We start from the raw sequence: 58,588 nt of genomic DNA, 5'->3' as shown, positions 1-58,588 counted from the left end.
GGCATACCTCTTCAGGGGAAAGGCTAAGGGAGTAAACCCCGACAGAAAATCCGGAGCCGGAGTCCCTAAGGCGGTTTGACGTTGTAGTCAACACCGGCAACTCCTGCGGCGCACCTGAAGCCAAGCTGTATTGACTCCGTCTTTCCCTTGGACCCTTCAGCTGCGAAGAGAGGGGGGGTCTGCTGCATGGGCAACAGCAGACCCTCCATATCACCCTGCCCAGGCTCTGTAGCTTCAGCTCCACTGGAGAGGACACTCCAGCGTCATCGCAAGATGTCGATTCAACACGGGAGGAGACAGATACCGTGTCACTCCCGAGTCGGACTGCACAGCCATTCTCGGCAGTGCAGATAGACTCTTAAGAAGCTACACCATCGTCTCTCGAGACGGATGGCTGCCGATACGATACGATATTTAGAGAGAGAGAGAGAGAGAGAGAGAGACAGCATTAACAGTGCTTGGCACATGGTAGGCCAATAAAGAATGCATGCTATTATCATTGCACACATATTTGGAGGAGAAAAAGGAAGTAAATTTTAATCCTGTTCCCAGTAACATAAAGTGGTTTTCCTTGAGGCATTTTATAGTTCTCAACATTTGAAAAGTGGCTTTATATATTTGGGATGGCGGGGGGCGCGTGCGGGTGTGCGCATGCGCGTTTGTTTGGCACGGGTATTGTTTGTCTCCCCTTTCCCACGAGGCTGTATTCACGATGTTCTTGGACGCGCTGTTGTTATTAATCAGGCAGGCGGTATGAGACGAACAGGGGTGATGAGTTGGTCAGGCTGCCAAGCAAGCTCGTGTTTTGCAGGAAAAGCCAAATTGTTTCCTGAGGGGATGTTTTTCAGAAATGGAAGGGGAGGCTTCCCTGGCCCCTGCAGACCCCGTCCTGTCCCTGGAGGGCTGACAGCTTGGCGGGCGACGCGACAGCTCTCTGAAAGAGCCAGGACCCTGTCGAGCTGCGCTGGACGTGAGTTTGCACTGCGGGCGGTGGGTCTTCTCCTTCTCGTAAATGAAGTCCACATCGAGTGGGAAGTGGACCGCAGGCCGTCTGCATTGCCTCAGAGACTGTGCCCACGCCACCAGTCCTCACACACGGGAAGGGCGGGGGGGCTACTGAGAGGCAGGGAGTGGTGGGGAAAGGAGGACTATCTGAAAAAATAGGATCAGAAAATGTTGTGAGGACAGCGACTCTCCCCCCACCCCCATGCTTCTCATTCATCTAAAGACAAATGCATACTTCAAACTAAAGATTAAGATACAATTGTCATAAAACTATGTCTTCGGATATTTGGTTCATCTGCCAACCACATTTATTCATGAATTCTCTTTATGGGCTCCAAGCAGATGTAAAGAGGGGGAAGAAAGTCTTGGCATCCTAAGCTGCTGGGGGATTTGGTTGGGTGTATGAGTTTTCCCTAAAACTGATAAAAGCAAAAATCACAAATAATAAGCTTCAGTTTTTTTTTTCCACATAGTGATTTAGAGTTGTATTTGCAAAAAACCACTATTCCGAGGTAGCCTTCTGAAGAGTTTTTAAATCTTTCTCTCCTCTGCTGTGACAAATAGAGTTTACATCTAACACAAAAGGATAAAGAATGCCAAATAGAATTTTCCTGAAGGAACAACAACGATCCTCTAATTTACCAATTAGTGCCTCCTAGTGATTTGGTGGGAGATTCCCGGGCACACGGGTCTGGAACTCTGGCGCCACAATGGGGTAAGACACCTCTCCCACCATCCAGAAAATCATGGTTGGAGTGTATGTTAGGTAACTACTGCTGTGTAACAAACAGTCCCAAAATACCATGGCATACAACAACAATCATCTATTATTTCTCACCTGTCTGCTGGTCAGCTGGGGGTATGCTGATCTAATCTGGGCTTATCCGGGGCCTCTAGTCCATGTCCCTCATCCTCCTTGGACCAGCTGGCTGACCCAGGCAAAACCTTCCCGTGGTGTTGGCAGAAGCATAAGAAGACAAGCAGAAACGTGAGTGTCCTCTTCAGGCATAAGCTCAGAACTTTAATACTATTACTTTCATCTCATTCTATGGGCCAAAGCAAGTCACATGGTTAAAGTCATAATCAAGGGGTAGAGAAAATACTCCACTCCTTGAGTGAAAGGAGCTTCAAAGTCATGGTAAATGGTACGAATACAGTGAGAGATGAAGCACTGGGCCAACACTAATCTACTGCAGAGGAGAAGGCCTATGGCTATAACTGGACCCTTGGTGGATGAAACCACACAGTTGGTCTGCAACTGTGACAGGCCAGTCTTTTCTGGGGGATTGATATGGCTATCACAACTTGATCCTATTATCCATCACTCAATATTCCTGTTAATTCTCCTAATTTTGGCAACATATCCCTCCCCCGCCACCTTCTGATTATCATTTGGCTTACTGTATGGCTAATTCTGCAAGTGTAGTGCTTTGACCGTAAGATATAAATGTCTGGCGCCTGCAATAATTCTATTTCTCATGCAATATTAATAGGCTCTGTTAGTATTAATAGACCTTATTGTCTACTTCAGTGTCTAGTGATCCTCACTGAGTCTTCTTCAACGGAGTTTAATTTAGCATGCAAAAGAGGGGAAACAAGCAAGTTTCTACGCTTGAAAAACTGAAAGTCAGTTTCCATTCTACAGTCAATTCACTGTAAGAAGCCAATGGGCCTCCATGAAACCACCAGCCTTTTGGTGCTATGAAGTTTCATTGATTAGTAGGGTTTGGGGGAGGGAAGGGCTCTTGAGGGAGGGCCTTGAGGAAAGAGGCCCTTATTATGATTAGGTCTCCTGGTGAAGCATCTATGACCAGATATTTTTTCCATTGTTATCTTAGCATTAGTGGGTACCAGTCACCCAGGAAAGAATATAATGGGAAAAGGGGAAAGAAGAAAAAAAGTCATCCCACCACAAATAGTCCCTAGTTTATTAAACTTATGTGTCCTGTAGATCAATATGTAAACTCCTTAGTAAGATATCCAAGAGCATACAGGACCTCTCTTCTCATGCCTATCTTCTATCACTCCTCAATATACATTCTATATTTAATAACACTAGGCCTCCCAAGGGCGACTCAGGGAAATTCTTCAAAGTGTAAGAAGGAGACAGACAGTGGCTGATAAAGGTGATGAAGATGATGTGATGGGTGACTCTATGCCTCTTTTCAAGTCAAGATGTCATCATTCTGATCAGGTGGCCTTCTGAGAGTGAGAGCGAAGAGCTGTGTATCCATAAAGATTTTTCTTCATCCATTTGGGACAAACTTAAAGTCTTAATGACCTTAATACCTTCTTTGATAAATTCTCAAATTCCATGTTTCCCATGCCATGTCTAGAGCCGGAGATGACATTTTCTAGTGTTTTATGTAATCTGTATGTCATAATTTATGACTGTGTTAATCAGGGTAAGCAAAGCTAACTGATGGGAAACAATTCCCAAATATTATGAGTTCACACAATAAATTTCATTTTTCACCTGCGTCATAGTCCAATTAAGCTTAGTGAATGGTGGCGGGAGGTTTGTTCCATGAAGTCAGTCAGTGACCAGAACTTCTTCCATCTAGTCTCATTATCAGCATTAGCAATGGTTAGCAATGGTTTAGCAATGGTCCCGGGTAGTCAATGAATGGGAAGAGAGAGAGAGTGTGGAGAAGCCTCACCAGTTCTTAGTTGCCTAGGTCAGAAGTGAAACTCTACTTCTGCTCAAATTCCATTGGTGTGAACTGGTCACATGGCCTTACCTAAATGTAAGGGAAATGCACAAAGGACTTTAGTTTTGTACCCAGAAAGAGGAATTGAGGTTGGTGAGCATTCATGAGTCTGCTGAAATGTCACTTCGTCTCTGAAGCAAGTGCTTAGGACTGTACCTGGTATAAAATAGACACTCAGAAATACTTGTTGAACAAGTAAATAAATAAATAGATACCCATGTATAAGTTTTTCCTGTTGTTTTTCTAAGGCTGAAAATGGAAAGGGAATAATTTGAGGGGAAACAGAAATCCGTCCGCCCTCCCTACCCCTGCATTGTAGTCATATGATCATTTGTATTTGTGAAATTATTTTGCAAGCACTCCAGGAATTCATATATATTTTTTAAAGATTTGTTTTTCCTTCAACAAATATTTTAGTGCTTTCTTTGTGTCAGGTGTTATGCTATGTGTTCAGGAAACAGGTGGAAATCCTAATTCCTGTCTATTGGCAATTCACATGAGATGAGTTTGGTAGGAAAAGGAAAAACAAATCAATATTCACAGCTATTGTATAGGTGCTATGACAGAAAATGGATGGATTGTGGTGGGAACATTGATGAAGGACTCTGAATTCATTCTAGGCTGAGTGTTGTGGCACTCTATCTTCCAGAGAGCCGATACATCAGCTGAATGAACATGAATTTGCCAGTTGGTACCCATAAAATAGAGTTGAGGGAAGCAGTAGTGTGAATTTGGCAATTTAGGGAACTACAATTGATTCAGAAGGTCAACAGTGTGGGTGGTGGGTAGTAAGAGGTGAGCCTGGAGAGGTAGGGCTGGACTGAGAGTTGCAAATCATTTATAAATTGCACTGAATGAAGGAAGAATGAAAGGGGATTAGGACAGGGATTAAGTGATTTGTCTCTATCAACTGAATGAATCAATCTGCACAGCAAAATGTAAGCTGCCCTCTTGCCCACATCAGCCCAAATCTATTTTTGGCTTCAGATCTTCCTCAAATAATGTAAGACATTAATATTAAAAACATTAATGTTTAATATTAAAAAGCAAGCCAACAAAAAACAAAAACTCCCTCCGAATGTTGCACAACCATCCTTTTGTGGGAAGAGGTTAACCACTGGGGCCACAAAGAAAGGTTTATGTACAATACAGTACCCACCATTTATGTCAATGTAGCCTCGCCTCTGAAAGCGGAACAGGAAGGAGGCCCATTTCAAGGAAAATAAAGGAAGTGGTTTCATTGTTTTCGAAGAACTATTTCCGTCAACAGAGTGGATTATTCTAAGGAATTCTTTTTAGATGGAAGACGGAAGAAAACTAAGAACAATTTGGCAAGCTCTTGCTCTTGGAACTTCCGCATCAGCAAAAAGGTTGTTAAGGTTGTTGAGTTAGGGCACCAGAGACTCAGTCCAGTTCCATAAGCACCACTGAGCATTCACGCATTATTCATTCATTCTTCATTCATTCAGCACATCTGAGTGACAGTTTTGTGCCCTGAACTATGACATCAGGTGTCGCAGGGAGTAAAAGATAGGTAAAGGTCCTTGTCCTCTCTCTCTCTCTCTCTCTCTCTTTCTCTCACCCCCATTTGATCCTTAAATAGAACACATCATACACCTTTAAAAGGCCTTCGAGTCTGAAGTCCAGAGTCAATCTTGACTTTATTCTTGGACAGCCACTGTATGTTTGATCCTCAATACCTTCAACTGTAAGATGAGGATAATTACAGTTACATCATAATTGTGAGCATTAACAGAGATGACTCATGTGAAAGTTTTGTGTAAACAGTACAGAACTTTGCAAACATTTGTAATAGAGTGAAAAATTATTTAAGGTAAATGTACTTGGACTTTAAAGCGGTGTTTATCAAAGTGCATTGGTTGAAACACTAATGCCCTGGGATTGTAACAGGCATTTCTCAAGAAGAGAGTTGAGTGGTCTCTAGGGAGGTAAAACTTAACCCTCTTAAGGTTTCTGACTAGAAATGAGAATTAAATTGACATAGACTAATAGGAGCAAAGTATGTAGATTTTTACAGGCACAGGAGAGTACCAACAGGAAATTGAAGACCCAAAGAAGCAGTTAGAGCTAGACATTAACATACTATGTTGGACAAAAAGTAGTGAATAGTGAAAAATGCAAGAAGACCAAGGGGCTTGAGCTATGGCAGTTAATCGTGTAGGGACTAGGAAGGTAAGAGTCAGTTTAGCAAAGTTTCTATATATTTCCCTCATCCTTCAACTCCCATCTCTGGAGATCAGAATGTTTCTTTCCTTCTGGTATTTGGAGGACATCCTTCACACTGGAGTTTCATTTGCTTTCAGGAAGAAAAAGGAAGGTCTTATGCCAAAGTGGCATGTTTTGGGGTGACACAGTCTGCCAACCTTCAGGTCAAATAAATTTCAGAAATGCAGGATGGTCCCAAGTAAAACAGTTTTCAGGCCTGGGAATGTGTCACCAATCTCAAGGAGAGCAACTATACAGGGTGGGCAAAAGTAGGTTTACAGTTATTGGTACAGAGGATAATACAATACTTAATAATACAAGAATAAACTGTGTTTTATATAGTCATACTGTAAATCTCAGAGAAGGAAAACTCTGACTCCAAAAAACCTCCGCTGCCTTGCGGCATACCTCTTCAGGGGAAAGGCTAAGGGAGTAAACCCCGACAGAAAATCCGGAGCCGGAGTCCCTAAGGCGGTTTGACGTTGTAGTCAACACCGGCAACTCCTGCGGCGCACCTGAAGCCAAGCTGTATTGACTCCGTCTTTCCCTTGGACCCTTCAGCTGCGAAGAGAGGGGGGGTCTGCTGCATGGGCAACAGCAGACCCTCCATATCACCCTGCCCAGGCTCTGTAGCTTCAGCTCCACTGGAGAGGACACTCCAGCGTCATCGCAAGATGTCGATTCAACACAGGAGGAGACAGATACCGTGTCACTCCCGAGTCGGACTGCACAGCCATTCTCGGCAGTGCAGATAGACTCTTAAGAAGCTACACCATCGTCTCTCGAGACGGACGGCTGCCGACGACGACTGTAAATCTACTCTTGCCTACCCCTGTATTGTTTCTTTCCCTAGATTAATTCTATCCCCTTTTTAGTATCTCTAGGATCTGGAGATGAACAGAACCCACTTGGGGAAAGACTCCTCTACAGGATGGAAAGTATGACCTTTATTTCAATTCATAATCCATTGGCCTCTCAAAGGCTGAACTACTAATTAACAGATAATCTAGGAATTCATTCAACAACTTTCCAACTGCAGAGTTAAGATTCCCACTACGGGAGGCAAAAATGACAAGGGCCAGCCAACTCCTTGCCAAGATGGTAGTTCCAGCACACAACGGGGACAGGGCCACTGCAGCTGATACCTTTAGGATTCTTTTCAGCAGACCTACTGCGGGCAAGGTGCTAGTAGATGCAAAACCACAGAAGTGAAGAGATGCAGGCTGATTATCAAAGACATTATAATTAGGATATAGATACTATAGTCCAGTAAGGTTACAACTAAGAAGGTTCTGTGCTTTCAAAAGGAAAAAAAAAAAAAAAAAGGTGCAGAAATATCTCTGGCAAAAGAAACTACTCCTTCTTCCCGGATTCAAAGTGGTTCATCTGGCCAATGGCTTTCCCTCTATACCCCTTCTATCTTTTCTCTCTCTTCTCATTCCTCAAAATACTCCAAACTCTGCCTGGCTTCATCTTAGACTTTCCCAAAGGGAGTCGCTAAGAGTTGGGACTTGAAGAAGCAGAACAGGAGAAATGAGTCCACAGCGCAGGCGCAGCGCACTCAGGTAGGAGACCCAGGGCCCTGCCCGGCCCGCCCCTCCTCGTGCGCAGCCCACGAGCAGCAGGGGGTGGGGTGGGGGTGGGGCAGACCTGGGGGAAAGGGGGCGGGGCCTCGAGGCGCTGCTGGGAGAGGTGACCTGAGACTTGGTTACTGGGGGTGGTGACTGCAGAGCGTCCACTCCCTGGAGCAGGTAACCCGCCGGGGCCACGCGGCACCGCCTCACCGCGGTGTGGAGCAGGGGCGCCCCGAGAGCCAGGACCCTGGCGTGGGAGGAAGCCGAGGACTCAGGTGCGCTTCCCCGGGCGCGCATCGTGGTGCGGGCCTCCAGTGGCCGCTGCCCTGGCCTCCCGGGTCCTGTGCGCAGGGTCGGGTGGGGGAGTGAGAGCGACCCGGCCCCCAGCGAGCAGACCCCTTGTCCTGCGCCTCTCGGGGCTGAGTGTCCTACGACTATTCTGCAGGGATTTTTTTTTTTTTTTTGTCTCCTTCAACTTTTTTTTAACGTCTCCTTCGTTGGGGGCCCAGGTGACTGAGTCTCCTCCAGCGGCTCGCGCTCTCCGGAGGCCCGGGAGAGGCTTAGGGGTCGTTGGACAGCCGGGATCACCGTGGCTTGGAAGGCAGTGACTCGCCCTGTGGAGCTGGTGGGTTGTGGGGTTACCGGTCCACTCAGTGGGACGCCTGGACGGGAAGGCGGGGAGACTGGCCCAGGGTTCGAGCTTCCGAGGACTGGCCCCAGGCGGAGAGTTTCTGAAACTTTTCGAAGCGCAAAGAGGTGTTAAAACGTCAGTTTCCTATGGTTTTTGCAAAGACACAAACGATCTACCCAGCTAGATTTTAGATTTGGCATCTATTCCTCCCAGTGTTTTCTTTTTCTTTTTTTCTTTCTTTGCTATGGTTTCCTTTAAATAAAGGAATATACCGTTGCACGCAGACGTCCAGGTATAGGCCAGAAAGATGCCAAGCCAAAAACATTGGTTCCTGTAGAATATTTAAAATACAGCATGTGAAAGGATTGCTTTTGTATTCAAAATAATATACTGATTCTAACTTCAGGTGGACAGTTAATGGAGTTATGTTAAAAAAAAGAAGCCTGGAAATACTGAGTGTTAATAATACCATTTCCTGTTTACCAATTTAGTATTTTGATATGTAACTTTATCAAGGTTAAAAGTTGCTTTTTTAGAAGGAAATGTTGATATTGCTTGCTTTTAAGAGCTGGGATTCGAGAGTTGCTTTTTATCATCTTTTCGTATTTTGTAGTTTTTGCTAATAACTATGAGTTGTCTTCATAACTGGAGGAAAGACTTCATAAAACTTTGCTCTTTTTTTTTTTTACCCTTTAAGAAAAGAATTTTAAGTATCTCTTGTATTTTATTGGCTCCTCTTGAATTATAATAAACCATTCAATTCATAATATTTAATTTATAAATAAAACTAGCAAATCGATAGACTAATTCTGATTGAGAGAAAGTGAGTTGGAGATTCTTGCAAGACGCCTGGCAAAGCTGCCTCGTTGGCAGTGGACTGATAATGTATCGGTGTGTCGGGAATTTCTGATGTCAGGATCCGCCTTGTAGATGTTGGAAGCATCTGGTGGTGGAAGTTACTTCTGTGAGAGTGGAAGAAATCATTCAAGTGAGTAAGAAGAGAGGAAGACCAAGGGCGGGGAATGCCAGTATTTAAGATGCAGGTGGACACAGTCAAGGAAAAGAGGAGGAAAACTAGCAGACGATAGTGTCATAGGAGCCAGGAGAGGAAGGAGGTTTAATGAGAGAAATCTCAGAGTCAAACGAGTCAGAAGAAGCAGAAAGAAAAGATGTTGGCTTTGCTGGTAAGGACGGGGGTCACTGATCTCAGCAAACATGATTTAAGAGAAATGATAATGCTGGAGGCCAAATTTGAGTGAATTTGAGGAGTAAATAGAGGATGAAAAAAATAAAGAGAGTGGGCGTTGAATCCTTATTTTTTTCAAAGGAGTGAGGGGGTGGTAGAGGGGACTGTGTAGTCAGATTGGAAAGAACGTGAGGAAAATACCTTTACGTCCAAGTGCGTCTCACAGCGTCCTTCCTCTCTCCTGGTTAAGTGGCAAAGGCTGAGAGCACGCAGCCAAGCATATGGCTGGAACTGCAGGGTTGTGAGTGTTTCATCTCCCCCCACGCAGATGGTGAACACTGTTTTAGTGGCATTCAGGGCTGTTGGGTTCAGGTGTTATCAGTGTCCAGGTCACATTGTAACCGTTGGACTGTATTTCACCTGTGTTCCAGTGCTTTTGACTCTCAATTTACTTTTAACTCAGGTGATCCTCTCATATGTGTCTCAGTGACGCTTCTAAAACTCTTACGTAGAAATCATACGTTTTGACTAAATCGGAATCCATGAGGCAGACAGGTTAGGGCCTTTGCTTCAATTATTGTTATGCATTCCAGGGAAGATACTCAGAGATTAAAATTTCTTCGTAATGAACTCCCATACGCGTCTGGTAGTAGCGTACATTGGTGTGATCATTTTCCAGAATTCCGGCAGTACGTACTGAAGGGAAATATGTGTGTAAATCATGCCCAAACCATACCTGACCAGATTCTAGAAAATGCCAGTTAATCTAACGTACGGAAGACAGATCAGTGGTGACTCAAGGATGGGGGCAAGGGAACGTAAGGCGGGGCAGTTAAAAAGGGGATGAGGCAACTTTGCAGGCTGATGGCTGTATTCATTTCCTTGATTGCGAAGATGCTTTCATCGATGTATACATATCTATGACTTATTTAATTGTACCTTTTAAATATGTGCAATTTACTGTAAGTCGATTGTACCTCAATAAAGCTATAAAAAAGAGGAAATAGAAGTAGAGAGTGGAAGAAAATACACCATTTACGCACTAATATACCGTTGACCCTTGGGCAATGTGGAAGTTGGGGTGCTGACCTCTAGTGCCATCAGAAATCATTGTATAAATTTGCCTGCCCCAGAACCGAACTGCTAATACCCTACTGCTGACAGGAAGCCTTCCCGATAACACAGGCGGTGAACCCCTATTTTGTATGCCATATGTATTATATACTGTGTTCTTATACTAAAGTCATAGAGAAGAGAAAATACACTTAGAGTATTTATTGAAAAATATCCGTGTGTAAGGGGACTGATGGCTGTTCAAAACCCGTGTTGTTCAAGGGTCAGCTGTATTTCTTTTTTCCTCTCTCCCCTCCCTTCTGCAAGAGTCTCCTTAGCTTGCTTTCTACAAGTGGAGCTTTGCTAGGCAAGCCCAGCTTTGCTAGGTTATCCTGGATTGTTTTATAAAGTGGTTGTACCAGTTTATACTCTCACAAGCTGTGTGTTAAGTGTTTGCTTTGTTCCCTTTCTCAACAACACTGAGACCTTTGTACAATAACATTTGTATTTAACTGAATTTTTTCTCTTCAACAATCTGGTGGGTGAGGCAATGTTAGCCCACGGGGGGTGAATTTACATTTCCTGCGTTACTAACGATGTTGAACCTTTTATAATTCCTCTTCTAGGGGATGGCTATACATGTCTTTTGCCTAGTTTTTATTGTTTTAAAAAATCTTTTACAAGTTGATTTCTAAAGGTCTTTTTTTAAAAAAATATATTGTATTCTGCGTATATTAACCCCTTGTCTGTTATACATGTGGCAAGTATCCTTTTCCTAGTAAGTAGCTTGTTTTCTTACTTTCTTTACAGTGGTTTTGATGGACATATTCTATAGTTTAATGTAGTTGAATATGCCCCCCCCCCTTTTCGTTATGGTTCATGCTTTTGGCATCTTGTTTAACAAATGTTTCCCTTTCCTGAGGTCATAGAGATGTAGTCTGATATTTTCTTCTAAAAGCTTTAAAATGTTGCCGTTTATATTTATGTCCTTAATACGTGTGAAAATGATTTTTGTGTGGTGTGACGTGGGACGATCTAGTTTTTTCCTCCCGGATGGGTAATCTTTTTTTCCAGTCTTATTTATTTTCCTTTCGATGACCTGTAAGTATCATGTCAAGTTCCCATATATGTGTGCATGTGTCTGCTGTTTTTTTCCTTAGGCCTCCTTGCTGCAATCTTATTTACATGAGTCGTATAAAGAGCCTTGATACCTAAGAGAAAAGCCACCCACCCCGGCTTCTTTTAAAGCGAGACTCCCCTTCAAATTTGTGTTTCATTTTTTCTAAAGTAAACTTTTTATTTTATTAGCTATTTAAGTCTTAATTAGCGCTACAGAAATCACCTTAGGTTACATCTATACTGAAGCTATTTTAATGTAAGTTCTGTCAGACTGTCTTGAGTTTTTGCAAATCCTACCCTAACTCACTAGAGTTAATTTTAACTTGAAAAGAAAAGAGTGGTTTGTCACTTGGGGGGATTATAGTTAAGATACTAGAAAAACCGTTCACACTGAAAATAGCCAAGAATGCTGTATTTAAAAAAAAATTAAATGGTAGTTAGGAATTGGTATGTTAAAACCTAAGAGAAAGCTGAAAATCTGAGAGGCTGAAGGAGCCCTTGTGTCTTATTTGGGAGAATTTGATTGGATAAGGGTAAGAACTTGGTGGATTTGCAGGATGGGAGGCCTAGTGAGAAGTCAGCACAGAGCTTAGGCGAAGGTAGCTAACCAGGGACTTGCTGCCCATGATTCTGGGATCCCAAAGATCTGTGATGTCATGTAAAAGATGAAAACTCACTCTACCTCCTTCAAGGACCTGCAGTGAAAGTTGCCTTGATGCCAAGTAAAACAGGGGAAAAAAAAACCTGTCCTTGGGAAGTTGAAGCCACCAGACCATGGGAGAAATTTACATCACCGTGGTGGTCTTAAAAAGTTTCAAAATGTGAATTTTTAAAATTCTTTTTTATGGACATGTAATTCACATACCATACAATCATCTTTTTAAAATGCACAATTTAGTGTTTTGTTTTGTTTTTTACATATTCACAAAGTTATGCAACCGTCATTACTATCTAATTCCCAAACATTTTCATCACCCTGAAAAGAAACCATATACTCATTATTGGTCAATCCTTATTTCTTCCCCTCCTCCAAACCCCAGGAAGTGACTAGTCTACATTCTGTCAATTTGCTTATTTTGGGCATTTCCTATGAATGAAATCATACAATATGTGCCCCTTTTGGTGTTGCTTTGTTCACTTACCATAATGTTTTTGAGGTTTATTCATGTTGTAGCATGAATCAGTACTTTATTTTTATGCCTGAATAATATTCTGTTACATAAATATACCACATTTTGTTTTTCTGTTCATTAGTAATGGACATTTGGATTGTATCTACTTTTTGGCTGCTATGAGTAATGTGCTGTGGACATTTGTGTGGAAATCGATATTTCAATCTCATAGATATGTTTCCCTAGTAGTGGAATTCCTGGGTCATATGTTAACTCTGTGGTTAAGTTCTTGAGGAACTACCAAATTGTTTTCACAAAGCAGCTGCACTGTTTTTCATTTCCTCCAGTATATGATGGTTCCAGTCTCCACATCCTCGCCAGCTCTTCTTTGTCTGTCTTTTTGACTAGAGCCATCCTTGTGTGTGTGAAGTGGTATCTCATTGTGGTTCTGATTTGCATTTTCCTAATGACTAATGATGTTGAGAACCTTTTCATGTGTTTATTGGCCATTTGTTGATCTTTTCTGAAGAAATATCTATTCACATCCTTTGCCCATTTTAACATGGGGTTATTTGTGAAAGCATGAATTTTGAATCATCTGGTAAGCAAATGCAACTATTCTCGTAGGCATATACTTTCCATCTTTGACTTGGAGTTTTGAAGTCAATGATCATTAATTTATTGCCAGAGATAACCCAAGTGCACAAAGAAATAAGACAACTTGTGCAAGAATCAGCAGAAACAATAAATAATTAGAAGTAAACTTACAAAAGCTTTATGTATTGGAATTAGCAGTCACAGATTATTAAAATAACTATAATGGGCTATTTAAGTATATAAAAGACAGGTTTAAAAATAGATGGAGGGAGCTTAAAAGTGACAGAGATACAGAACTGGTTAAAAAAAGAACAATGTAATTTCTATTCATGAAAAATTCAATAATAAAAACTCAAAACTCATTTGTTGCATTTAACCACAGATTCTGGAATATAGAGCAGAATAAATAATTCAGAACACAGCTCAAAGAGACAGAAATGGAAAATATAAGAGATTAAGAGACACGGAAATTAGAATGATCAGAAGGAGAAGTTATAGTGAGGAAGTCTAATAAATTGGAGTTTCTGGAGGAAAAAGAGAATAGGCAAAGCAATGTTTAAAGAGATAATGAAAGAGGATTTTTCAGAACGGGAAAATCTACCAGTACTGGTGGAAAGACATCAACCCACAGATGGGTTATTCCTTGATTGCTGAATAATATTTCATTGTATAGATACAGTATACTGTATTTTTCGCTCCATAAGATGCACTTTTTTTTCCCCCACAAAGGTGCGGGGAGATGTCTGTGCATCTTATTGAGCAAATATTGTGTCACAGACCGTGATGTGTATTACCTGACCTGTCAGTGAAGGATGAAACGGTTGTACGGTCATTCAAAAAACATGGCATTAGCAATGCCTTAGATGGAACTGAAGACAGTATCATATATGAAGATAGCAAAGAAAGTGATATCAGTGTTTGTGAACAACTGAGCTTCATAAATTCTGACACTAGTGATGATGAGTTCTTGGGGTTCCCAGAAAACTAGAAGAGTACTTGAACCTTAAAGTGTCTCCACATTTGTTAATGACAGTGATGATAGTTCTTAATACTCCTGTTGACTGCTGTTCATTTTACATGGTTGAAATATTATTCTGTTATATCTTATTAAATATTTTAGTACACCATTTGGTTTAGAATTCTTTTTTTTATTGTTTTTTTCTAGACCTAGATGCATCTTATGGTCAGGCGCGTCCTATAGTGCGAAAAATACAGTAATTTGTTTATTTGCCTGTTGATGGACATTTGATAGTTTGGGGCTATTTCAAGTAGAGCTACTATGAACAGTAGTGTATAAATCTTTTTTCTTGACCTGAGAATGGAATGTCTTGATCATATAAAGTAGGTGTGAGCTTTATTTAAGAAACTGCCAAACCATTTTATATTGCAACCTGTTTAATATGAGAGTTCTACTTCTTCTACATGTTTGCAAACTCTTGAATGACCCATCTTTGCATTTTTTTTCCTTTTCAGTAACTGTGTAGTGTTATCTCATTGTAGATTTAATTTGCATTTTTCTAATGACTAATGGTGTTGGACATACTTTCCTGTGTTATTTTATCTTCTTATATATTTCTTTCTAGAAGTGTCTGTTCAAATCCTTTGCCTATTTTTAAATTGTGATATTTTTCTTTTATTATTGAGTTGTAATAGTCCTTCATATATTCTAGATATAAATTCATTATTGGGTTTATGATTTGCAAATATCTTTTCCTAGTCTTTGAACTCTCTTTTCACTTTGTTGATGGTGTCTTTTGAAGCACAAAGTTTTAAACTTTGATTAATATGTCAAAACTTTGATATTTGATTTAATATATCTACATTCTCTTTTATTGCTGTGCTTTTGGTGTCGTATCTAAGAAATCCATGCCTAACCCATGTTCACAAAGAATTAATTAGATCTTTGTTTTCTTCTAGGAGTTTTGTAATTTTAGCTGTTACATGTAGGTGATAAATTTTGAGTTAATTTTTGTATACAGTATGTGGTAGTCATCCTTTTTTTTTTTTTTTTGCATGTGAGTATCCATTTGTCCCAGCACCATTTTTTGAAAAGACTACTATTTTATCTTTAAAATTTCTTGACACCTTGATTGACCATAAATGTAAGGGTTTATTTCTAGGCTCTCACTTTTATCCCATTGATTATATGTCTGTCCTTATGCCAATGTCACAGTCTTAATTACTATTGCTTTGTGGTAAATTTTGAAGTTAAGAAGTATATCTTCCAACTTTGTTCTTCTTTTTCAACATTGTTTTGACTGTTTTGTTTTTTGCATTTCCACATGAATTTTAGGATCACTGTTTCTGTAAAGAAGCTGAAAGTGATTGTGTTAAACCTGTGGAAAATTTGGGGAGTATTGCTATATTAATTATATTAAGTCTTTCAATTCATGAAAATGGGATGTCTTTTCATTTATCGAAGGCTTCTTTAATATCTCTCAATGATGTTTTGTAGTTTTCAGTGCACAGGTCTTACACTTCTCTTGTTAAAGTATTCCTAAGTATCTTATGGTTCTTTTAGTTGTTATGAATAGAAGGGATTTCTTAATTTCCGTTTTGGGTTGTTCATTTTTAGTGTATAGAAATACAACTAATTTTTGTAATCAATCTTACCTTTGCAACTGCATGCAACTTGTTGATTATTCCTAATAGTTTTTAGTGGATTCCTTTGCTCTTTTTATTTACAAGATCAAGTTGTCTGTAAATAGAGTTTTACTTTTTCGTTTCCAGCATGGGTGCCATTTATAGCCACCTAGTCTGATTGTGCTGGCTGGGATCTCCAGCACATTGTTGAGCAGGAGTGGTGTGAGCAGACATCCTTGTCTTTTGCTCCGGTTTAGAGGGAACGCATTCAGTCTGTCAGCAGCTACTGTGATGTTAACTGTAGCTTTTTCATAGATACTCTTTATTTTGTTGAGAAGATTCTCTTCTAGTGCTTGTTTGATCAGCTTCCCTTCTTTTTCTTTTTTATCATGAATGAGTATTGGGGTTTTCCGATCCTTTGTATCCATGGAGATGATCATGTGATTTTTGTTGCATATTTTATTATGTAATGTGTTACATGAATTGATATTCAGATGTTAAACCAACCTTGCAATCCTAGGATAAATCTCACTTGATTATGATGTTTACATGTTTCTGGATTCAGTTTGCTAGTATTTTATTGAGAATTTTTTTTGTCTATATTCACAAGGGATATCCATCCTTTTACTTTTAATGTATTTGTGTCTATATTTAAAGTACATTTCCTGTAGCCAGCATATAGTTGGGTCATGTGTTTTTAGCCAGTCTGACAATCTCTGCCTTTTAATTGGCATGTTTAGAGCACTTACACTTAATGTGATTATAGATACAGTTAGATTTCAATGTATCATTTTGCTGTTTTTTATTCCTCCCACCTGTTTTATGTTCCACCTAATGTATAATCTTACTATGTGTTTACTGTTCATTCCAGCTGTTCTTTGTCTCCCCCCTTTTTCTGCTTTCTTTTATATTAAGACTTTTTAAAAAATAATTCCATTTGATCAACTTTAAGCTCATTGGCTAAACCTCTATTTTCTTATTTTAGTGGTTGCTTTAGGGTTCATGATACTGTTGCAGACAGGCTACTACGTGCTAGTACCAACTGCGGCTGCCCACCAGATGTGTAGGGCTCCTTTGGAGGGATGCCAACCTGGGTGGGTCCTCAGGGAAATGCCAGGATGGAATGATCAGTGTTAGCAAGGTTAATGGAGAGCATCAGAAATGGCACCTGTCAGCATCAGACCAGTTAGGTGGAAGAGAGTAAAGAAAGGGGGGAGAAGTGGCGCCCACCAGCCCCTCTAATTCCGGAGAAAGATCTCTGTCCCTCCAGCACATTGCCTGAAATTAGTCAATGTCCCACCTTGAGGTGTGACCCGGGTGCTTTTCAGGCTGCTGCCCCTGCGCTGGGACTTGGAAAGAGCACAGTCTTGGTTTCCTACAGTGCTCTGTTATGGGGGCTCCTCTTCCTGGTGCAGGCATCCCCCCCCCCAAGCTTGGGCTTGGACCCCTCGCTCTTGGGTGGCGGAATCTCCATAGTTGTGACATCCCTCCCACTTGTGGGTCACCTCATGGGGATTGGAGGGTAGGGTGGGTCCTGACTAGACTGAGTCTCTGCCCCTCCTACCCCTCTCAGTGTGGCTTTTTCTTTATATTTGTAGTTGTAGAAAATCTCTTCTGCTAGTCTTCAGTTCACTCTTAGAGAGAGCTGTTCCATATGTAGTTGTAGTGTTGGTGTCAGTGAGAGGAGGTGAGCTCAGGATTTTCCTACTCTGCCATCTCGAACCTGAAAGCCAGGAATCTTGCTCTTGAATGCCAATTAATTTGTCCATGGAATGCCATTCCTTGTGATTGGTGCATTGTCCCTGCAACTGATGTGTCTCCTGGACATGAAGTTCTTATGTAGTTTTATATTTCAGGTAAATTTAAAACAGACGCCCTTTTCCTCCAGTATATCTTATTTGTGACTTAGTGAGCTGGGGTCATGTGTGTGTTTACAGTGTTTAAAACATACTTTTCTGTTAGCATAATTCTAAGCATTAAACTGTCTCACAAAGTATGAAGTTATTTGTTTATTGGCCCCCATTGTAGGGTCTTTGGATTACCAAAAGAATTAATTTGGAGCAAGTGAAACTTTTCTCACACTATTTTTATGAGTGTGATTTTATGTTTCAAATTTTGCTTGGTCATCAGTTGAGATATACAAGGCTAACGAGAATATTGAGAGTGGAGATTTTCTTTTTTCCAGATTAACATTGAAATTGTTTAGTTATTTTTAAGCATGTTATTTTATTAACTTATATGGAGCCCAGGTTATACAAAAATTAATAAGAACAAAAATCTATTGTCCTCTAAACATTTGAACATCTTAGAAAGGAAGATATGATTTACTGTATTTAGTGATACCTAATGGCATTAAGCGTGACCATTTTAACTTGTTTTCTATTCTATCAACAGATCAATATTAAAATTGGAAGTTTGTATCTTTGGCTCAATATTGGAAATTGAATGTAATGGCCACAGAATTTATAAAGAGTTGCTGTAGAGGGTGTTTTTCCGGTGAAACTGAAAAGCACAACCGTGAGTTTCATTTTACTTTGACTTCAACGCACATTTATTTGTGGCATTTTGTAATCTAAGGGTAAGTAAGACATATTTCCTCACTTTGTGGGAGAGGCAGAAACATAAATACAAGGCACCCTCAGCAAGTATTAAAATACCTTGGAGCATGGCGGAGAGACACGAATTCAACCCGGGAGGCACCCTGGGACAGTCCCACAAAGCAGGTGGCGTCAGGTATGGAAGCATGAAGCCGATTCGTGAGCTGAGCGGGAGGAAGGAAGGAAGGGAAGCTGAGCACTGGGTGTGAATATTACAGGTGGATGAAATGTGGGCAAAGGTAGGGAGAGAAGTATTGGGTGTGTTTGGGGGACGACATACTCTGGCAAATGTTTTAATGTCCATTTTGTGAACAGTGCGTTGAAAATGCCTTTTGTGGGTGCTTGAGCAATAAAGAAAAGGACCCGTGGAGAGAAGAGAACCATAAATTGACCAAGACCCATGTTTATCAAGGAGGCTTGGAGATTTCCTTCTATTACATGGTTTCCTCATCTCCTCAGGGCTATGACTGGAACTTCATTTTTCATTGGCTCTTTCCTGTATTTCTTAGTCTAGAGCAGCGGTTCTCAACCTTGGGTCGCGACCCTTTTGGGGGTCGAACGACCCTTTCACAGGGATCGCTTAAGACCACCGGAAAACACATATATAATTACATATTGTTTTGGTGATTAATCACTGTGCTTTAATTATGTTCAATTTGTAACAATGAAAATACATCCTGCATATCAGATATTTACATTACGATTCATAACAGTAGCAAAATTACAGTTATGAAGTAGCAACGAAAATAATTTTATGGTTGGGGTCAAGGGTCATCACAGGATGAGGAACTGTATGAAAGGGTCGCAGCATTAAGAAGGTTGAGAACCACTGGTCTAGAGCATAGCTGCCTAGCATATTTGAGTATGAAGCCTTCTTTTTTGCATTAAAATGTTAAATCAACACACAATAGTAGCTGGAGTTATTTCATTCTACAAGCAATACTGATTCTACATAGATTAACTCCAGGTGTCCCTCACCTCCCGGTCGTAACTCACACATTTTAGGCATTACAGATCGTTTTAGGGAAGGGACAGCAGAGGTCGGAGGTGCTAGCATGGGGAGAGTTGCGCTTATATTAGGGTCTTTGTATATTTTATTTTGGGATTTGGTGAAGATCTTTATAGACTTGGAGACCTAAATTTAGGTTTTTTTTCAGAGTTGCTTTATGTATTTAAGACTGATGTTAACCATTAATATTGACAACAAGAATTGGTTTGTTGAGAGTATCTTTAAATGACTGGATTTTACTTGAAAGTATTGTGTAATTAACTTCAAAGTAAACTTGTTTTCCATCTATGAACTCTTTTGTGGAAATGGGACTCTTTAAAAACTACACTTACCATTATGATAAATTAATATACTTTGGAAGTAGTATATTAATTGCTCAAATATTGGCTGGACAGAATTAATGTAGAATCCAGATGTGCTTGATAGGACCCAAGAACAGTTTATGTATCTGCAGTTTTTTTCTAAAATGATTGAATACATACCAAAGCATGTTAAGCTTAGATTATTTTATATGAATCTACATGTATATTTGTAATCTTTTTCTTTTTCTTTTCTTTCCCCTTCTTTTCCATGCAGCTTCCATGGAAAGGGACTTTAAAACAGCCGTCTCCAGTAGTTACAGTCCTACAATCTGTGTGCCTCCACTGACTGCTGTTTCCGTGAAGCCTCAGGTTGGCTGTACTGAGGATTATTTACTCTCCAAATTACCATCTGATGGCAAACAAGTACCGTTTGTGGTGCCCAAGTTTAAGTTATCTTACATTCAGCCCAGGCTACAAGGAACTCCTTCACATCTAGAAGAACTTGAAGGTAAACAATGAAAGGGCAGGGTTTAAAAATCAACCTGCAGCTTTTAAATGCTGTGACTGCGCTCTTTTGTGTATAGATTTTATATTTCACTTTTTATGTTTTGTTCTTTCTATAGAGGAACTTAATGTACAATATCTGACCATAATACAACACATTTGTACTTAGATCTGGCTTCTTTTAAAGGACTAATGTAACAATAGTACATCAGTTATTCTTCACATATCTAGAAAGAAAAGTAGATGAATTCTCTGTATTTGATTACTAAATATAGGAGACATTCTGTCTACTGTTTTCTAAAGTTTGGTATCAAAAGAAATAAGGAAGCAATGAAGTAGTCTTTTTTCTAATCTTCCTACACCACTATAGTCCCCAGCCTATAAATACACTTGCCAGTCTAAATAGCTGCATGAATGAAGTATATTCATTGGCTGAATTTTGGCTAATGTTGTAGAGGTCACTGGACTAATGAAAAGGAAACAACCTGTAACTCTTACATTTAAAAAAATAATTTTGTTCTAGTGGATTGGCACAGTCAGTCACAATGATTATTTTCCCTCAAAATTTTATTATGAAAAATTTCAAACATATAGAAAAATTTAAAAAACTTAATGGTGAATATCTATATATGGATTCTGTCTGGAAAAAGTCCAGCCATTGTTAATATAACAAGAATGGTGTGCGGGACATCAATGTAGCCTGGCAGCCAAGGAGAGTGGCCTGGGATGTGCATATGTGAACAATGACGACCTCACTGTACTAGTCAGTGGGAGCGGTAGATGCCATTGAGTGAGCATGTGTACCATGTGGCCATCACATTCAAAATGACTGAGCGAGTAGAGCAGTGAATCTGCATCCAACTGCATTAAGCTTGAGCATTCCTCTGAGGAAGCTATTTGGATGACTCAGAAGGTCACAGCTACGGGCAACTCGTGATTGGCAGCTTCATCGCAGCAATGCGCCTGCTCATGCATCACATCTCATGCAGAGCTTTTTTGCAAAATATCAAATCACCCAGGTGACTCAGCTCCACTACAGCCCAGATTTGGTGCCCTGCGATTTCTGGTTTTTCCCAAAACTAAAATCACCTTTGAAAGGGAAGAGATTTCAGACTGTTGATGAGATTCAGGAAAATAGACAGGACAGCTTATGGAGATTGGGAGAACTGTGTGAGGTCCCAAGGTGCCTACTTTGAAGGGGACTGAGGCATCATTGTCCTGTGTACAGTGTTTCTTGTATCTTGTATTTTCTTCAATAAATGTATTTTTCATAGTGCGTGGCTGAATAGTTTCTGGACAGATGTCATATATCTACCACATAGTTTCTTACATTTATATTTTACTATATTTATTACATATCTATTCGTCCATTTCGATGTGTGCTACTAATCCTTTTTTGCACGGGAGAATGCATGTCAGAGTAAACTGTGGACATCAGTAAGTAGACTTCCTTCTAAATATTTAAGCATATATATCATTTACTAGAGTTCAGTATCTGTTTAGTCTTCTTTCAGCATATACTTTATACATAATGAGCTGTCCAAGTTTTAAGTGTGTAATCTTTGAGTTTTGGCAAATGCACATACCAGTGTAATGAAAATTCCTATCAAGATCTAGACTGTTTCTTCAAATAGTATTTTCTTCCCCATCCTTTCTTTTTTCTTCTGGGGTCCAGTGACATATATGTAGGACCTTTTGATACTGTTGTATGTGTCTCTGAGACTTCTCTTCCAATCTTTTTTCTCTCTGTTCTTGGGATTGGTTAATGCTGATCTATTTTCACGTTCATTGTCTCTTTACTTTTTTATCTCCATCCAGCTGTGAAGCCAATCCAGGGAATTTTATATTTCATATTTTAGACATTGTAATTTTAGCTGTAGAATTTACATTTTTTTCTATAGTTTCTGTCTTTGCTGTTTTTTAAAATTATTGTGGGCCTATTTTATGTCTTAATATCTTTCTTATTTTTTAAAAGATTTTGTTTATTTATTTTTAGAGAGGGGTAAGGGAGGAAGAAAGAGAGGGAGAGAAACACCACTGTGATAGAGAAACATTGGTCGGTTGCCTCTCGTATGTGCCACGACTGGGGAATGAACCTGCAACCCAGGCACGAACACTGAACCAGGAGTTGAACTGGCTACCTTTCAGTTTGTGGGACGAGGCCCAACCAACTGACCCACACCAGTTAGGGCTGAGCTTTAACATCTTTGTCTACAAATTCTAACATCTAGGTCATCTAGGTTTGGATTCTGTGTATTGTCTTTTTTTTTTTTTTTTTTTAATGGGCCACATTCTTCTGTTTTGCGTGTGTGTGTGTGTTTGGCGGTACCTTTGGATTGTATCCTGGATGTTGGATGTTATGTTGTAGACTCATATCTGTTTTATTACTCAGGTATTTTTTCTTTTTTCTTCCTTTCTTTTTCTTTTCTTTTTTTTTTTTTTTCTTTTTTCGTAGACAGCTCGGCTGGACTCTGCAACTTGGTAGTGGCAGCTCTTACCTCAGCTCAGTTTTATTATCCTTAGTTGGAGTCTGTCCCACACATGTGTGGTTCAGGGATCAGCTAGGTTTTTATTATTTATTCACATAATTTGGGGTTTTCTCCTTTCCAAGGCTCCCGCCTTACTTTTTAGCCACTGTGATTGCTCTGAACTTTGCCTTCTAGTTCTTCAGGCCAAAAAGACTATTGGTGTTTCACCCACCCCTCTCAGTGCCAACCTTGGCCTGCCCTTTAGGCTAAAAGTTATTAAAAACAGGGAACTAACTGTGTACTATTCCCTTTTTTCCAGGTTCTGCATCGCTTTTGTTTACTCTCCAGTGCCTTCAGGGTTTTAGTCTGTGTTTCGTTTGGGTTTTGGTCTAGAGTTTAGTGTTGTTATCTATTGGAGAGTAGGGCCTGGTAGGAGTGATACATATATTTTTTAAACATACAAGGAAAGATGAACCCTGTGCCTTGTTTTTCATATATCAGTAGTATCTCTAAAAAATCATTTTTAAAAGCTCTGGCTCACAGGATACTGTGATTAATGATTTTTCTCCTCCTCTCATACTTGTTTAACAACATTGGGATTAAATCATATAAACAATCTTGTAATTTGTTTTATTCACATCATATATTATGAACAGGTTTTCAAATTCATTGCTTTCTAATGGCTCCAGAGCTTAAATTATATGGGTGAACCATAATTTATTTAATAAATTATTTATTTAATAAATTACCCATTCTTAGACATTTAGGGTATTTTATGCTTTTTTTAATAACCGGGAAATAAGTATGAAATACCTATCTGGCAATATGTGATAGTTTTTCTTTTTTTCATTGTATCACTAGAAATTTACTTTTTGAGTTGAATAAGTAAGAAATTCATTTATACTTAAATTATAGCCTCACTAAGGACGTAGTGAAGCCATCTGATTTTTAGCCTATTGAAGAGAGAACTACTTTATATTACTGGAGACAAGAAAGTACAGTAGTCCCTTGCTATATCGCTGTTCACTTATCACAGCCTCACTGTATCGCGGGACTTTTAAAAATATTATATTTAATTATCGCGGCTTTTTCGCTATATCGCAGGATTTTGTGGTATTGTTTTTGTATGTTGTTGCATAGGTTTAAGAGTGTAGAATACATGTAAGATTCCTACTTCGCAGGGGTTCTGGAACGTAATAACCGCAATAAGTGAGGGATCACTGTATTCTTGGTACCTAAGTGTAGAAGTAGAATATGTGTGAGCTGTATGTGTATATGCATCTGTGAGTGATGGGATGATATGGAGATCTTGAAAAAAAGATAGAGCAGACCACTATCAATAATAACTAAAGTTATGTTTCAAATACTTGAAATTTGTTTTGTTGCATTGCTTACTTGATGATGAGTCTACTTGTAGCTGTAGCTTTCTGCTTTGGTAACAGATTCTGTGATTAACATTTTACTGCGCCTGCTTTATCACCTATGTACCTATCTCCATCAGAGAATGCACTCTAATAGTGTAATTTCGAAGAGGGCTTTTGAGAGATGTAGACAATTACATTACATTTAATTTTATACACTGTGGTTCTCTAAATCGAGAGAAATTCCTCTTGAACTTAAAAAATGATATCACTGTATACTATTTGCGGGCAAAATTGGCGTTCTGGAGTGGCTTACTTATAAAGGAAAAAGGAAATCAGAATGTTCTTTTTATAGGTATAGCCTAGAAAGGCAGTGAGTCGTTTTTGCTGCTCCTGCTCCTGACAGTGCTATCCTCGTTACCGTAAACAGACTTCTGTAGCGGCGTTTGTGTGCCGAATGGTTCAAGTGTGAGCATATACGCGGTCGGCTCATTATAAGGCTCGCTGGCGTCCTAGCTTCCTTCTGGCACCCCGCTGATTACGGGCCGTGCTTGGATTGTACACACAGTGTTTTGAACCAGGATGAAGATAAAATCTCCCCTCATAAGCCCGTATTTTTTCTTTTCTAAATTTGATGTGAAACCACCTGTTTTACTGCTTAGCATAATTCAGAAAATAGTAGTGTGTACTGTTGGTTCCATTTAAATAGGACAAAAAGAATTAAAACATGGTGATTTAAATGTTTTTAAAAACTTTATGTGTATCTATTATTTCCAATGTGATTATTAGTTTTGAAAAAAATTGATCTAGATATAAAACAGAGAGACTTCTGGTCAAGATGGAGGCGTAGGTAAATACTCTTTACCTCCTTGTACAACTACAGCAAAAATTACAACTAGACTACAAGACAAATATCACCCAGATTCATCAGAAAATCAAGCCGTATGGAAGTCTGACAACCAAGGATTTAAAGAAGCCAGATGGGTAGGAGGGGTGGAGACGTGGAGAGGCAGCAGAACGGGCAGTCCCACACTCAAATGTGGTGGATAAAAATCAGGACGGATACCTCAGGAGTGAGCAATCCCAGCCCCAGACCAGACCACCAGGCTCAGGGTTCTAGTGCCAGGAAGATAAGTCCCTATAACTTCTGGCTGTAAAAAACAGTGGGGGTTGGGGTGGTGGAAAAAACTGCAGGATTCTCAAGAGACTCCTCTTAAAGGGCCCACAAAGGTCTCAGGACTTATGCAGACCCACCCCCTCTGGGATTCAGCATCAGGGCAACAGCTGGAAGGGCACTGCTGGCATACGGAGAGAAAGTGAAGTGACGGGCAGCAGTCTGAGTGCTGGGAGACAGCTTCCCCCTGGGCATATCTCCAGAGGCCAGGCTGCAGCACTGTCCCCCCTTTGAGCCCCCACCCCCACCCCGCCCAGAGCTACAAAGCACTGAAATGAGTTGCCTCACCCTGGCGATTACCTAGGCTCCACCCCACACAATTTACAATGTCTTTTCTACAATAGGCCACGCTACTAAGACAGGGAGTCAAAGCAGCTCTACCTAATACACAGAAACACACACAGGGAGGCTACCAAATTGAGGAGACAAAGAAATATGGTGCAAGTGAAAGAAGAGAGCAAAACTCCACCAAAGAACAAAATGAAATAGAGATAAGCAACCTACCAGATGCAGAGTTCAGAACACTGGTTGTCAGGATGCTCAAAGAACTCATTGGGTAGTGAAACAGCATAAAAAAGACCCAGGCAGAAGTGAAGGTTGCATTAAGTAAAATAAAGAAAAATCTACAGGAAACCAACAGTGGAGGGGATGAAGCCAAAAGTCAAATCAATGATCTGGAACATAAGGAAGAAAAAAAACATTCAATCACAACAGCAAGAAGAATAAAGAATATATATATATATATATAATAGAATAAGGAGCCTCTGGGACATCTCCAAATATACCAACATCCGAATCATAGGGGTGCCAGAAGGAGAAGAGGAAAAAGAAGAAATTAAAAACTTATTCGAAAAAAGGAAGAAAACTTCCCTTATTTGGTGAAGGAAATAGACATACAAGTCCAGGAAGTACAGAGAGTCCCAAAACAAGTGGACCCAAAAAGGCCCACACCAAGACACATCATAATTAAAATGCCAAAGTAAGAGATAAAGAGAGAATCTTAAAAGCAGCAACAGAAAAGAAGAGTATTACCTACAAAGGAGTTCCTGTAAGACTGTCAGCTGATTTCTCAAAAAATCTTTGCAGGCTAGAAAGGGCTGGCAAGAGGTATTCAAAGTGGTGAAAAACAAGGACCTACAACCAAGATTACTCTATCCAGTAAAGCCATCATTTAGAATGGAAGGGCAGATGAAGTGCTTCTCAGACAAGGTAAAGCTAAAGGAGTTCATCATCACCAAGCCATTATTATATGAAATGTTAGGGAACTATATAAGAAAAAGATGATAAAAACTATGAACATTAAAATGGCAACAAATTCACAACTATCAGCAACTGAATCTAAAAAACAAACTAAGCAAACAAGGAGAACAGGAACAGAATAATAGATATGAAGATCATTTGGAGGGTTATCAGTGGGGAGGGGGAAGGGGAGCAATGGGGGAAAAGGTGCAGAGATTAAGAAGTACAGATTGGTAGGTACAAAATAGGGGGATGTTAAGAATAGTATAGGAAAGGGTGAAGCCAAAGAACTTATATGCACGACCCATGGACATGAACTAAGAGGGGGAGAGAAAAGGGGTACCAGGCAGAGGGCGGCAAAGGGGGAAAATTGGGACAACTGTAATAGCATAATCAATAAGATACATTTTTTAAAAGAAAAAATAGATATAAAACCTATGTAGAATAAAGGAGAAAGAAATATACAGCTCAGTGATTATTACAAAGCAAAACATGTATAGTCACCATCAAGTAAAGAGTATCGCCAGAAGTCCCAAAGTTTTCATCATCCCCCTTTTCAGTCACTTCAGACTAATCAGTGTCCCAGCTGTTATAATCGTTCCTCTCCTGCTTTTCTTCCTTTTTACCACCTAAGTGTATATTCCTAAATATTATGGTTTAGTTTTTTTCTGTCTTCTGACCTTTATATAAATGAAATCACATATTCAGTATGTATTCTTTTCCTTATGGGTAGCTTTGGTTTGTTTTATATCTATAAGTGTGCTTCTCTATTGTATTCTAAATGGATGTATACAGTGGTGTTTCTGTATAGCCCACGAGAACACATTTTTGGGCAGTAAGTATATACCGCAGTTCATCTATTTTACTGTTGATGGACACTTGGGTTTTTCCCAGGTTTTGGCTATTATGGATAATGATGCTTGTACTTGTCTCTTGGTGCACATATGCAAGCATTTCACTTGTGCATATGTCCCTGAATGGCATTTTTGGGTCAGAGGGTATAAATATCCTTAGCATTAGTAGAAATTAGCAAACTTCCTGCAGTGATCATCAGCAGAGTATCATAGTTCACATTGCTCTACTTTGTTGACAGTGCTTGCTATTGTCAGACTTTTAAATTTTTATCATTCTGGTGAGCATGTAGTGCTATCTTATTAGAGTTTCAATTTACATTTTTCTCGTGACCAATGAGATTGAGCACTGGGTCGTGATTATTGGTCATTTGGGTAGAATGGCTCTCTTCTGAAGTGTCTGCTTAAGTCTTAAGCTAATTTATATATAGGCTTGTCTTTTGCTTATTGATTTGTGGGAGTTCCTTGTAACGTCTAGATATGAGCCCTTTGCCAGTTATATTTGTTACACATACCTTCTCACTTGGTGGGTTAACTCTTTACTCTCTTAAATAGTCTTTTGACAAATGTGAAATTTCAATTTTAATGTGGTTCAGTTTATTTCAAAAAAATGTTTTTTATTAATGCTATGTTCCCTTTAAGAGTGCTTCTCTCCCCTAAGGCCATGAAGATTTCCTTATAAATTTACTTAATATAGAAGTTTTACTGGTTTGCCTTTAACACTTCATTTAGAGCTATAATCCATGTGGAATTAATTCTTGTGTGACTATATTTAGTTGGGATGAGGGTTTTTATTTTTTCATTTTTTTTTTCTATATCAATATTCAGGTGCCTTCTCACCTTTTAGTGAAAAGGCCATTATTTTCCTACTGTTGTGCAGTGCCACACTGATTATAACTCAAGTATCCATAAAAGGATGTCTCCTTCTGGGCCTTTAGTTGTTCCATCAATCTTATAATTGTGCCAATATTCTATTCTTAATACCCAGTAGAGCAGTTCTTTCAACCTTGTTTTTCTTAAAGATTCCTTTTTTGATTATTTTTAGTCCTTAGTGTTTTATATAAATATTTTCTATTTATTTTGCTATTGGATTTCTAATTTTATTGAGCTGGTGTTCGGGAACACACTCTGTATGATTTCAGTCCTTTAAAATTGATTGAGACTTCCTCCGTGTACCTCAGCATGTGGTCAGTTTTTATAAATATTCTGGTCTTCATGAAAAGAGTACACCTCCTGCCAAAATAATCTTTTTACTTACAAGATGCTTTTGTATAAGCAGAAAAATAAAGGGAAACTGATCACAAAATGTAGCCTTGTCCACAACATTTTGGAATGCGTGCTAAGGGCAGAGAAAAATGTCAGCTGTTTACCAAACTGCCCCGAGAGCAGGCTTCCCGGCTGACCCCCGGCAGGATGCTCCCCGCGGTCAGCGCTCAGTAAATGTGCGCTTAATTAGATAACAGACGCATGTGAGTTAGCATGGAATTTCACTTGAAACACATTTTTTCCCTTTGCCTCGAATGCACCAACTGTTGGCTAATAACTTCAAGAAAAGGATGTCGTAAAACTTTAGAAACATTTGCTTTCAGGATCTGCCAGAGCATCTTTTGGAGATCGAAAGGTAGAACTTTCCAGTTCATTCCATGCTGGACCCGCCTATGACGTCTATAACCCGTTCTATATGAATCAGCGCATCTCACCAGACCTGAGTCGGCGCTTTCCTCTTTGTTCAGAAGCAACCAGACTATATGGATCAGGTTTGAAATTTTTTTGTTTTTTGTTTTCCTCTTTGTGTTTATTTATTTGCACAGTTCAGCTTTTTATTGAACGTGTACAAAAGAGGTATAGTCAAAAAGACCAAAACCTATCAGAATCCTCAGATTCTTCTTTCTTTGTTTCCACTTCTCCTCAGCTGGGCAGCCATGGGGGCTCTTTGTGTTTCTCTCCTAGCAAATGTGCAAGTCAGATGAAATCTGAGACCCTGGAAGAGAAGAGTCTTATTATGAAAAACAATGTACAAATAAGAGAAAAGCAGACTTCAGAAATGATGTAATGAATATCATGACTTCTTTGTGGTATCATATCTAATAGAAAATAGAAAGATTCATAAGTTATTATGTTAGTGAGTTCTCAATCCATTTTATTTGTCCTTTTTTGAAAGAAGTTTTGTTTACGGATATTTTGAATATATTTTATATATCACTTATCCATTCACAAATTCTGCAATAGATATTTACTAGCTTTTTCCTTTTCTGCTCTATTCTGTGAAAATGATAAATTCAGAAGCTCATGATATGATTAGAAATATAAAAGAAAATAGAAAATGCCTGATAGATATATATTGCTGCCGCAACCCTGAATTCAGGATGAGGTATTAAAAATAAAGCAGAAGTATTTATTGAAATATTTATTTGTTTTAGCACTGCTAAAATACACAATGTGCAGAGTTCCATTCTTTGAGGATCTTACAGTTTAGAAGGGAAACTAGAAATATAGGGTTATGTAGGATTCAGTATTGATTTTTTAAAAATAAGTGCTCATTAAATAGTTAAATTGCATTTAGCACAGAGGACTTACCTCTCTTAGCTTTACTTCGGGGATGAAGAATTGAGGAATGTCAGCAAAAAGAATGAATTTTGCCTGCCTGATATTTGATGTAGATGTAAAAATGTATTATTTGATTTTTGTTGGTTTTTGTTTCAAACAAAGTAAAATAATTGAAAACTAATTAACTTTGTTAGGTTTTAACTAAATAGATTTGCATGTAATCATAAATGTATGCCTAAAAAGATTTAGTTCATTGTAATTAAGTAGAATGCCAGTGTTTTTTCTTCTTTACTATAAAAATAAGTAATTTACTCCTGTCCCTCTGTAGTTTGTGATTTAAGGACCAACAAACTCCCCGGTTCCCCTGGACTAAGCAAGTCTATGTTGGATCTTACAAGTTCATCACAGAGGTTCATCCAGGTAAATTATTTATGTAAATGTAATTATAACCAATAATTTGTTTTCAAGCTAAAAACTTAGAAATCAGTGAATTACATTAGGAACAACATGTTTTACATCTTTTGTAGATGTATCTATTTTAATATCTCTTCAGATAAACACTTGACATTTTCCACATGTATTATTTTAGGAAGTTTTCAATTGAATACAAAAAGGCAGTAGTTTTTATTTTATTTTATTTTATTTTTATGAGTCTTACATCTCTCAGTTGGTATGCACTCAGACACTTGGAATTAACTTTCTTTAATGAATATAACTAGTTAATAAAAATTAGTATTTCTATTGAGATGTAGGACTTAACTATTCATTAATATTAACACTGCCCTCTTTTTCAAAAAGAATTGAGAAATTTTTGATATTTAAAACATATTTTTAATACAAGTGAACTGTGATTATTATTAAAAAATTAGCAGGAATACCTAAGCAAAAGTAAAAAGACAGCTATCCTATATTCCTAAAACGGAGAGTAAAAGCACTGTGCATGTGAATATAGAGACATAGACTGTTAATACGGAAGTGTATTCTAAATAATCCTTAACGATCCCAGTTAATTTTTTGCAGACTCAGTTCTTTATCGCACCAGTTTTCAACCTGTATTCGAATTGTGTGGAGAGGTTGTTAAAATACAGGGTACCAGGCCGCGTCCCTGAGCTTTTGGTATGGTAGCTCCGTGCTGGGGTCTGAGTGTGCCTTTGTAATAGTTTCCCAGGTGAAGCTGGTCCCCTGGTCCAGAGGGGCCGAGCACTGGTTACTGCCGCTTGACAGGTGTTTAAGTAACAGAGCACTTCTGAATAATACTGCTTTTTATTAGTACTTTTAAATATGAAACATAAACCATCATCTCTTCATCCCTATTATAAAGCCAAACCAAACAGCAGAGGCTTTTTTCCATATATTATCTAGTAAGATAGTTAAGATTTTCCTGATAATACGCACAAAAGTCTTTTTTCCTCTTTTCTACCTAACAGTGGGAATTTTTTTTATCAGTAAGTCTTAAAATGGTTAGCATGCAGTTTGGTGGTAGGGTAGGTATTATTTCAGAATCCTCGAAGTCTGGTATACAGTTTCTGGCTAACGAAGGATTCTATCTGCAGAGACATGATTCGCTGTCCAGCGTGCCCAGCAGCTCTTCGTCCAGGAAGAACTCGCAGGGGAGTAACAGAAGCCTGGGTAAGAAATAAAGTGCCCGGCCTTTATATTCTTAAGGGAATTAGTTCTGCTCAGCAGTAATTTGAAAGTGTGTATGATAAGGTGAAGGAAACTCCAGATGATCCTCCCTACACTGGCAGTGTTATCTGCACACGAGCACACATCAGGTGGTTCCTTTTCCAGTGTTCCGGCCTGACTGCAGCTTTTAAAAAAGTGAAGCAGTTAAATATCTTTTGTTTGTTTTGAAGTATATTAATGAAGGGAACTTTCTGCAGCATTTGTAGTAAGGCCACATCGGTGTTATTTGGGAAATTTTTTCTTAGTTTAAACTTCAATTTCTCAGGTTGTTATAATTGGGTTCACTTTTTAAGCCGTGTATTACTTTTTTATAGTATGTGTTCCCCTAGCACCTCAATAAAACACTGGAGTGTGATGTTTGTCTTATTAAATTGTCAACTTAAAAAAATAATGGTAGCATTTTTCAATGTGGCCCTCAAAATCAGATTGTCTCAAAGCTTAATTGGGTCGGAAGGATTGCATAGCCTTTCAAACATCTTTGTCCTTTTACGATTCAGATACTATTACTCTCTCGGGAGACGAAAGAGATTTGGGGAGATTGAACGTGAGAGTGTTCTACAGTTCTTCAGTAGAGCAGATCTGGATCACAGTATTACAGGTACATTATTGAAGTGAATGCCAACTCGTCTGACAAAATTCGGTCTTTAGACATGATATAAGCATATATCGCTGCTCTCTTCTGGGGAATGGGTCATTACCTTCTTTGGAATTTAGGGTTCTGTAGTATTTTGCAGAAAACAGTATTTAGTAAAGAATCTAAAAGAAAATCAATCAGTAGGTGTGATGAAAGTGTTTGTGTTTTTTAACCTCCAGATAGAAATTGATGTGATATCTAAAACATTAAAATGTCAAATTATTTTAATGTAGATGAAACAGGATGTCTCGGTAGACTAAAGTTTACTTTTTACAGGTTGTATCTAAAGTCATTAACTCAAGAAATACAATATGTTAGTGTAAAATTCCAACTGTTTTACATTTTTTTAGTGCAGAGATTTAAGTTGGCCCTCTAGCTGCGGTGACGCGCCTACTATTTCCATAAAAGGGATGCTCACGTTGCCGAAACCCGTGCACTTCAAGTCGTCAGCCAAGGAAGCCTCCAGTGTAAGTGGCTTCTTTGTGTTTGAATTTCTTTTTATGCTTTTCTCATATCTGTCACTTTAACCCATGTTAAGACAGTGTTTTATTTGGGGGAAAACTACACATTACATACCCCTTGCTTTTTTAATGACAATTTTGAGCCTGCAAAGTATTTTCTATTTCTTTGTCCAAAATTAAAATGCATTTAAAAAGAAAATTTTAATCACTAAAATATATACAAGATAAACAATATGTAAGAAAACTTATTACTATTCTCTCATGGAAGGAAAATAAATGCAAATGAAAGGTATCTTCTACAAAAACATATTTAAAATTAAGGTAATTCAAATGAATAAATATGGAATTATATATTTTTCCCTCTGTATAGTCTATCTTCCTATCTTTTTTTGTTTATTAAAATCAGGAAAAATTATATAAATACTGAAGAAAATAAAACCTTACACTATTAATATTTATACTTTTTAGATATAGTTACTCTACTTGGAATCTGTTCCATGTAAATAATTATATATGTATATATATACACATATATATGTATATATAGACAAGGTTTACAGTTATTTGTATGAAAAAAGACATGTAGGTTATGATGATTACAATAGCTTTATTAACTCAAAAGAATGTCACAGTGGTACAGTGCACTTAGGTACAATCTTGTAAGTGCTCAGATTGCCAACTTCATTATTTACACATTCTTGTAGTCTGCTTGCTATACTCAAGCACACTTTGGTATGGAGCTCTTAGTTGTCATCTATAGGTTGACACACTTCTCCATCATTACCTAAAAGATAAATCGTAAGTAGAGATATGAAATAATAACTACAACAACAATAAGACAAATAATACAAATAAATAATTTAATAATAAATAAACAATAATAGAAGAATAAACCCTATGTTTTTCATACGTTTAACTGTAAGCCTACTTTAGCCCACCCCTGTATGTTATGTGTGTATGGGGGGCCTGTCCAGAAAGTATTCAGCCATGTACTTTGAAAAATAGAAACATTTATTGAAGAAGGTACAGGATACAAGAAACATTGTACATAGGACTATGGATGCCTCAGTTCCCTTCAAAGTAGGCACTTTGGGACCTCACACAGATGTCACAATTGCCATCAGCTGCCTCATCATATTTTCCTGAATCTCATGGACAGTCTGAAATCTCTTCTCTTTCAAAGGTGATTTTACTTTTGGAAAAAGCCAGAAGTCACAGGGCAGTAAATCTGGGCTGTAGCGGGGCTGAGTCACCTGGGTTATTTGATATTTTGCAAAAAAACTCTGCACAAGACGTGATGCATGAGTGGGTGCATTGTCATCATGAAGTTGCCAGTCACCAGTTGCCCGTAGCTGCGGCCTTCTGAATCATCCGAATAGTTTCTGCGGAGGAATGTTCAAGCCTAATGCAATATTTGACACGGATCCATTGCTGTACTCGCTCAGACATTTTGAATGCAATCGCCACACGGTACACATGCTCATTCTACGGCATCTACCGCCCCCACTGACTAGTACAGTGAAGTCGTCATTGTTCACACATGCGCATTCCAGTCTACTCTCCTTTGCTGCCAGGTTATATTGATGCCATGCAAATCATTCTCGTTATATTAACAATGGCTGGACTTTTTCTGGACAGACCTCGTATTTATAGTATTCTTGGCAATTTGTTCATAGTGGGAAAGTTGGAAACAATCTAAATATCTCCTGTAGGGGAATGATTGAGGAAACTCATGGAATACCATGTTTATTAGTTTCCTAGAACTTTTAAACTAAATACCACAAACTACATGGCTTCGAACAACAGAAATTGATCTTTCACATTTTTTGGAATGGAGGAACTCTGGAATCAAGATTTCAGCCATGTTGATTCCTTTTCTGAGGGAGAATCTGTCTCATGCCTCTCTCCTAGCTTCTGCGGGTGGCCAACAATCCTTGATATTCCTTGGCTTCACTCTGATCTCAGCTTCCACCTTGACATGGCGTTCTCCTCATCTCTCTGTGTCTTCACATGGCCATTTTCTCGTGCAGATACAGTCCCTCTACTCCAATGTGACCTCATCTTAACTTCACCAATTACATCTTTGATGACCCTATTTCCAAATAAGGTCATATTCTGAGTTACTGGCGGGGGACACACAATTCAAACCATAACACCATGTGATAGAATACTAGAAAGCTATGGAAAATAATGTTTAGGAAGAGTTTTTAAGGACATGGGAAAATGTTCTTAAAAAGTGAAAAGGCAGAAATCAAATATGATGTATATATAGTAGGATATCACTTTATGAAAATATGCATTATAGAAAATCTAAATGGAAATGTCTTATCTCTGGAGGTAATCCTGATACATCTTTTAACGATTTTGTTTTTTGATTTTCAAATAAAACTAAGTTAACTTAGGAAAAGTTAGGGGGAAAAGAAAGCTTAAGTGGTTGGGAGGCTCTCAGAAACACAATTCCGACTACACAGACATAAACTGTTATACTAAAAGAGAAAATTTGGGCACAGTATCTAAAATATTGATGTTAGTTGCCCAACTATTTTGCTTTTCCAAAAGGCAAAAAAAAGAAATTTGTTTTTCAAAAGAATGCATTAAAGATGGAAGGAAGGGAGTATGTAACAAAGAATAGTCTAGTGTCAAGAAGACGTTAGCCCATGGTAAACTAAGGTTTAAAAATATCCTAAGTAACAAAAAGAACATTCGAAAACATTTCAAGCATGGAAAACACAGGCTCTCTGCGTGAGGCGGATGCTTATGTGAGAAGGTAGCACTTTATACGCATATTTTCCTTCGTCTTCTCTGTTAAGGGGATTGATTTTCAGATTGCAAAGTGGAACAAACATCACCGAAAGAGAAATTGAAGCCCAAGATAGATGAGAAGAACATTAGTCAAAGAATCGCTCCTTTAAAGAAACGATTCAAGTCTTGTCACGTGAACAAGTTAGACCTGGGTTGCTGAGAGTGCTCCTGACGTTCTTAAAACACTCTTACTTACTGTTGAAGCATTGTAGACAGCAGAAAAGATGCCCTAATAAAACCAAGATGGGAAACAACATGATTTTCAAAAAGGGGAAAAACTATATATATTGTGATACATTTGGTGTTGATATGAACCTGAATTCCTGACTACGTAATTAACAGGATGATTTGTGAAATTAAGAAAGACAGTATCCAGGATAAATCCTAGAAAAACAAGTTATGGCCATTCTCATTTTTGTTTACATTAAAATATTTTTTAATTGTTGTAAAGAATAAAATCTTCCTTTCCTAGATGATAAAATGTCATTTTTATTTATTTTGTGTTGGCATATCACTTTTTTCAGTCCTTTTATTTATATATTTTATATTTTCTTTTTAGACCATTGAATTTATGGAAACTTTTGTATTTGCTATTAAACTCCAAAGTCTACAGACGGCAAGGCTTGTGTTTAAGATTCAAACCCAGACTCCGAGGAAGAAAACCATTGGAGAGTGTTCACTGTCCCTCAGAACCCTTAGTGCACAGGAAGTGGATCACTCTCTGGATATAACACCACCTTCAAAAATTCCTGTAAGTGATAGGACTATGTATAATGTTAAATTATTTTTTTTTACTGGTTTATTTTATTTTATTTTTTTAATGTGTTTTATTGATTATAATGTTACATTTGTCCCAATTTCCCTTCCCTCTTCTCCCCTCCACCCGGTGGCCTCCCTCCCTCCAGTTGTCCCCCCCTTTTTGACCATGTCCATTAGTTGTGCATATAGTTCTTCTCAACCTCTGTCTATTCCATTCCCTCCTACCATGCTCCTTAATTCCTATATCATCTCCCTCCCTCTCCCCCTTCCCCCTCCCTGCTGACCTCCCCCCAATATGTTCCCCGTACCTATAGTTCTTTTTCCACTCTCGTTGCCTGTTTAGTTTGCCTTTGTTTCAATTCCCTAGCTTCTGTTGTTGTTTCTTGTAATGCAGTTTTCATTTTAGTTTTCATAGTTTGATCCTCCTTTTTCTAAACCAGTCCCTTTAACATCTCATATAACAGTGGTTTGGATCTAATGAACTCTTTCAGTTTTATTTTGTCCCGGAAACACTTTCTCTGCCCTTCTATTCTGAATGACAATTTCGCTGGGTAGAGTATTCGTGGTTGTAGGTTTTGGATTTTCATTACTTTGAATATTTCTTGCCAGTCCCTTCTTGCCTGCAGGGTCTCCCTTGAGAAGTCAGCTGATAGTCTAATTGGGACCCCTTTGTACATGATTCTTTTCTTCTCTCTTGCTGCTTTTAAGATTCTCTCTTTATCTTTAACTTTTGACATTTTGATTATAATGTGTCTTGGAGTGGTTCTCCCTGGGTCCAGTTTTTTTGGAATTCTCTGTGCTTCCTGGACCTGTACGTATATTTCCTTCCCCAAGTTTGGGAAGTTCTGCTTTATTATATTTTCACTTAATTTTTCAATTTCTAGTTCATCTTCTTCGCCCTCTGGCAAACCAATGATTCTTATGTTGGGCCTTTTATAGCTGTCCCAGAGGTTTCTGATCCTCTCATCATTTTCCTTGCTTCCCGTTTCCTCTCTCTGCACTGGTTGACTGTTTGTTCCTTCTCTATGTTCTGGTTTGTTGATTTGAACTCTGAATTTTATTTCCTCACCATCTGTCTCGTATGTGGTTTTGTTCCTTTCAGTATGAGTGTTTTTCGATTCTTTCTCATCTTTTTCCAGATCTTTTGTTAATTCTGTAAGCCACCTGATAACAACGGCCCTGAACTGAGCCTCTGACAGGTTTCTTATTTGTTCATCTGTCAGATTCCTCATCTGTTGCCTGGTGAGCTGCGCCACCGGGATTTCTATAGTTGTCTGCCTCATTTTGACAGATGCGTTTTGTTTTCTTGGGCCGGCTGTCCGGGGGCAGTGCCTGTGTACTCATCACAACCCAGCGACCGGCGCCGATCCGCAACCTTTCTCGCCGGTGCTTTGTCGTCACTGCCCAGCGACCAGTGGCGATCCGCAACCTATTTCACAGCCCTGTGGTAGTTTGTGTGGGGGCGGGGGTCCAAGATGGATTCACACAGTTATTCCGCTAGGAGACCGGGATCCGTCCTCCCGCACCCTGGGCCTCACTGTTCGAGGCGATGTGGTGGCTGCTTCTCCCAGCGTTGGGGTCGTGAGCCGCCGGGGTTTGACTGCAGCTGAGATTGTCCTCCCTGCCGCTGGGATTGTTCTCCCCGCCGCTGTCCCAGGTGCGACCGCAAACAGCGCTGCCCACTTTAACTCTTACCTGCCCAAAGGGCGCCGCTGGTTTATAACTTCGTACGTTGGGCTTCCGTGTAGTTTTATTTTCTGGAATTTCTAGTTATCTTTTGTTTTGAAGTAGTTGTATTCCTCTCTAGTTGTAGAGGGAGGCCGAGCATGTCCGTCTAAGCCTCCATGTTGGCCGGAAGTCCCTATAATGTTAAATTATTAATTAATTTTTTTAAAATATTTTTTTAGTAGCTGATAGCTTAGGAAAAGCAGGAAAGAATCATAAACTGTCAATTCAATCAGAGATTGCCTTCAAGTAGATTAAGAAAGTTGTTTTTAATCATGAGTCAGCTCTATATCTGTCCATAAATTGGGTATAAAAGAAGTTCTTACAGCTGGTATGTGTATATTTTTTATCCTCACTGAGGACAGCTTATTGCTTTTAGAGAGAGGGGAGGAGAGGGGAAGAGAGGGAGAGAAGCATCGATGTGAGAGAGAAACATTGATCGGTTGCCTCTCGCATGTGCCCCGACTGGGGACTGAACCACAACCTAGGTATGTGTCCTGACCAGGAACTGAACCCATGACCTTTCCGTTTAGTGGATGGTGCTCCAATCAGCTGAGCCACAGCGGTCAGGGCACAGCTGATATTTTTTTGTAAAGAACTTGATTAGCTATAGTGTTGATTTATTTTTGAGACCAGATTTTGCTTCTCTCAACTAGCCACCTGAACATTTAAGTTGTTTAGAAATCCCTAATAATTTAATTATATGGTTTCTATGTCGGGAAAACATTTATAGAAATCAGCCACAAGTTTTTATAAGGTCAAACCTTATGTGATTTTAAATTTATATAGGGTTTATATTTTACCTACTTTTCTTTTGTATTTATTTTTTATTATATTATATTGATGATGCTATTACAGCTGTCCCAACTTTCTCCCCATTTTCCTCCTCCACCCAGCACCCCCCACTCCCTCAGGCAATGCCCCCACCATTGTTCATGTCCGTGGGTCATGCATATGTTCTTTGGCTGCTCCATTTTCTATGCTGTACTTTACATCCCCATGGCTATTCTGTGACTACCTATTGGTACTTTCTAATCCCCTCACCTCTTCACCCATCCCCCACACCCTCTCCCATCTGGCAACCATCGAAACACTCTCCATATCCATGATTCTGTCTCTGTTCTTCTTGTTTACTTAGTTTGTTTTTAGATTCAGTTGTTGACAGGTATGTTTTTATTGTTTATAGTTTTGATTTTTTAAGTAAATTTTATTGATTATGCTGTTACAGTGGTCCCAGTGTTTTTCCCTTTGCTCCCCTCTGCCCAGTACCCCCCTTCCCTCCTGCAATCTCATCCCCCTTATTAGTTCATGTCCATGGGTCGTGCATTTAAGTTCTTTGGCTTTACCCTTTCCTATACTGTTCTTAACTTCCCCCTGTCTATTTTGTTCCTACCGATTATGCTCCTTGATCCCTGCACCATTTCCCCCATTTCTCCCCCTCCCCCCCTAGCTGATAACCCTCCAAATGATCCCCATACCTATGATTCTGTTCTTATTCTGGTTGTTTGCGTACTTTGTTTTTGTTTTTATTTTTTAGATTCAGTTGTTGATAGTTGTTCATTGTCATTTTAATGTTCATAGTTTGATCTTCCTTTTCTTAAATAAGTCCCTTTACCTAATTTTCAAAAATATTTAACATGACTTGAAGTGGTTCTTAACCAGGGTACACATTATAATCATCACAGGAACTTAAAAAAGCGCACTCCTAAACCAATTAAATCAGAATATTTGGAGGGTGCAGGACCAGAGGCATCTATAATTTTCAAAAGCTCCCCAGGTGATACTAATGTGTAGCTTGGCTTAAGAATCACTGAGTTTGAGGGGAAATTAAATATAAACAAACAAACAAACAAAAAAAACCCCAAAAAAGGATTACTATAATTGATCAAGAATAGTTGAAAATTCTTGAATTCTTTATTCCTTGTCTATTATTTTCTGTCTCCATCCCCGAGTGTGTTTTCTATAGCATTTATTACAACTTGGAATTATTTAAGTTACTTATTTTAAACAAAACAAAACAAAACAAGGCTTGAGTCTTCATCTGTTTTTTTCACATTTTGCTGTGCTCTTAGTGAGGGCCTATCATGTTCTTTCATTGAATATTTGTGTGTAGATAGACATGAAAGAATGAGTGATGAATGAAAGTGGGCCAAATTAGCTTATTTTCTGTGGAAATATAGCATATCTGTTTGGTAGCTGATAGGAGTTTATCACTTGCATCTTTGAGACTAGCTTAGTAGATAGTAATCTGCAACCATATTTTACAGCGCAAATATTCCGATGGATAATTCATGTATTAAAACTGAAATTGAGGAGACTCATAGAGTTTATCAGACTCAGCAAAGGTATTTACTGGGGAGTTGAGACACTATAATCTTACCTGCCTTGGAGACTCAGAATGAACGAGTATGGTCAGTTTCTACAAAATTATATATCAGAGGTTTTATGTCAACATAGGTTTTATAAGACTACTGAATTAGTTCATGTGAAAAGATTTATTAATTCATTCTTATTCTGACTGAAAGCAAAAGCAGTACATTCAGTTATTTATTAGAATTTAGCATAGCACTTTTTGCCAAAATAGGTAAGTTTTATCATCATTTTAGACTTTGCATAGGGCAGTTTCATCTCAGCAGTCGAGTTTATGCTTCTCGGTGATTCACTTTTCACCATCTCGATTTCTTACGTTATAACCAATTTTAAAACTCAGTATCATGTTCTAAGAAAATGCCCACGATTCGGTCGATGGAATGTACACAGAAAGGTTCTTTCTCAGTGAGCCAAGAGCCAGCTGTCGGGACTGCCAGGCGATCATCAGATGTAAACCCTTTGCCAAGGGTCATTTAGCTGTGCCGGGCCCTTGTTGGGATCCGTATCAGCCAAGGCTCCTGTGTCTGTCTATGCTGAGCCGCATGAGACCTCCACATTATGTTCCTGCATTATCCCCATACTTACTCTTTTCAACATGTGAAGAATAATGTTTTTGTGTTTGGACCACTTTATGGTTTTTTTTTTATTATTTTTCACTCCAAGGAACCTTGGCATCCATGTAAGTAAGCTGGCTTGTGTTCTGTTTCACAGACAAGTTACCAACTTTATTCTGCCGTTAGGCAGCAACACCGAGGAGCACGTTTTTACTTTCCCCCTCTGTCTGTCTCCTTCCCTTTATTGTTTGCCTCAGGTTTCCTTTGACCTTTTCCTTAGGATTTACTGCCTCGTAACTTTCACTGGCTTCCATCTTGCCAACTCTCCTCGTCGGCTTGTCCCCGTTCAGCGTAGTAACTCAGCTCTCAGCCCACAAACCTGTTCACTGTAGCTGTCGGTTGTCTTCTGCTTTTGGTAGCACCTACTCTGATTCCTCCATTTAGAAGAAACAATGATGATTCTCTTGTATTACATTTTCAAGTCATATTTCCGATGTTCTCAAAACGTAGTTCAAATGCCTACAGTGACGTCTTTCGAAAGTATGCTTGCTCTTTTGGTGGTTATTGCGCTGACATTTGCTCTAGGAAAGCTGCTTAGGGATTTAATTTGTTTTAAATTTGAATTGTCCTTTGGTCTCCCTGAGTTTGAAGAATCGGGATGTAGCTGTAACTTGCAGTTTCAGAATTCATGCAAGTTACCACCTCATATGTACAAAACCCACAACGTTTATCTTCCAAAGCTTATCTTACACGTAGAGCCCATGTGCCAATGAAAGGCAGTGATCTCAACATTCCTGATCTTAGATTTTACTTCTGGAATTTTTGAAATATCTCTAAACTTCATCCTTAATTACCAAAGGACACCTTTTCGGTATGCAGGTTTGCCACGCAGAACTTGAACTGGGGACTTGTTTTCAAGCGGTGAACAGCAGGATTCAGTTACAGATTCTAGAGGCGCAATGCCTTCCGAGCCCGTCGACACCTCTGACTCTGAGTAAGTATACCAGCGGTTCGAAGTGGAATCTAAAGAAAATACTGGTCAAAGATGGTTTTTTCTAGATTTCCTACAAAGGAGAGTAAGTTTTTAGGCAACTTTTATAGTTCAATGTAGATACTTATCTTTTAACTTAAAATCACTTTATTGGGCTTCAAATTTTAACCATGGTATCTACCTGAACACCCTGGTCTCTCGACTGTTACCCAGTTGTGACCTCTCTGCATTTGAGCCTCTTCCTTGTTTGGCTGATTAGTAACCCCAGGCCGAGTGTCCAGAGAACCATCAGATACGTTTTATCAGCCTACATAATGTATCCCGCACACTTTGTTGGATATCTTGCTAACAAGAAACTTAATTTCAAACACCCAAAAATATCAGACACAGCCCTTGAAACACTTTTCCTCCCTGTCCTTCGGCCCCCCCAGGGGTTCTGATACTTCAGCTGCACAGGCCTTGCTCACGTGGCCCCCTCCAGAGCTGGAGGGTGCAGTCCGTCCTGCCTAAAGGGCTAAGGGTGCAGTAAGAGCACTGCTTTTTCTTACTAGAAGAAGGGAGACTATCTGGAGCCGACAACAGTAATGATGTCTGCTCTAACTAATGAGACCAAGAATAAATACAACTCGGCATTCAATTCATGAAGCCACAGAAGCAGCGAACACAAGGGAAAGAAGTAACGAATTAAAGCCAGAGTTGAAGTTGATAAATATTGAGGCAACAACAAGAGACAATCAATAAAGCCGAAAGTTTTTTTCTTTGAAAAGATCATTAAAATAGACAAACCTATGGTAGTTGGATCAAGCAAAAAGTAAAGAGAACACGAACAAGGATGAGAATATAATTTCAGATTCAGAAGAGACTTAATAACAAATAAGACAATACCACTTATAACTACCAATGCATTTGAAATCTATTTAAAAGAAATGATTTTTAGAGGAAAATTGTTCAAGCTCACTCTTCTTATGTCAAGGTAGTTAAAGGAATTCTAATAAAAGCACAAGGCCAAGATAATTTTACTGGCAGATCCCACTAAACTTAAGAAACATATAATTCCTATTTGTGTCATAAAGCATGAAACAAGATGGGAAAAGTTATTTTATGGGGTTAGCATCTATTCTTTATGTCAAAACAGAAAGGATGGCACACACAGAAATAGCTGTAGACTACCATACTTATGTAGACAGATGGAAGAATCATAAAATAAAAAATAAGCAACCAAAGTCTAACTTGGCATTAAAATCATAAGTTACCAGGACCACAAAGTGTTAATTCTAGGAAAGAGGGACATCAGTAGAAATCTAAAAATGTAATTTATTACATTAACAGGCATCTCCCTTTAATCAAAACTGCTAATCAGGATTACCAGTGGTCAATGTTTTATGAATCTACTGGCCAGGCTCAGGCCTCGCTTTGCGGCTCCCTCCTTTCTTGCCACCCCGGCAGCCTCAGCTCTACCCTGTGACCGCTCGGTCAGTTAGACTGCGCTTCTGCTCAGTGTGTAGGACCGCGTGTTAGTCACACTTGGGAGCTTGCTTAGGGGAAAAGCTGTGTAAAGGAATTTCAGCCAGTGCAGTTCCCGTCTTCTAAGGGCTGACTCTTCCCCAATTTCTTTCTGCTTTGGGTCAGTCTTTAGTGTCTTAAGTAGTCGTTTCTTATATTTTCCGCAGAGTTTATCATTGTTATCTATGGTAACTTTAGTTTGTAGAAGCTATGCTACCATTACTGGAAGCTCTACATCTCAAATTTACTTAAAGAACCAATTTTCTCTAGGAGCGTTTGTTTAACTTCTGGAGTCAAGCAAAGAATTTTACCTCTATGAAATTGGGAAATAAATTTCTCCCGCTGTCCACAATGTTGGCACCTCTCTTTTGGGTAGTCCTTGACCATGGGCGCTCCTTCACTGCGGATTGTTATTTATGCCCACAGTTCCATTCTCCTGCCATTCATGTTGGAGGAAGATCACATTCATTTGAGGTTACAGTAGTTAATTATAAAGTGTGATAAAAAAAAAATTAAAAGTTTACTAGGGCGGTGGCTGGCCTGCGAACCAAAGGGTCCCAGTTCAGTTCCCAGTCAGGGCACATGCCTGGGTTATGGGCCAAGCCCCCAGCTGGGGGCGTGCAAGAGGCAACCACACATGGATGCTTCTCTCCCTCTCTTTCTTCCTCCCTTCTTCTCTCTCTAAAAATAAATAAGTCAGTCTTAAAGTTTACTACAGGTGTTTCCTGTTATGGCAATAGCTCATCAGAGCTTGAAAAGTGGCTTCTTTATATATTTACAACAAACATACAGATATATATCTTTAGTGACGTTTTAAATAAAATTTTATATATTAAAATTTCTTATCTTTCAGGCTTTTTTGTGAAGGTGGCAATGTTGAGCTCAGGAGAGCTGGTTTATAAGAAGAAGACACGTTTGCTGAAGGCCTCGAATGGAAGGGTCAAGTGGGGAGAGACTATGATTTTCCCACTCATACAGAATGAAAAAGAACTTGTTTTTCTCATTAAGCTTTATAGTCGAAGCTCTGTAAGAAGAAGACACTTTGTGGGGCAGGTTAGTAGGGAGTTTTTATCTTGAATTCTTTCCTTATACTTTTCTATGCATTTAAACAGTTGTTTAATGAAAGGAATATAGGAGAAATTTGAAGTTTAATAGAGTACAAGTCTTCAGCATCGTAAGTTGAAAGTCACTATTGACAAAAATCAAATCTTGGCAGATTTCTGCTTTAATGCAAATAGTTGGAATTTCTGAGCAATCAGGCTTATCTTTAAAGTAAGTTGTTTTTTGGTTTTTTTTTTCCAAATAAACTTTACATTTTATTGGGGGAAAATGAATCTTTTTTGAGCTTTCTAACTTTAAAAACTATGAGAATAATCATTTTTCAGTACTGCTGACAGTCTTTGTGAAGGAGGGATCACAAAGTATTTAAATTAAATTCCTTAAGGCTTCAGATATCCAACTTTATTCTTTTATGTTCAATTTAACGTTTAACTCTGTATGCTATTAACTGAATTATATTAGATTTTAACTTGTAGAAAACATCCATTTTTATAGTGTTTGCGATATTATTTAGGTAGTCAATATGTGTGTCTGGATAAAACTATTTTAAAATTATTAGTAATTTGTATGAGACAACGTGACACTTGGCTACTTGCCGGTCCTGTAGGGACTTGTTTCCTTTTTTCCTTTCATCCTTTACTCTGAGCAGATTAGTGGGAGCTGTCTGTTGTGTTTTATCTTAATTACAATTGTTTGACTCACATTTAAATTCTAAAATTTATATTATTGACAAGATGTGATTACCAGTCTACACGAGGTCTTCAAATTATATGTGAAGTTTCAAATATTAATATCAACTTTGACTTACTATCATATATTTTACCTACAACAGTTGTCAAAAAATTATACTTTTGTTCTTCATTTTTTCTTATCCAAGAAGTTTACACTCAAGAATTCATATAACTAACATACTTTTCAAAGCCATAAGGCCCATGAAGTGAATTTTGTTAAAGTACCATCAAGCCTCAACTATCACATATGAATGGAATAGATTTATTTGACAGATGGCTTTCAGGATAACTTTTTTGTTAATTCTACTACTTGGTTAAGATTAAGTTAAGAATAATAATTCTGGAAAGGTTCTTGCTTGTCAGATGTTCCCTTTAGCTTCTCTGGTAGCTCCCAGGGCCACCCCGATGGAGCAGCCAAATGTGGAACCAAGATTGGCACTCAGCGCCAGCCAAGCACTCTTATGTGACCCGTTTTTATATTGGGGTTTGTAAGTTTTTAAGGAAAAGTTCTTCAGACCATGAAATTAAGGGCAAAGTGTAAAAACCAGTGAGTGACCTGCTCTGATTTCTTCACTTAAAAGAATTAGAAACTGAGTTTCAGAGGAGTTAATTCCAAAGCAACAGCATTTGTTAGTGTTAGAGCTAAGGTGAGAACTCAGGGGTTCTCATTCCTTGTCCAAGCTTCCTCGTTGCTAGGTTACCGTTATGCCAGCTTCTCTTTGCATAATGCTTCACCGTTTTCCCAAGTTCATCCACATCTGTTATCTAAAGTTACACAAGTGACGAGTACTATGAAATTATTTACTGTGGATAAAGAATGACTACTTATGAGATTTCAATTAAAATTAGTTTTATATAGTGTACAAGGTGCTTCAAATTGCACATTTCTTACCAATCTAATTTAAATCAAGATTAGTTGGAGCCAATCTCCACAAAAATTTTTTTGAGTGATTGGGATCAATTTTAAGTTGAGCACCTAGATTTATTGAATAAGAAAGGATACTAAGTGTTTTGGGAGAAATGATCATGTAATATCTTACATTAAATTTTTAAATTAAATCATATAAAATAGTCCTCAGAGTAATTAAATAGGTTAAATGTTTTCACATTTAAGTTTCATATAGAGAAATCAAACAAACTTTTGGAAAAGTGGAAAGATGTTTAATAGAAAAATATGTAAACCAAACTTCCAATGGCCTTTTTATCAATAAGAATAATGAACTGAACTCAGCATTATTTTATTAATTTAAATGGTCGTACTGTTTCTTTACAGATTTGGATAAGCGAAGACAGTAATAACATCAAAGCAGCAGATCAGTGGAGAGAGACAATTACAAATCCTGAAAAGGTTGTTATCCAGTGGCACAAATTAAATCCATCTTGAAGACTTCACACATTATATCGTGAAGAATTCGACATTCTTTTAGAAGACTTGCGATTTCAGTTTGCTACCAATGAAAAGAGACAAATCAATATATTTCTCAAGTTATGTATGGGGTTCATAATTATAGCATATAATGGACCTGTTAGAAAATTAAACATGATAAAAAAATGGCATGAATTATATCAGATATCCAAAGTAAAGGAAGTGCTCTAAAATGGCCAAAATAGACAATAAAATGAGAGGGTTGTATTATCAGGGCAACTAAATAAATTATAAAACCAATGAGAATATCAACCATGGATAGTTACTGTCATATTATGTTTATAGATTTTTTTAAAAAGTTTCGCCAGATATTCTTAATCTAGTATATCAAGTCTCTGTTAATACTATTACGCATTTAGAAGACCTCACACTGACTATTTCAGTGCTGATCATTACTGACTATATCTTAACTTCACGTTTATTTCTTGCTACATATTTTCTCTCAGAAAGCAAAAATTGGACTTTCTTTTTCTAATGAGTTAGACCCTTTTGCTCCGAGTTTATGGTCTTCCATTTCTCTTTCTCTCTTACCTTGTCTCACACATCCCAAGAGACAGACAGTGATATTTTAGGCCAGAAATATACTTTGGTATCACTTAAGCAGGCCCTCTTCATTCCAGTTCCTTTGTTCTGTGCACCTTATTAAGATTTTTCCAAATAAACACTTGATTCCATTTATCGTAGACATTACCTCCTTCAACTGTTCAATACACATACTTTCCAAGCCCTTTGCTCCTACTGCCTAGAGCTCATGGGACACCGGTGATGTTGACAGGTACTCTCGGTGCATCTTGAAATATTTTTAACATTTTATTTATTGACTTTTTTAGAGTGGGAGGAAGGAGTGGGAGAGAGAAATACCGATTTGTTGTTCCACTTATTTACGCCTTTATTGTTTGGTTCTTGTATGTGCCCTGACCAGGGATCAAACCCACAACCTTGACATATCAGGACAATGCTCTAACCAACTGAGCTACCCGATCAGGGCTAAAATATTTTTTAAGATTTGTGAAAAATGGCCTATTGGTCAATTCTCAAATAGACTTTTAAGAAATAATCATCTTGTGTGGTAGTCTTTTGAATTTTTGAGACAAATGGCAACTACTTAAAATAAATTTTAAAAATAGACTTTGTTTTAGGTTCACACCATTGTTGAGAGGAGGGTACGGAGAATCCCCTTATAAGCCCTGCTCCCACGTATGCACAGCCTCCCCCACTATCAGCATCTGGCACCAGAGAGGTACATTTGTCAAAATCAGTGAACCTTCGCTGATGTGTCCTTATCACCCAAGGTCCATAGTTTGCATTAGCATTCGCTCCTGTGCATTCTTCGAGGTCTGACATGCATAATGACATGGTCCACTGCTTTTAAACATCCTCTGCAAATTCACCTGTTTTAATAGCTACCCAAAACGGAAGTGTGCTGGCTTTTACATCATAAATAACGGACTTCATTTTTTAAAGAAATTTAGAATTTCATTTGAGCTGTTTATTTTGTGTTCTATTAGTGCTTTTTAATTCCTAAATTTATTATATGTGGTTCTGTATTTAACTCAATTTTTAATTATTTAATTTTCAGTATTTTTACGATATGTGTATAAGGTATAATTTAAGGGAAAACTGTGATTTCCTGGTTTGTTGTATGTCTTAGAATCCTAGGTAAATAAAACAATCAAAAGAAAACCTTTTCAATGGAAAGTCCTTTCAGTTAGAGGTATTGACGCGGCTAAGACCCACATATGTTAATTAGTGTTAACTTAAGCCTTCTGCAGGTGAAGAGGCACTGACTAGGGGTATTCTGGTTGTTTCTTTGAAGCTTCATGTAGAAATAGAAAAAGAAACGCCGTTAATAGCTACTCATGAGAAAAACATTAGAAGCTGGTAATTTAAAAAATGAGATATTGTGCAAGAATCACTTCTCTGTGTATTTGCTGAGGCGTTTCTTGACCTGCGCTCCCTTACAATGAGAAGGGACCCAAAATGGTGCTGGGTGACCGGAGAGAGCCATGGGAGGGCTCGTGGTGCCGGCTGGTAGTGTGCACAGTGCTAGTCCAAAGAGGGTGTTTCCTCGTCAGCTTTCAGATTAATACAATTAAATATCTGCAGCCCATGTCAAAACATAACAGCACTATTTGGCTTTCATTTAGTTGTGCGTGACTTTTTTGAGTGCGACTCCTAGAGAAATGACCACCAAAGTCTAACAGTTCCAGCTCTTATCAGACTGTTAAGAAGAAACCGGTGGGATTTTAAACATGTTATATAATTGTGGTGTGACAATAACCGAAACCGAACTTTTGTTTGAATTCAATTATATGAATTTCTCTAATACTAATGTGCTGAAATGTATTTCTCAGCATAAGTTTCTATTGTTGGTTTGATGAAATAATTGCCTATTCATGAAGGATTTCAGAAATCTGCAATTCAACTTTTTATATTGTGAGAGTTAAAGATATTCAAAAACGTCAGTTTCTCCTCACTGTACGTCTCTCTGGGCGACCTCATCTGTCCTCAGGACTTCGAGTGCTACCTGCCCGCCGAAGGCTGCACTCTCCTTGGGATAATGCAGACATCAGTTCTCAAACGTATCCCAGGCCGAACTTTCGGTTTCACGTTCCTTCCACAAACCTGGCCTTCACTGTTCCCCATCTAAGCAAGAGGAACTGTCACCCACCTGCTTGGTCACCCCGGAAACCTAGGTGTCACTTGGAACCCCTCTCTCTCTCGTGTGTCATAACTCAGTCAATTGCCCTATTGAGAAATGCCCAGCTGAGACTAGAACTTACTGTGACTGCCCAAGTCCGAGACCTCATCATCCCCCGCCCACAGTATTGGACTCTCCCTGTACCTGGTCTTCCCGCCTCCCTCTTGTTTCTCTGATCCATTTCCCACCCAGCAGCCAGAGGGATACTTTGAAATGCAGCTATAATTATCATTCCCTAGCTCCCACTGCTCTTGGTGTGAAGTCCAGAACCCTTAACGTGGTCTGCCAGGCCCAGCATGGTCTGTGCTCTGCTTTCCATTCCAGCCTCGTCCTGAACTATTCCCACTGACCTGTCTTCAGTTCTTGGGAGACAGTCCACAGTTAGCTTCCTCAGGATCTTGATCCGTGTTCTGTCTGTGTGGAATAGCTGTCCTCTTTATTTTTTCCTTTGCTAAATCCTGGTCTTTTTTTTTTTTAAAGATGTTAGCTTAAATATCTGTTCCTCAGAGAAGCCTTTTTTTTTTTTCTTTTTTCTACATCTTAGGCAATGTTAAATTCTACTTTCATATATGATTTTCCTTTAAAGCTTTTATCGTCATCGTGATTAAATCATTACATAATTTTTGTTTACTCTCCTGCAATTTTCATGAAAGCTGAGTCATACCACTGCATTCCTGACACATACAGGCACATAGTAGATATTTGTCTATCCATCATTTAGCTGATAGGCAATGTTTGGGGTGTTTGGGATATAGCAGCGGATAAACAAAGAAGTGAATGAACACATGAGTCATGTTTTATTGCTCAGCAAAGTGCTTAAGCCACCAGTACAGTATCTTCTTGTTGAGAGAGATAATGCTAGATTATACATTATTAGTACATTTACTTTAGAAACTCATTGATGTATTTCTTAATTGTAGAAACGAGAAATATGATTGCCTTAAACTATGAGGTATGTCCTAGAAAAACAGACCTAGAAAAAGTTTTTTTCTGAAATTCTGGGCAGTGTTCATAACATAATTAGTGCTAAATTTTGTAGATTGCTGAGACAGTCATCTGATTTTACCTTATTGTTGCATATTAACAGCTTAATACGTATGATAACCAAGTATAAAAATTGTATTAATTTACTTAAAACATTTGCTTTGTTTTTTCGCAGGGAGCCAGGTAAGTTTGAATCCTTCATAAAATTGGAAAGATCCTTCAATTGTGTCCAGCTTTGAAAATTTCCTGTAAGATGTAACTAACCGTATATTTAAGTTACTGCATTTAGCAGCTTGCGCAGGCTTCGTAAGACTGCTGTAGAAAGAAAGGCGGGTAGGAGATGCTACGGACGGCAGTTCTATCTGGAGAGACAGAACGAGAATTTGGAGACCTTTTCTGATAGAATTTAAGAAGGGGATTCAGGGAGGAGGGTGTAAGAGAAACAAGTCTAACCCCATGTACATCTCAGTACTTAGGACATGTCCCTGCAGGTAATAAGTCCGGAGGTAAGGAAGGTGGGGAGCATTGCTGAGTCATGTCTTCTTACCCAGTGAAAGGAACCCTGGGAAGAAGCACAGATTGGCAGCCGGAAAGAAGAGAGGCCTGTCAGAGGAAGAAAAGCTTGTGGAGAACAGTTAGGATGGAAGAGTCACAGGTAAGGGCGCAGCTGTACCGTGGACTCGCAGCGGGTTGCCTATGTGTGTCCTAACATGGTATACTTTCTACATAGGTCACCTTGCGGTAATTCAACTTTCCTTCAGTAACGTATCCAAAATTCTTATACCATTCCCTCCCTCTCCTTTCCTCCATCCTTCTTCCCTCCTCTCCTTCCTCTTTCCCTCCCCACTCCGTGCTGTTTATCAAAATGCATGCTCAATTTCTGCTTTTTTCATAGAAATCTGAGCACTAGTTTGGTCTATTATGATTAAATCTTTGGCTCATGTCTGGAAAAGACTAGAAGAGTCCTCTAGTGTAAATGCCCATCTACCTAGAATATAGGAATATTTATCAAGAAATAGTATTTGATAACTACTGTGTGCCTCTCATTTTAGGTGCTGGGAATACACCTAATAAGCAACAACTCTGCCCTCATAGAGTTTATTTCATAGTGACTATATCAGAACATTGGATTTTATACATCGAATGAGCAAATAGACGATCAGAAAATCTGTTTGTGGCCTTTCCTTCTGTGTGTGACTGTTTCATATACTAATCGTCATTGTTTAATTTCCATCTATCTTAGTTTATTTCAAGTAGTCATGTTCATAATATATTGATGAGTTATTACCTAAGGCTGAGTTGTTGTTTTTTTTTAATTGTAAAGATTATCTTCCTCGAGCTACTCTGAGCTAAAACAATTTTAATACCAACCCACTTATAAATCAATTTTCATTTGGCTTTAAAAGATAGTAGAGATAACGCTGATTTTCTAAATGGGATTTATTTTTATTGACTTTAGACAAAAATGACAATGGACGTCCTTGTAGTGCAGTGAGTTATTTTTAGGGTATTCGGGTAGGCCAAAGAGAAATCATGTCCAATTTTCTGCATTTACTTTCTTCATGTACGTACGTATTCATATCTATACTCCTCAGTGTAGTCACGTATGCTAAATCTTTTCTATCGTTTAAGGCTGGAAGAAAAAAGACAAAAGGCATCAGAGGCATTTTCTTAAAATGTTAAAACTAGGTTGTTTATTAACTAACTAGGGTTTCTTCTTTGGGAGACTGGAAAGTACTTGAGTCTTTTCTACAAATATTTCATGTATTTTTCCTTAAAGATTTTTTTTTTTTTTGAAGCATATGGTCAAGGCAGAAGGAGGGGTGGGCTAAAGACAATGGGATTTTTCAGGGAAATGGTGACATCAGGGGTCAAGGAAGTCACATTCAGTGGTAGGATTTGGTTTATGGCGTGTGTGTGTGAGAGTGTGTGCACACATGCACGTGTGCCCATCTGATGGGCACACAACAGAAATGTCCTTTATCTTGTAGAAAAAGAACATCTGTTTTCTTCAAAGAGAGGGGAATAAATGATTGCAACGGGGTTGGAAGAACGATGGAAATATTATGACCGACCGATTCGATCACAGTCAAGTTTGTTTCTTTTCCCAGTCTAGAAAAAAACTAACCTTGAGAAATAACAAATGGGGAAAGTGTTCCCTTTACAAGTCCAAAAGAAAGTAAGTTGCAGAAGAAAATAACAAAACAGCAGAAAAATGTTTGGAATGATGGCTCTGTTCTTTTGGCCTCGGTCTGCGGTTCTGCAGTGGGTGAGAGCTCCTCCCGGGGCTGAGCCTTCGTGCTCCGCTGTTTGGGTCGTCCTGCATCCTCTCGGCGCTCCTGCTCTTCGTTCTTTTCTGAAAACTGAGAGTTTTTGGGAAAAAAAACCTTTTGTTTCCTAATGATATTACCTGGATCTATAAAACAAGATAATAGGTTCTGACTTTTTTCCTTCCTTGGCATCCCTGAGGGTTATGAGAAACTTTGATCACTAACAGTGAATCACAGTGGTGATGATTTGCATCCAGGTTGTGAATCTTGAGAAAGGTCCCCTGGGTGATTTTGTTACACTCCTTAGAGAATTAATGACGGATGTAGACCATAGTGAAATCCATACACATACCTAGGCTACATAGGCTTTTCTGAGGTGGGGAGGCAATTTTTATGGTAGAATATGCATAACATAAAATTTACCATCTTAACCCTTTCTAACTGTACAGTTTGGTGGTATTAAATATATTCATAAAGCTCTGCAGACACCACCATCCATCTCCAGAACTCTTTCCATCTTGTAAAACCCAAACTCTACCTGTTGAAAAGAACTCTTGCTCCTCCCTCCCCCAGGCCCTGGCAAGCCCCAGTCTGCTTGCTGTCCATGACTTGGGCTACTGTGGGTCTCTCCTGCAAGTGCAACCCGACAGTACTTGCCTTTTGTGACTGGTTTATTTCACTCAGCATAAATGTCTTAAAGGTTCATCCGCGGTGCAGCATGCGTCAGAACTGTCTTCCTTTTTAGGGCTGAATGAAGTTCCATCATAGGTACTGTAGACACCACATTTTGCGTATCCATTCTTCCGACAAGTGCCTAATACTGTGACTAATGCTTCTGCGAGCATGTATGTACAAAGATCTCTTCAAGATTCTGCTTTTGGTTCTCATGTGTATAAACGCAGGCGTGGAAGTTCTGGGTCCTGTGGTAATTGCATTTTTAATCTTTTGAGGAATCACCATACCCTTTCCCATAGTTGCCACACCATTTTACATTCCAGGGTGGGAACAGCCAAGGTTCCAGTTTCTTCACATCCTCACCAACACTTTTTTTTTTTTTTTAAATAATAGCCATTCTAATTGGTGTGAGGCAGCATCACCTTGTAGTTCTGATTTACATTTTCCTCAGGAATAGGGATGCTGACCATCTTTTCATGTGCTTATTGGCCATCTGTGTATTTTTTTTTTTTTTTTTTTTGGAGAAATGTCTGTTCAAGTTCTTTGTTCTTGTTGGAATTCAGGTTTTGTTGTTTCTGAGTTTATGGAGTTGTCTGTATGTTCTGGGTATTCATCCCCTATCATATTTATGATTTGCAAATATATTCTCATTCTGTGGGCTACCATTTTACTCTGATGCACAAAACACTTTAACCTTTATGAAGTCCAATTTGACTATTTTTAGCTTTCTTGCCTGTGCCTTTGGCGTTATATCCAAGAAATAGTGTCAATCCCAGGCCTTGAAGTTTTATCTCCAGGCAGTTCACACATTAAAATGTAATTTTTCCTTTCGGGTTTCTGGAGTGCTTCTTTCTTATTAATATTATTGCCTAGATAGTTTTCATGTCCTAGGAGTGAGAAAAGTAAACTAAGTACATATATATTTTGTTTTTAGAAGAGGATGTTGGAAGGTGTTAATCTTCTGGTCTTTGAGCCACATTTGTAAAACATTGATTTAGTCAAATTATTCCTTTGTAGAAATAACTCTTTTCAGGACCTTGTGTGATGGTTGTTGCTTGCAGTAAGACGGGAGATAAACTTGGTTGTTGTCTGAGAAGGGAGGGGGAAATAACTTGGGGGGACCAGGGCTGCTGAGGACAGCTTCAGCCTGAATGAGGTCTGTGAGCACAGCATCTGGGCCCACGGTTTTGCAAGGCTTGAATTTTTAGTCTGCCAGAACATTAATAAATGAGGGGAGTTGGCTCAGCTAACAAAACTTTCCAAAGCCTGATGTACAAACTACAATACTGCTTTCCTAATTTATAAAGGGAGGAGAGCCTCTTCCAGTGACAGAAATATTTATGTCTGCCTTCACAATCTATCTCTGTTTTGTGTCAAGGCACCTGCAAAATTGGATTTTAGAAGCCAGATAATTGTTTGGAGCATTAAATCAAAGCAAAGGGAAGTGAACTGTAGACAGAATTATCCAGGCTCTGGTATGGACCGTTTCGCATCCTGCCCCAAAGCAGGAGACTGCTGAAGACCCACCCTGTCTGATGCCCATATTTAGTGACGTTCTCCTGGTGCGTTCAGGACTTGCACAGTTTATTCTGCCTCTTGGACTTTCGCTTTTGCTATATTCCTTCTAATCCTGTCCTCCTACGTACAGACTCTCTGGCGAGGCAGGTTATCATTTAATCAATGAAGTCCCAGCTTGCTAAGTTATAATCACATTTTATGACATCTCCCAGACATCCCAGGTCATCAGAAGGGCAGTTTGAGGGGTTCCCACCCCTCTTTGGGAATATAAGGAAGTGTGTTTCATAATACATACATGGAGTCTGTAGGTCTGTACTTTTGGTTCTATGCACAGCATTTCAAGTACTTGGCACAGTTGATTACCAAACATTCACTGGGATAGCTTTAAGTCTGTAGGAGGCGGGAAGGAAAATATGGCGCCGACATTCAAGGGGAAGGAAACGAGACAGTGTGTGTGGTGCTCGGTCGGGAGGCTTCGCAGCGCTAGGGAGGCAGGAGAAATTTATCAGTGCAGAGTTCCTCCCAGGCTTTTCAAAGAACATCCCAGGTCATTGTCATCCTCGTGTGAATCTGTAACTGTTTGGGATTTGGATGATCGGAGCTCAGAGCTTCCAAATGGTGATCTGTTTTTTAAAGATAGAGAGAAATTATTGTTGGACAACACCTGGTCTCTGTCTCTGCGCGCTCCTCCATTTTTATTGCAAGTTCATTTGAAAGGGTTAGAAGTGTGCTATTGAAACTGCCCAGCATCTTAGTTTACTTCTCTGAAAGTGACAGCATTCTATTTTTCTGCCTGAGGAAGAAACTAATGAGAAATCGTTTTTCATTCCAAGTATGGTATACAGCTGTTTTGAAAGAAATGTAGTCTTCCATTATGATATTATGTTTTAAAGATTCACTGATATTCTCTGTACTGCCGCAATATTTTCTGCAAGGTTCAGAAGCAGAGTTTCTTCACTATGAGAACCTTAGTGCCGGCTTTACCCCTCTTTGTGAGGTGGTGGTGTAAGTTACCTGAAAGCAATTTGTCATTCCCATTAGTAGCCAACACGACAGGGTGATCATAATCAGTTTAACAAACCACAGCAGTGTTTGCTGGAGCAGTTACAAGCTCTAGAGCTAAAGCTACTGAGGAATTTACTTAACCTGAGGTTAACTTTTCTGCTTACTGTCTTGAGGATATGGTCACAAGAACAGGAACCATTAATGGTTTTTGTGGGTGGTGGGGGGTTACTATTGTGTACCAATAAAAAACAGCTAGACGCTTACTCATGAAAAAGGCCATATCTGTTAAGGTTTCAAATAATTTCATCATGGAGTAATAATAACAAGGAAAAAATACATACCAAGTTCTAGGCCTGGAGATAACACAGGAGGAATGCATCACTTACCCATCCCCAAGCCAATTTGGTCCTGAGTGTAATCATGTCCATTTGAAGAGGTTAATTAATGTCCATACCCAAAGAAAATTATGAGCACCTGAGAAATGCTTGATCTTACATAGGCAAATGACTTAAAATTAATCTGGATAAATGCAGCTTTCAAGTCAACTACTGTGTACTGGGTATCTGTTATATGCGGGATCCAGAGGAGACTGTATTTCTGAATTCTCTTTTCTCTCTTATAATTAAATCTATGTAGAAGTCATTTAAATTTTTTAATTTTAAAAATTTATTTGGCATCTATTTATATACCGCCTCGCATGCATGGGTATGAGAAGGTGGTGGGAAAGTGTGCAGCTGGCTCCTGTGGAACTGAATGACTATTAATGGCTGGCTCTCTCCCAATCTGATCTGACTCACGTTAAATAGCAATAGTTAATATTAACTCAGGGAGATCAATTACATGCCAGAGTTTCTCGAAATAGTCTGTCCCGAGAAAAAGAGAAGTAATTTGATGATATGCAAATCCATATCCCTTGGGAATGCTTATTTCTCCTTTTCTCAGGATACAGAATAAGGCAGACTGTGATCAAATCTTAGTACCTGGCATCATTAGCTTAGGTCTGGGGTTTCATACGTGGGTGTCCCATGTACACTCTTGCCCTTTTGGGCTGTGCTTATGTTGTTTTTTCCATCACCTGCAACACTTTAGTGGGTGCCTTCCTATGCATCGCGGAATTTATTTATATATGTATAAGCGATAAGGAGTTGGCTCACCCCTTACAGAGCCTGGGAAGCCCCCCACCTGCAGTGTGGGCTGGCAGGCTCGGGGCCTGTGAGAGCAGGTGGTAGAGCTCTCAACCAAAGGCCAGGGGGTAAAGACCCAGGAGAGCCGGTGCTGCAGGGGAGGTCCGAGGGCCGTTTGCTGGAGAATTCCCTCTTGTTCACGGAGGCTGGTCTTTTTTTCTTTTTCTCTCTCTCTCTCTTTAGGCCTTTAAGGGATTGGGTGAAGTCTACCACATTATGGAGGGCAATCTGCTTTACCCAAAACCCACTGATTTAAATGTTACTCTTACCCCAAAACACCTTCCCAGCCGACATACAAATTCACCATCACACCATCTCTCTTCTCACCCCAACCCAAGTTTGGGTTTAGGACCCTGGATGCCTGAACTAGTATCGTCAGTGCTGTGCCACTTTTGCTGTTGAAAAAAACAAACAAACAAACAAAAAAATAGAAGTAACTTATTTTATAAAATTAAGAAATTGTAGCATTTATGGTTTGCCTAGCACTTGTAACAAAATTATTTTCTTCTGTGGCCTAGCTACTATACTTCTATTGATGTGACCCGGGGCTTCATTCATTTATCCCACTTTAGCACTCTCTGAATTAGCAATTAGACGACTAAGTCTTTAATGAACTATTGTTAGGCCAGTTTTCTTGGTTCTCTTCCAAGCCTGTTTTTCAGTAATTGATTACACATTACATAAGTGTAGATTTCCACATTAGGACTCCTATTTTAAAATATTAATAGTTATTTTGCATAAATAGTTATTAGCTTACCTGATCTTAGAATCATAAAGTGAACATTTTATAACAAAAACTGGGATCCAGAGTAAATGTTGCATAGATTGATCAGCTAATTAGTAGCAGAGCCGAATCAAGAATTCATGTTTCCTGCTGTTCAGTGACCTTTGACTCGACAGATATCAAGTTCTGGTTACATCTCCAGGTGATGCGTTAAATGCTATATTGTGGTTAAAATCATTTTAGCATGTATACAAATCTTATAACAAGTCACTGCCGGTTTCAGTTGTAGAGAGGAAATATTGAGATATCTAAGTGATATGTCTTTCTATAATTCAAAAATTAATAGGCATTGTGTTATATCTTTGCCTTAGTTATTGATAAAATTCTTACAACAGTTAAGATAGGGACGTTGCTCTACTGTCTGCTGCTAGACCTTGCTCCTTTAATAAGTATGTTTTAGATGTCATTTATTTAGCCATTATATAACCAGTTAAGAGTTTACCTAGTTAAATTATATTTATTTTGATATGACTGGAAAGGAAAAATACTGTGCTATGAGGATGTACCTTGCTTTGAGTTTTTGTTATTTCTAAATCAAAGTAAAGATTGACATGTCAAACTGTGAAGAAATAAAGGAAATCTTGCTTTTACATTTATTATTATTTCTTAAATGCCACAAGAGGCAGTAAAATAGCCTTCGTCAGAATCGGTGTGCTTAGTTGCCCTGCCCCTTTAAGAATAAGTGCATTTTACTTAAACATAGTGGAAAATTGGAGTTGAATCTCAATAAATGTTAATTCCATTCTCTTTGATGGTATACAGTGTTCCCATTGCAATGAAAGGCACGAAAATCATTGCTATTTAGTTTTAAGTTTTTGCATTTAGTCACTATTAAGCATTGTGAATCACAGTTTAAAATATTTGCTTTGCTGCTGACTAAAATATGGGTAATTATACTCAACTTTGACATCTTGGAT

At 38.8% G+C, this 58,588-nt stretch overlaps 1 protein-coding gene across 1 annotated transcript; it reads left to right on the top strand.

Annotated features, from left to right (window-relative positions):
• The first annotated feature begins 7,755 nt into the window (after positions 1-7,755).
• Positions 7,756-47,942, top strand: TC2N (tandem C2 domains, nuclear). The gene is made up of 12 exons (XM_090271312.1): positions 7,756-7,791; positions 18,192-18,314; positions 19,980-20,213; positions 28,892-29,059; positions 30,178-30,269; positions 31,403-31,478; positions 32,033-32,133; positions 32,520-32,636; positions 35,992-36,183; positions 41,720-41,834; positions 44,188-44,387; positions 46,398-47,942. Exons 2-12 carry the CDS (start codon positions 18,248-18,250, stop codon positions 46,506-46,508), a joined length of 1,473 nt encoding a protein of 490 aa, XP_090127438.1. The 5' UTR covers positions 7,756-7,791; positions 18,192-18,247; the 3' UTR covers positions 46,509-47,942.
• The last annotated feature ends 10,646 nt before the right edge of the window (positions 47,943-58,588 follow it).

Source organism: Furipterus horrens, unplaced genomic scaffold (genome assembly GCF_987537825.1).
Source record: "Furipterus horrens unplaced genomic scaffold, mFurHor1.1.pri manual_scaffold_3, whole genome shotgun sequence".
Taxonomy (NCBI): domain Eukaryota; kingdom Metazoa; phylum Chordata; class Mammalia; order Chiroptera; family Furipteridae; genus Furipterus; species Furipterus horrens.
This window is presented reverse-complemented; position numbering and strand designations above follow the sequence as displayed.

Coding starts and splice junctions, on each gene's coding strand:
- TC2N (XM_090271312.1), top strand. CDS start 18,248: ATGGCCACAGAATTTATAAAGAGTTGCTGTAGAGGGTGTTTTTCCGGT. Junction 29,060..30,177: donor AACCAGACTATATGGATCAG/GTTTGAAATTTT, acceptor GTCCCTCTGTAG/TTTGTGATTTAAGGACCAAC. Junction 32,134..32,519: donor TCTGGATCACAGTATTACAG/GTACATTATTGA, acceptor ACATTTTTTTAG/TGCAGAGATTTAAGTTGGCC.